We start from the raw sequence: 72089 nt of genomic DNA, 5'->3' as shown, positions 1-72089 counted from the left end.
GAAACCTCCCTTGTAGTGGTGGGGGCACTGACAGTGAAGTAGAAAAGATGCTCTTCCAGTCTGCAAACATGTGGTTAAAGCAGCACAAAAACCCACCATGTACGGAGGGAAAATTGTAATACTGAGACCTCAATAATTTACAACCACCTCTTTAATGTCTCTAGGGACTTCATAGTGGAAATACTTAGGATGCTTTTTTTAATTTTATCTTTATTTAAGCACCTTGATTACAAACATGATTGTAGTTGGGTATCAGTCATAAAAAGAACAACCCCCCTTCACCAGTGCAACATTCCCATCACCAATATCTCCAATCTCCCTCCCACCCCTGCCTGTATTTGAGACAGGCATTCTACTTCTCTCAATCATTGACTTTGTCACCATAGTTGTCAGTGTAGTTATTTCTCTAACTGCACTCACCATTCTTTGTAGTGAGCTTCATATAGTGAACCTGTCCTTCCAGCCCTCAACTCTATTGTCTCTAGGCATTTTAGAATAATGTCTTTTATTTTTCTTAAAACCCATATCAGGGATCCTCAAACTTTTTAAACAGGGGGCCAGTTCACTGTCCCTCAGACCATTGGAGGGTCTGATTATAGTAAAAACAAAACTTATGAACGAATTCTTATGCACACTGCATATATCTTATTTTGCAATGAAGAAACAAAACAGATACAAATACAATATGTGGCCCGCGGGCCATAGTTTGAGGACCACTGCTAGATGAATGATACTATTCTGTGCCTATCTCTCTCCCTCTGACTTATTTCACTCAGTATAATAGATTCCATGTACATTCATGTATAGGAAAATTTCATGATCTCATCTCTCCTGACAACTACATAATATTCCATTGTATATATGTACCACAGTTTCTTTAGCCATTCCTCTGTTGAAGGGCATCCTGGTTGTTTCCAGAGTCTGGCTATTGTAAATAGCACTGCAATGAATATAGGTGTGAGGAAGGGATTTTTGTATTGTATTTTTGCGTTCCTAGGGTATATCCCTAGAAGTGGTATAGCTGGATTATATGGGAGCTCAATTTCCATTTTTTTTAGGAATTTTCATACTGTTTATCATAAAGGCTGAACAGCATTTGCACCAGCAATGAATGAGAGTTCCCACATCCCCGCCAGCACTAATTGTTTCTTTTTTGTTTGTTGACTTTTGGGGGACTTTGGGGCGGGGGGGGGGTCACACAGCGCTCAGGAGTTACTCCTGGCTCTACGTTCAGAAATCTCTCCTGGCAGGTTCAAGGGACTATATGGGATGCCAGGATTCGAACCACCATCCATCAGCATACAAGGCTAATGCCCTACCTCCATGCTTCTCTCTGGCACCTGATTGTTCTTATTCTTTACGATATGTGCCAGTCTCTGTGGCATGAGATGGTGCCTCGTTGTTTTGATTTGCATCTTTCTGATAATTAGTGATGTGGATCATTTTTTCATGTGCCTTTTTGTAACTCCACCCTGGATATTAGATGTAACCTTACCTGCAAGACCCCTCCCATTCTGGGGAGTGGTCGTGGAAGGTTATATAAAGCCTTTGACCCAGGGGATTAGGGTCTTTGCCCTTTTGGCCTTTGGGGGTCTTTGCCTCTTTTGGTCTTTGACCAGCATGGAGGTTAAAGGGAAGATGGCTGAAAGTTAAGATGCAGGGCCAAAAATAACTAGTGCTTGAAAGGTTATGATGTAGGCCACACACATGTGGTGGATAGGGTATGAATAAAGCTGATGCTTCCTGGTGCCTGCCTGTGAGTGAGTTCAATTCCCGTCGCTTCCCTGGACCCCAGACCCGCCGGTAGATGGGGGATGAAGCCACGTGGCCGGGGCCTAAGGACAAAGGCATCCATCCTTCACCATCCATCTCCATCCACCACCATCTTTAATTATTTAATACTACACCTTTTGGCCATTTGTATTTCTTCTTTGAGGAAGTGTTTGTTCGTTTCTTCTCCCCATTTTTTGATGGGGTTAGATTTTTTTCTTGTTCAGTTCTGTCAGTATCTTTTATATTTTAGATATTCGCCACTTATCAGATGGGTGTTGGGTGATTAGTTTCTCGCATTCTGTGACTTTTTTATTCTAGGCACTATTTCCTTTGAGGTGCAGAAGCTTCTCAGCTTAATATAGTCCCATCTGTTTATCTCTGCTTTCACTTGTTTGGAGAGTGCTGTTTTCTCCTTGAAGATGCCTTTAGCCTTAATATCATAAAGTGTTTACCTATGTATTGTTCAATATACCTTATAGTTTTATGTCTGATATTAAGGTCTTTAATCCATTTGAATTTGGCCTTTTTGCATGGTGTTAGATGGGGGTCTGAGTTCACATTTTTGCAAGTGGTTGACGAGTTGTCCCAACACCATTTGTTGAAGAAGCTCTCCTTGCTCAATTATGCACTTATTGCCCTTTCATTAAAGATTATTAATTGTATGTCTGGGAACATTCTCTGAATACTTATGGGCAGAGTCAACCCACCTTATGCAGAGCCCTGAAGAGATTATGTCCTCTGGAACTTTTCTTGGCTTGTGATGGCCCCTGAAAAGATTATGTTTGCTGGGGCCTTTCTTGGCTGCCTCACACAGAAAATCAGGAAACCAGGCAGAAGGCAAAGCAGGAAAACCAATACTTAGGATACTTAATAAAATTTTTTAAAAATAAAATATATTGTCATTAAAATATAAGAGGATGGGCCCGGAGAGATAGCACAGCAGTGTTTGCCTTGCAAGCAGCAGATCCAGGACCTAAGGTGGTTGGTTCAAATCCCGGTGTCCCATATGATCCCCCGTGCCTGCCAGGAGCTATTTCTGATCAGATGGCCAGGAGTAACCCCTGAGCACCGCCGGGTGTGACCCAAAAACCAAAAACAAACAAACAAACAAAAAAATATATATATAAGAGGATATGAAAGCAGAAATGAGAAAACTACAAGCACAAATGAAAAACTAAAAAATTTGATAGGATGGGGACGGGAAAGTGGCGCTAGAGGTAAGGAGGTAAGGTGTCTGCCTTGCAAGCACTAGCATAGGACGGACCGTGGTTCGATCCCCCGGCGTCCCATATGGTCCCACCAAGCCAGGAGCGATTTCTGAGCACATAGCCAGGAGTAACCCCTAAGCGCCAAACAGGTGTGGCCCAAAAACCAAAAAAACAAAAAAAAAATTTGATAAGTAAAATGAAAAACTCACTGAAAAGCTTCATCAGCAGAGTGACAACTGTTGAGGATGAATCAGTGAGTTCCTAGAAGAGGTGCAAAATAACTCTAGATAACTGCCTGGAAAAAAGACTCAAAATAGAAAACACAGAAAAGAAAGCATTGGGATCAATTCAAGAGCAATAACATAACAATCACCAGAGAGCCAAAGAAAGGCAATCCTGATGAAGAAGCAACAGTCAAAGATATCATTGCTGAAACATTCCCAGAATTGAAGAGCACATGCACCCAGATCCAGGAAGTCCAAAGTGTACCAGTTAAAAGAGATACACATAAAAATACTCTAAAACACATCAAATCAAAATGGCAAAAACCACATATAGAATATATAAGCATCAAGATCAAAGAAGAAAATTGGAATGAAGTAGCATCCTTAAGAAATACACAGAAGGATATTAGTCCCTTATCTGAAGGGTATTGGGTGAATAGTTTCTCCCACTCAGTGGTGGCTCTTGTATTCTGGGCACTATTTCCTTTGAGGTGCAGAAGCTCCTCAGCTTAATATAGTCCCATTTGTTCATTTCTGCTTTCACTTGTTTGGAGAGTGCTGTTTCCTACTTAAAGATGCCTTTAGTCTCTTCAAGGAGGAAATGGCATTCTCCAAACCAGTGAAAGCAGAGATTAACAAATGGGAATATATTAAGCTGAGAAGCTTCTGCACTTCAAAGGACATAGTGCTCAGGATACAAGAGCCACCCACTGAGTGAGAGAAACTATTCACCCAATACCCATCAGATAAGGGGCTAATATCCAAAATATACAAGGCACGGACAGAACTTTACAAGAAAACAAAAACATCTAATTCCATCAAGAAATGGGGAGAATGGGGCCGGAGAGATAGCATGGAGGTAAGGCGTTTGCCTTTCATGCAGGAGGTCATCGGTTCGAATCCCAGCGCCCCATATGGTCCCCTGTGCCTGCCAGGAGCAATTTCTGAGCCTGGAGCCAGGAATAACCCCTGAGCACTGCCAGGTGTGACCCAAAAACCAAAAAAAAAAAAAAAAAAAAAAAAAAGAAATGGGGAGAAGAAATGGACAATTTGATAAAGAAGAAATACAAATGGCTAAAAGGCACATGAAAAAATGCTCCACATCACTAATCATCAGGGAGATGCAAATCAAAACAACTATGAGGTACCATTTCACACCACAGAGATTGGCACAAATCACAAAGAATGAGAACAAGCAGTGTTGGTGGGGATGTGGAGAGAAAGGAACTCTTATTCACTGCTGGTGGGAATGCCGTCTAGTCCAACCTTTATGGAAAGTGATATGGAGATTCCTCCAAAAACTGAAAATTAAGCTCCCATACGATCCAGCTATACCACTCCTTGGAATATACCCTAGGAACACAAAAGTACAGTACAAAAATCCCTTCCTTACACCTATATTTATTGCAGCACTATTTACTATAGCCAGACTCTGGAAACAACCAGGATGCCCTTCAACAGAGGAATGGCTAAAGAAACTGTGGTACATATATACAATGGAATATTATGCAGCCGTCAGAAGAGATGAAGTCATGAAATTTTTCTATACATGGATGTATATGGAATCTATTATGCTGAGTGAAATAAGTCAGAGGGAGAGAGATAAACACAGAATGGTCTCACTCATCTATGGGTCTTGAGAAAAATAAAAGACATGTGTGTATTGATTCTCAGAGACAAAATAGAGGAGGACTGGAAGGTCCAGCTCATGACATGAAGCTCACCACAGAGAGTGATGAGCTTAGTTAGAGAATTAATTACACTGAGAACCATCATAACAACAAAATGTGACTAAATGAGGGAAGTAGAAAGCCTGTCTAGAGTACAGGCCGGTGAGGGGTGGAAAGGAGGGACACTAGGGACACTGGTGATGGGAAGATTAAAAAAAAAAAAAGAGTGCAAGATGCAGAGATCCCAACAACAACAAATGACACAACTTTTCAAGTATTTGGAGGGAGATAAATGTGTGCATGAACATAGTGTGGCTAATATAAAAAGGAAACAAATGAAAAAAATACTCTATATAAAATCTTGGATATTATCCCCTTATCTAGTATATTTTGCAAATATTTTTCCAAATTAAGTGAATGTAAAAAAAAAGAAATACAAAGAAGGAAATTGTAACAAAGGAGCATCCTTAAGAAATACAGCAGACAGGACTGGAGCAATAGCACAATGGGTAGGGCATTAGCCTTGCCTACAGTCCACCTGGGTTTGATCCCTGACATCCCATACGATCCTCAGAGCCTGCCATGAATAAATTCTGAGCACAAAACCAGGAGTAACTCCTTAACACTACAGGTGTGACCCAAAAGTCAAAGTAATAAATAAATAAAATTACTGCAGATTTTTCACTTAATACAATATTAAGATGTGGAATTAATCGGGGTGCCCAACATATGAGTAGATTATAAAGATGTTGTATATACACAATGAAAATTATGCAGCTGCAAGGAAAGATGAAATCATGCAATTTGCTGCAACCTGGTTAGAACTGGAAGATACCATGCCGAGTGAAGTAAACCAGAGAAAGACATTGTATATAACTGGATAAGAAAATGTAATGTAGTAAAGAGGAATGCCTGGATCACACTTGACTTAAAAGCTAGTAAAGAGAAGGAAAGATATCAAGGAGGAAAGGAAGAAGGGAAATAATAGAAGTAATAGAAAATAGGGGTCAGGGATTTGGTTATATTGGTGATGTGGGACAGTGATATAGCTATAAACCTAAAGCGCAGACCCAACAACACTGAAAATATGAGATCTAAGCTGCAACCACTTAACTTTATAATGTGTCTTCTAGGTGGCAGTTGGGGCAGTGGGTGGAGGATGAAGGATGGAAACACTGATGATGGAAATTGCCATTGGTGGTGGAACTGGTGTTGAAATATTAATATCTGTTCCTGATTGTCTGCTCCCCTGATTGAAGCCAACCAGAAACAGTAACGTTCCCCCATGCCAACCACCTGCCTACCAGCTCCCAAAGAGAAAAGACAGGTTCCCAGCCTGCCTTACCTCAGCTCAAGAAGAAGCTGCCACCCCTGCTGCTGCTGATTTGCTCTCGGCAGCCTCTTTTCCTCCCATCTCCTTACTATATAGACTGTTGCTCACTACCAGATTTGTTTTTGGAAAACACCCCAGCTCAAGGACATTTCTGATATGTGACTGCTGAGAGCCATTTTTTTTCAAACTTCACTAGACCATGTCACAGGCTGATGCTTGGATATTATACCCCCACCCCACCCCAGACTATTTCAAAAGACTTAAAGGGTATGTGTATATTTCCTTCATATCTTTTTGGGATGTATTTCCTTAAGAGTATAATTCTTATTGTCTATTTCCTTATCTAGAGGTAGTTTTCCCATTCCATTTTTTTTTTTTTTTGGAATCTGTTTAGTAGGAAATTCTAGTATATAAGTTTCTCTTGGGTTCTGGGTTCATGTTAGATCCAGTTTATAGAGGTTGTTTAGCTTGTTATTTTTATCTCCATATGCACCAGTAGTATTATGTGACATTGTTCCTTTTTTTATAAGCACACTAAAATGGTAAATCTTTTGCATGGAAACAGGTTCTTACCTAATAGGGATTGGAACTCCTAAATTTTATATTGCAGTGTGGCCTTTCACATTGAACATTTGTCATATGACTTGGTTTAGGCTTCAGATGACCTGACAATGGCCATTCACTTCTGAACCTTGGATCCCATCTATGTAGCCAGCATGGGTTTCTACACCAGCACCAGGAATCAGATCTCTATTGGGGAAGGTTCTACAGCTGCCCTGGCACCAACTTGCCCCAGAGTGGGTTCATATGATATCCTAATGACTTGGAAACAGCAATAACTTGCTTTCAGGGTAAGGTTCCCTGCATTGCCACTTACCAGTGAGATGAAACCAGAAGACACTCCATGACACCCTGGTTTCAATATAGAATCTGTGTGAAAACCAGATCTCTATCTCCAAAACCTGACTGTAATAACCATGATTGAGAAGAACTTTTACTGGGACCACAAAGAAAGACTTTGGTGTTAGACAACTTAGTATGCCCAGAGCCTCTAGTTGGCCTTATGGCAGAATATTTCATGTTTTTAGGACAAAGGTTTTCCCTTTCCATTTTCCCCAATTTTTGCTATGCCTATGCACAAAAACAAACAAAAAAAAAACCTCTTTCACATACACACCCCTTTTTTCTTTTCTTTTTTTTATATTCTTTTTTATGTTTTTATATTTCTTGTATCTTTTAAATAGGGCTTCCGCCTTTTTCTTTTTTTTTTTTTTTGTTTTTTTTTGTTTTTTGGGCCACACCCGGTAACACTCAGGGGTTACTCCTGGCTATGTGCTCAGAAGTTGCTCCTGGCTTGGGGGACCATATGGGACACCAGGGATCGAACCGCGGTCTAGCGCAGGCAAGGCAGGCACCTTACCTTTAGCGCCACCGCCCGGCCCCGGCTTCCGCCTTTTTCATAGAACCTTGGGACATGGATTACTTTGTTTTACCACATAGTTCTTCAATTTTCTATAAAACTAAGAATAAAGGGAAAAAAGGCTGAGGGCAGGGGCCAAGTGATCTCAGAAGCATTAGTGGAGAAAAAATAAGGACAGAACTAAATATCCCAGAGAAAGTCAAGTACAATAGTATCAAGAGACCTAAACTTAAACAATCTAAACTTAAATAGGCCTATTATATTAGCAGGTCAGGGGGCAAAGAATGGTGGTATAAGATGCACTCTGGATTCATTAGGGGAGGGAAGTCGACACTGATGGTAAGAATGGCCCTTGGGGGGTAAGAAAAAGAAAAAGAGGGAAAAAAAGAAAAAAATGAAGAAAAAAAGAAAAAGAGGGAAAAGGGGCTGGGAAGGTGGCGCTAGAGGTAAGGTGTCTGCCTTGCAAGCGCTAGCATAGGACGGACTGTGGTTCAATCCCCCGGCGTCCCATATGGTCCCCCCAAGCCAGGGGCGATTTCTGAGCGCATAGCCAGAAGTAACCCCTGAGCATCAAACGGGCATGGCCCAAAAAAAAAAAGAAAAGAAACGAAAAAAAAGAAAAAAAAAAAGAAAAAAAGAAAAAAAAATGAAAAAGAGGAAAAAAAGAAAAAGAGAAAAAGAATAAAAGAAAAAAAAAGAATGGCCCTGACTCACTATATCTGAAATTCAACTATGAAGGACTTTGTAAATCACAATGGTTTCAATAAAATAAAATAAATATTAATGGCTAATATTCAATAAATATTTGTAAAACATAAATAAAAAATAAATAAATATTGGGGCCAGAGAGATAGCATGGAGGTAAGGCATTTGCCTTTCATGCAGAAGGACAGTGCTTCGAATCCCGGCATCCCATATGGTCCTCTGTGCCTGCCAGGGGCAATTTCTGAGCGTAGAGCCAGGAGTAATCCCTGAGCGCTGCCTGGGGTGACCCAAAAAACAAAAAATAAATTAATAAATAAACAAACATCTGTAAAACACAGTTATTTAACTAAATTTTTAATTGTCAAACAAGAGCCTCTGTGTCCAAAGAAAATGGTGATATTAGGAAGAGGAAAGGGAAGAAGAAGAAGAAGAAGAAGAAGAAGAAGAAGAAGAAGAAGAAGAAGAAGAAGAAGAAGAAGAAGAAGAAGAAGAAGAAGAAGAAGAGGAGAGGAGGAGGAGGAGAGGAGGAGGAGGAGGAGGAGAGAGAGAAGAGAAGAAGAAAGAAAGAAAGAAAGAAAGAAAGAAGAAAGAAAGAAAGAAAGAAAGAAAGAAAGAAAGAAAGAAAGAAAGGAAGGAAGGAAGGAAGGAAGGAAGGAAGAAGAAGGAAGGAAGGAAGGAAAAAAAGAAAGAAAGAAAGAAAGAAAGAAAGAAAGAAAGAAAGAAAGAAAGAAAGAAAGAAAGAAAGAAAGAAAGAAAGAAAGAAAGAAAGAAAGAAAGAGAGAGAGAGAGAGAAGAAGAGAGAGGAAAGAAAGAAAGAAAGAAAGAAAAGAAAGAAAGAAAGAAAGAAAGAAAGAAAGAAAAAAGAAAGAAAGAAAGAAGAAAGATAGAAAGAAAGAAAGAAAGAAAGAAAGAAAGAAAGAAAGAAAGAAAGAAAGAAAGAAAGAGAGAGAGAGAGAGAGAGAGAAAGAAAAAGAAAGAAAGAAAGAAAGAAAGAAAGAAAGAAAGAAAGAAAGAAAGAAAGAAAGAAAGAAAGAAAGAAAGAAAGAAAGAAAAAAGAAAGAAAGAAAGAAAGAAAGAAAGAAAGAAAGAAAGAAAGAAAGAAAGAAAGAAAGAAAGAAAAGAAAGAAAGAAAGAAAGAAAGAAAGAAAGAGAGAGAGAAAGAGAGAGAGAGAGAAAGAGAGGCTGAGGGATGGCTGGAAAAGGGGTTTCCTTTGAGCTTGGTGGAGGGAATTAGGACGGAGACCTTCCTGTTCCCGCCCTGACCCAGGTCTGTCTGTCCCCAAGAAAAAAAGATTCAGCAATGGTGCTGGGACCCGGAAGTTGGCTGAAAAAAAGGCCCAAAAGGACAGCCCTGTTTGTGTTTGGTGGAAGGGATTAAAGCTTTAGGTTCCCTTTTTCCTCCCTGACACAAACCTGGCTGGCCCCAAAGGACAGATGAACAGTAATGACACTGGAACCCAGCAGGAGGCTGAGGGAAGGCTGGAAAAGGGGCCTCCTTTGAGGTTGGTTGAGGGGATTAGGACGTGAACCTATCTCCTCCCACCTGGATTCAGGCCTGACTCCAAGAAACACATTTGAATAGTCAGAGCAAACATTGGCTGAAAGTCAAAGATTGAAAGACAAACAGCTCCCTCAGAAAGGTCAGGGTAACCATTTTAGTATCAGACAACACAGACTTCAGACTCAAAAATGTTTTAAGAGACAAAGAGGGTCAAATCTGAGTGATCAAGGGATATATATATTAGGAATAACTCACACAAGGATATGCATATAATGATGGACCAGCAAAAAGCTTAAAACAGATGCAAATAAGCAAGAAACTCTAATCCCATCTAATAATGGGGAGAAGAGATGAGCAGACATTTCCTCAAAGAAGAAATACAGATGGCCAAAAGGAACATGAAAAATACTCTACATTGTGCATGCGGTAGGGCATTTGCTTTGCATGCGTTAACCTAGGAAGGACTGCGGTTCAATTTCCCATCATCCCATATGGTCCCCCAAGCCAGAGGTGATTTCTGAGCACATAGCCAGGAGTAATCCCTGAGCATCACGAGGTGTGGGCCCCCCCCAAAAAAAGTACTAAATTAAATTTTGTAAATGAAAATTGCTCTGCATTTGAACCTTTGCTTATATACTTTTTGTATTAAAAAGAGTGAAGGAAAAAAATACTCCACATCATTAATCATCAGTGAGATGCAAGTCAAAACAACAATAAAATATTTCACACTACAGAGACTGGCATACATCAAAAAGAACAAGAACACAGGGCACAGAGGTAAGGCATTTGCCTTGCATGCAGCCAACACAGGATGAACCCTGGTTTGAATTCTGGCATCCCATATGGTCCCCCGTGCCTGCCAGGAGCAATTTCTGAGCACAGAGCCAGGAGTAACTCCTGAGCACTGCAAATGAGGAGAGATAGGGAATCTCATTCACTGCTGGTGAAAATGTCAACTGGTCCAGCATCACATCTAAGAATATACCCTAGGAGTACAAAAACACAGTGCAGAAAAGTACTCTATATTCTATGTTCATTGCAGCATTATTCACAATAGCCAGAACTTGGAAACTACCAAGTGCACAAGAACAAATGAATGGACAAAAACACTTTGGTACATCTCATACAATGGAATACTAGGCAGATTTTAGAAGAAATGAAATCATGATATTTGCTTATACATGGATGAATATGGAGATTGTTATGCTGAGTGAAATGAATTAGAGTAATTATGGATAAACATAGATTAAGTGCATTCATTTGTGGGATATTAAAAAAGCATGGTAGGGGTCGGAGAGATAGCACAGCGGTGTTTGCCTTGCAAGCAGTCGATCCAGGACCTAAGATGGTTGGTTCGAATCCCGGCGTCCCCCCTGCCTACCAGGAGCTATTTCTGAGCAGATAGCAAGGAGTAACCCCTGAGCACCGCCGGGTGTGGTCCCCCCCCCAAAAAAAAAAGGCATGGTAATAATATCCAGAAAAATAGAGACAAGGTCAAGGAGGATCAATTCATGGTAGGAAGCTTGCCACAAACAGTAGGGGTGCAATTAGGGCAGAGAAGAGATTATTATGACAATGATAGCTAGAAATGATCACTCAGGACAAGAACTAGGTGCTTTTGGACCAGAGCAACAGCAAGCAGTTAGGACATTTGCCTTGCATATGGCCAACCCGAAACCACCCCAGATTTGATCCCTAGCAACCCATATGGTCCTCCAAATCTGCAAGGAACGATTCCTGAGCGCAGAGCAAGAAGTAACTCCTGAGTGCCACTGGGTGTGGCCCAATAAACAAACAAACAAAAAATAACTGAGTGCTAAAAGGATATAAAGTGATATGTATGATACCCCTTCAGTTACAATATTGCAAACCATAGTGTCTATAAGGAAAAAGTAAAGAAAGACAGAGAAAGGGGGAGGAAATTTCTGCTCCAGAGATAGGTAGGGGAGAAGGCAGGGGGAAGGCAGAAAGCATAATGGGGATATTGGTGGCAGGAAAACTGCACTGGTGAAGGATGTTGTACATTATATGAGTGAAACTCAATTGTGAACAACTTTGGTTTTGTTTTGTTTTTGACTTTTTGAGCCACAGCCAGTGGTGCTCAGAGGTTGTTCCTGGAGGAAGAAAGGTCCCATGTAAACAACTTGGCAGCACAACTTAAGAAACTGGGAAATGACCAACAAAATGAGCCCAATAAAGTAGGCAGAAAGACATAAGTAATAAAACTTAAACAGAAATCAATAAACTGGAATCCCCCCCCAAAAAATCCAAAAGATCAATGAAACCAAGAGCTGGTCTAAAAATATATATATATAAATCATGGATAAGCCCCTAGCAAGACTCACAAAGAAAAAGAACCCTAGTAAACCAAATAAGAAATTAAAGGTGAGATGGCACAACAGACACTAGAGAAATTCAAAGAATCATGAAATACTTCTTTAAAAATCTTTATGCCACAAAATGAGGACTTTGAAAAAGATGAATAAATTTTGGACCTGTAAAGAATTGCCTGCCAAGGCTGAACCAAGAAAAATTGAACGCCTAAATAGATCTATCACGTTTGAAGAAATTGAAATGGAAATCAAAATCTCCAAAAAAACAAAAGCCCAGTCCCAGATGGATTCACTAGTGAGTTCTTTCAAACTTTCATAGAAAAACCTACTGCCAAACCTTTTCATGCTCTTTTAGAAAATTGGAGAAATAAAAACATTCCCAAACAGTTTATACAAAGCAAACATTACCTTATACCTAAAGTACATACAACACATGCACAAAAAAGACTGATGTTCATGACGAACAATTCATCAAAGGATCATACATCATGACCAAGTCTGATTCATCCCAGGAAGGCAACAATGGGTCAATATACACAAGACAAGTCAATCAATCTAATATACCCTAACACATGTTCTTTGTTTCCATTGTCTTTGTGTATTCGTTATTTCACCATTATGTTTCTTTATATCCTGCATACGAGACAATCTGTGTTGACATCTCTCTCTCTTTCTCTCTCTCTCTCTAATTTCACTCATCACAAAACTCTTCAAGATTCACCCTTACAGCCGCAAAATAGCTTTGACTATGTTGAGGAAAGTTGCTTCAATACTCATTTTGTTGACAGATTTTTTTATCATTTGATCTTGTAAAATGTTTTCTCTGTATATATTGATATAATCATGACAGCTTTGATTTACAGGTCTGGGAAAGGATGTAGTTTAAAAAGAGACATTGTCGAAAGAAGTTTCTTCTGAAGTTGTACTAACTTGGTCATGGTAATAATATCTATCTTTCTGCAATGAGTGAGAAAGTCTGAGATGAAATTAAGGGAGCCTGGGAGAACAGTGAGTGTTCGTGATGAAGTTGTTGGGGGCACACAGTGTCAATGCTGGAGAATAAGAGGAACTGGAAAGTTCAGTGACATGAGAGAGAGAGAGAGAGAGAGAGAGAGAGAGAGAGAGAGAGAGAAATTATTATTATATGGCCTTCAAATAAGGGAGCCTAGTTTGAATAAAGTTTATGATGTTGACGTAGACAGGAAGGGGAGGGTCCCCCAAGGCAATAAATTATTGAGAGGTAATAAAACCGAGGGACAGAATTTGGAGGAGTTACTTCATCACCTGGCTGGAGAGATAGCATGGAGGTAGTGTGTTTGCCTTGCATGCAGAAGGACAGTGGTTTGAATCCCAGCATCCTATATGGTCCCCTGAGTCTACCAGGAGCCATTTCTGAGCAAAGAGCCAGAAGTAACCCCTGAGCACTGCCAGGTGTGACCCAACCCCCCCAAAAAAAGATTATCACCTGGTGCCAGTGCAGACCCTGAGAAGACTGGGCTTCCTACCAAGGAAACCCCAATAGGAATAAAGGCCAGAAAAGAAATATCAAAGAAAACTATCAGTTTCACCCACTACCAGTCCCCCACACACCCCAACTCTTCTCCCTGGCAATCACCCTAGAAATAAGCCTTTGGCCTCGGTAGAAAACCTCATGTGGGGCAGTCTGGGAAATTTTATAAAAGTCAACTTAGAACAAAGAAAGTGTTCTGTGTTGCCTGGGTACAAGGTATTGATCACATGTCTCCCTCATCTTCCCTCTTAAGCTGTGGGCTTTTCTACTTCCATGCTGAATTGTGTACTAGGGCTCTCTCCACCTTTGGAGAAGCCCCATTTTCTTTCTTGAGTATGTTACTCTCTTTCATATCCTCTCCCACTCTGCCAGAACCAACTGCGAGAGAGGGCTAGAATGCTGCTAAGGTACTACAATACTGTAAGACTAGACCGCTCCTTCTTCAGTACCTTCAAATAAAACCTGGTTTTATTCACTGCTTGTCTCCTCCTGAAATTCTTTTCTGTTAGGGAAGGCAATGAACCCAAAAGACCTGGGCAAGATCTAGTACTGTCTTTGCTTTTCTTGCCAGAGTAAGGCCCTGAGTCCTAAATCTTCCCAGACACTTCCCTGGGTGGTGGAGATGGAAAGGAAGAAAGCACCAGTTTAGATTCCCTTCTCACGCTTGTTGCCTCTCTCTTTTCCACTTCAAAGAAATCACCTGGGGTCCTCCACCAGCATTAGTGCAACAGATTAGGCCAGAAGTGTCTACCTCTCCCAAAAATTTAGAGCAGACTGCAAGAGGAAAGACACAGGCAAAGTAGAAAAGTCTAAAACCTGTAGAGGCCTTAGTTTCCTCATTAGTAGTAGAAAATGCAAATAACTTCAGAAAGGTGTTTTAAAAAAAATCTGCCTCCTTCCTGTGTACCCCATCATTGTTTAAACTTTCACTAGGATAGCTGAGAACTTTTAAAATCTAACAATATTATGCATTTCCCTGGAACTGCTCAAACTAATATTAAACCACTAAAGTTGGATACAGAATGATCTGTTTGCAGTGGGGCATAGAACAAAATAGTAGCTATAAAGTCTCATACAGGTAGAACACACAGCTTAACCAGCAATATAATGGCTGATGCAAATAGGATCGACAGATTAACCTAGAAAGTTACAGGATGTTCTGAAAGCAGTTTCTCAGTTGTGCTATGGCTGGACTTGGACCCTCCAACTTCTCCATCTTCTCCATCTTCTTCTGTGTTAGGCTGCTGAGGTCATCTGCGATGGACAGGTCTTTTGTTTCTGGGCTGGAATCTGGGTCAGATGACATACTCATCTCCCTGTTTTTTTATTTCCCTAAAGTAAAGATTTATCTTTGGCTTCTACCCCATCAGTGACCTTGAAAAGTTGCTACAGGTTGGGGGACCAAGGTCCTCATACAAAACACCTTTGGTAGAATAGAGGCGGTGGGTCTCAGACTTTAGAACACTGCTCAAAGTCTTCAGCTCTCTCCCCTTCACCGCCTGCTTCTGTCCTGCCTTTAGGGGCTTCTACCACTTTCAGTACAAGGGCCACATCCACCAATATTCTGGTGAAGGGCATAGCATACTCAGTCCAGTTCAAGGAGGCTATGAAGTTGATTATCTACAAGAGGGTCAGATAACTCACCATCATTGAGGGTCTTCTCAGGTCTCTGGTTCCTGGGTCACTGTTCAAGTACCAGTTGTAAAATAAAGCCCTTGAGTTGTGAGATCACCCCACATGCATGCTTCTAACCCCTGATGGACAGGTCTGAGGAATCAGGGTAGCAGCGAAAAAATAATACATCAAGCAAGTCAGAAAAGGATGATCATAACATCCGTGGCCTTTTGCCTCATGCTGTCCACCTGAGCCAACCCTCCAGAACTCCTCTTTCTTTATTAAAACCAATTTCCAATATGAGCAGGGGAAGATTGAGAGAGAGAAACAAAAGTACCTACCCAACAGGGCTTTATATATTAAAGGAAGAGGCTTAAGGAAGGAGGAAGTTGGGGGAACACCTTTGTTTGGTGTTTGTTTGATAGCTGGGTGTCATCTTACACAAGTATATGTCATAAAATGTAAAGCTTCTATATAACCAGTGTTTCTCAAAATCGGTTCATGATCTAAACAGAAAAAGTACCCCTCAACATTTTTGACTAATATGAAGATAAAATAGTTATTCATATTAAAATGTTTCAATCAGTTTGATTTTTCAAGTTTTTAATTAAAATATGGTTGAAATTAAGTTCTCTGTACTAATGTGTACTAATTATTTCCAACTCCAGTTAACTTGATTGAGCAACAACGGAGTAAATCACAGTGTTAATATAGCTAGGAATATTTTTATCTGATATTTTTGGTGACTTAAAAATTCTAGAACTAGGGGCCCGGAGAGATAGCACAGCAGTGTTTGCCTTGCAAGCAGCCGATCCAGGACCTAAGGTGTTTGGTTCGAATCTCAGTGTCCCATATGGTCCCCCATGCCTGCCAGTAACTATTTCTGAGCAGACAGCCAGGAGTAACCCCTGAGCACTGCCAGTTGTGGCCCAAAAACAAACAAACAAGCAAACAAAAAAAGAAATCTAGAGCTAGGGCCAGAAAGATAGCATGGAGGTAAGGCATTTGCCTTGCATGCAGAAGGATGGTGGTTCGAATTCCCACATCCCATATGGTCCCCTGAGCCTGCCAAGAGCAATTTCTAAGTGTGGAGCCAGGAGTAACCCCTGAATGCTGCCGAGTGTGTCACAAAAACAAAAACAAAAACAAATTCTAGAGCTGGGGCCAGAGAGATGGCATGGAGGTAAGGCATGCCTTGCATGCAGAAGGATGGTGGTTTGAATCCTGGCATCCCATATGGTCCCCTGTGCCTGCCAGGGACAATTTCTGAGCATAGAGCCAGGAGTAACCCCTGAGCGCTGCTGGGTGTGATCCAAAAACAAAACAAAAAAAATTCTAGAGCTATTTAGCAAAAATCTAAATTATTTCAAAGAACACCTTGACAATCTGAGGTTATAACACATGACTTGGTTTAAAAAATTAGAGTTATTGGCGTCGGAGAGATAGCACAGCGGTGTTTGCCTTGCAAGCAGCCTAAGGTGGTTGGTTCGAATCCCAGTGTCCCATAAGGTCCCCCCGTGCCGGCCAGGAGCTATTTGTGAGCAGATAGCCAGGAGTAACCCCTGAGCACTGTGGGTGTGGCCAAAAAAAAAACAAAAAAAATAATAAAGTTATTATAATAAGGCACAAATATTTTAGTAAAAATGCTGACAAATGATCTTTATTAAACAATAGATACCAGACCATAATACTAAAAATCCCAGGAAGAGTCTGGAGCTTTTCCCACCCCTCCCATTCTAGAAAAGGCCGTATCAAACTATTTGATTATGAATCTCTAGAACACTCAAGGAGAAAAAATAACCAGTTGCTTAAGTCTCTCTTTTAGCATTCACAGGGGAAGGAAATAGGGATAATTGAGTAACCAGCTTTTTCAAATTAAACTTCTAAATTAGTGTTCCTGGTAAAATAACTAGTTCATATCTCATGTCTCTCCCTGTCAAATCCTAGTCAAACCTATTTGTGACTTTTAGAAGATTAATGTATGAGCATAGGAGTATTGCTTATTCTGCATATTAAACAGATTGTGAAAGAAGTCTTATCAAAAATCAAACTATTAGAAATCTTAGTGTAAACATTATTTGGCATGCTGGAATTTTATGGGAAGAATTTTCTCTTAAGGGTGTTTTTGGTATGCAATATAGCTAGTAATATGGGTACCCTAAAATGAATTAGTAACCTCAAAAACAATCTTATGTTTTGGTTATTTCTGTGTATTTAAAATGTGTGTATGAAAAGTGGCTTCTATACTGTTGTTCAGAGGAGTCTAGGAAAAAAGGTCTTAGATGATCCAGACCTATTATTAAACTAAAAACACAAATCTATGGTAATCTACTCAATACCTTGAATTAAGAATTATTATCCTCACAACTTTTCATACTTTTCCTTGGGAACCTTTAAGTATTATTTCTAATTCACAGTATATTGAATATTTACTAATTCAATTTTCTGAAATAGTATTAAATGTCCCAATTAGAGACATCAATTTGTTATTGCGTTAACTTCTCTGAAGCATCATCCCTTGAGGTTTATGAGCAGTTCACCTATATTACTCATTAACAGACCATATTCAAAATTGTCCAGATAAATAGCTGAGCTCCTAAAGGGCACTTCTTTGTTCACTTCTATGAGCTAAAGTAGCTCAAACCCATTCAATTCAACAATCTGTGGCATCAAAATAAAAAGCCCTTCCTAAAAATATTTAATATTACTAAGTCAGATGCAAAATAAGTTGTCAGGGCTTTCCCACATTGCTAAATAAATTCTCCTAGTTTTTTTTTATATCAAGTATCACAATGCTTATTGATAGATACAAGTATATAAAATCAGGCCTATGAATAGACTTGATAAATTAAGTAGACTTAATTTCAATACTATAATAGGAGAGACCAATTCAAATTTTCATCATTTGTTTCACACCCACAAAAACCACTTTAAGGGCATTAACTATCTTACTAAAGTGTTGAGTTTTATGCAAGTTAACATGTTTCTTTTTGCCGCAGACCACTCAGCCCTCGGAGGGCAGCACTCGGGTCCTCCTCAGAAGACAGGTAGGCAAGGGGTCGGTGTAACAAAAGACTCGAAGTCTCAGGTGCTGGAAAGTGGCTAAGAGTTTTGGCTTGAGCCTCTACTACAGCAGGCAGGTGAGTCCAGATGTGCTAAAGGGTGAAGGAATTGTGGGGCAGCAGGCTGAACCTCTGGGCTTTGCTCAGGCTTCTTAGGCTCCTGCAAAGGAGGCGCCTTTCACTGTGACTCACCTAGAGAAAGTAGCCTGGGGTAGGGCTACTTTATTTATTTCTCTAGGTTATTTATACATCTAACAGCAGGATATTGGCAAAAAATTAAAATACATCAATTTACAGGTTCCTCATTTCAACACATTATCAACAATTTTATAAGCATGCTAACCTCATCAAGAGTCAGATTTAATCTTATTATTTCTAAACAATGGCACTCTGGTGATGTATTAACTATACGACCTAAGACTAATGTTTAATGTGGTTAATCTTTGCCTGATTTTAGAAACCTGCCCAGCCTAAATTGTGAGCAGGATTTTTATTATATTTAATATGTTATAAATTCACCATTTTAAGTCTATGTCTGGGGGTCCAGGTTTAGGTCTTCAATCATGTACTGCTTTGGTCCAAGCCTTCCATAGCCTTATTTATTTGCTTTTTTAGTAAATCCTTTTGTTCCTGTGCAAGATGAAATTAAAGAGGCATTGCTCTTAATAGTATTTCTAAAAAGGGAAATTTATAATAAGACACTCTTTTTCCTTCATGCACCAGCCTCATCATAAACTCCTATATAAGATGAGGGATCAGGTGTAGTAATGCTAAAGTTCCCATCTTTTGCCCTGTATTAGATATAATCATTGTGTACCTTGCTTTTTTTAGGAACATAAGAAATCCTGTTTCCTTTACCTAATCTATTTCTGCCTTATTATAGGGACACTGTCACAGTCCTACAAGTGTCTCCAGCTGTCAGGTTTTATGCTATGGGCTTTTCCCTAGATTCTTCTATCAGAGACTTGCCTACTTATAACTGATTCAAAGTTATGTCTAAATGATTCTTACTATTATTATTCTTATTAGTAATAGGGGGCCGGAGAGATAGCATGGAGGTAAGGTGTTTGCTTTGCATGCAAAGGACGGTGGTTCGAATCCCGGCATCCCATATGGTCCCCTGGTGCTCCAGGAGCGATTTCTGAGCATAGAACCAGGAGTAACCCCCAAGCACTGCCGGGTGTGGCTCAAAAACAAACAAAAAAACAACAACAAAAGAATATTAGTAATAGCTTTTAAGCACAGTTCCTTGATTTTCTGCTAAAAACTTTTTTTCTAAAAAACCATTCTCAGAAGTTTCTGTGTGATTTGGAAAATCATTAACGTATTCTCAAATAATTATTTTTTTAATTTTTTTCTATAGAACTCAGAGTTCTCAGGTTACTGTAGCATAGAGTAAGAAAAACAATCATCATTGTTCCTAGAAGCAGTACATGATTTGGGGGATACTTTCTTACTCTAGGGCCACCTATGACTGCTCCAGGAGACTAACTTCCGTGAAGCTTTTGCCTCAGGTCCGAGAACATGGCTTTCACCATGTCACGGACTACACTGAAGCTGCCATGGCATCTTTTAAAAAAAGATAAGTGCACTTGCCCAGGCTCAAGGATATTAAAATCTAGCAAATGAAACCTGTTACTAGAGGTAGAAATACAGGCCATATATTATATGGCAACAATTACATTTCAATATCAATTACAGTTAAGAATTTTTTCCTGTAACATCTAATGGATAATCAAATATTGCAGCAACTCAAGTATTACTGAGAAAAGTGAATTGCTATTGTATTCAGTGTTGCTATTCAGTTTTCTAATTTAAAAAGCCTGTGATAACTGGCAGCAAACAAAGTCCTTGCTGCCTCTGCTAGAGAACTTATGATGTAATTATTGCATGCTGCTAATATACTATCTAAACATTAAAGATACTCCTAAAATATTTGATGGTAGACTATGATCAAGACATTACACTACAAAAACCTTATACAGAAGAAAATTCTAACTGACATGCTTCCACTTTAAATATTGAGAAAACATTATAGCAAAATGAATTTTTGCTGGTAAAGTCAAATGCAATTACATCATAGCAACAGTATGTTTTGCACAATTTAGAGCTTTGGCTGGTTCTTTAGTCTGATTCTTCTTCAACAGTTTCTAGCCAGGTTAGCCACTAATTCACATGGAACAAGCCTTGCCTTTTCCTGGAAATTCTTGGCTTATGTCTTCTTTCCGAGCCAAGAAAGCTTCTTCCTCAATAATTTTCATGTCGTAGAAGTGAACAAAAAGGCAAAGTAACATGCCTTTTGGGAAGTTGCTCTTGTAGCAGTGCACCTGAAGAGTATATAGAGCACTGATTTGTAGATAAACATGATTCATGAAGAAATTTCTGCATCACTGGCTTGAAAGAAATAAGCAACTGTTTTTTCTGCTCTAACTATTCTTTGGAAGGAGCAGAGGAAGGATCTGTTTCATCACTGAGTGGGCTTATTTCACTAGATATACACTGTAGAACAATGGATACCATCTATGGAAACAACCACAATTGTCTATAACATTACCAGGATCCAAGCCTCTACCAGGGAAGACCTACCACTGCTTTGGCATTGACTTACTCCAAAGAGTGATCCCAACACCCAGACGACTCAGCAACCTGCATGCAGGGCAGATCACTCCGCATTTAATGTTATGCTGAAACTAGAGGATGCTCCACATCAGCCTGACATCGATGAAAGAAATGCACAGAATCCAGTCTTTAAATATAAGAATCTGATTCCAACAATAGCTAAAGTGTGAAAAAGTTTCACCGGGACCTTGAGAATGACTTGAGTTGGACGGACTAGTATGCCTGGCACCCAGAGTTGGTCTTATGCCAATAAACTTCTGGGGTGAGGCCTTTTTGTAATTAGATCAAGGATTTTTTTTCCATTTTCCCATTTTTCTGGACCTATGCAAACAATGGCAATTGCCACTACCACACCTTTACTATATTTTTTTACTCTTATCCTTTAAGGAAAAAAAATACAACTTACTGAACTTAAAAACAAATAACTGTAGTAGAATGTCTGTCTCGAATACAGGTAGGGGATGGGAAGGGGGGAGGGGGTAATGTTACATTGGTGAAGGGGGGTGTTCTGGTTATGACTGTAACCCTACTATGATCATGTTACTTAAATAAAAATATATTAAAAAGAAAGAAAGAAAGAAAGAAAGAAAGAAAGAAAGAAAGAAAGAAAGAAAGAAAGGAAGGAAGGAAGGGAAGGAAGGAAGGAAGGAAGGAAGGAGGAAAGGAAGGAAGGAAGGAAGGAAGGAAGGAAGGAAGGAAGGAAGGAGGAAGGAAGGAAGGAAGGAAGGAAGGAAGGAAGGAAGAAGGAAGAAGAAGGAAGAAGAAGAAAAAAGAAAGGAAAGAAAGGAAAAAAGAAAGAAAAGAAAGAAAGAAGAAAAGAAAGAAGAAGAAAGAAAGAAAGAAAGAAAGAAAGAAAGAAAGAAAGAAAGAAAAGAAAGAAAGAAAAGAAAGAAGAAAGAAAGAAAGAAAGAAAGAAAGAAAAGAAAGAAAGAAAGAAAGAAAGAAGAAGAAAGAAAGAAAGAAAGAAAGAAAGAAAGAAAGAAAGAAAGAAAAAGAAGAAAGAAAGAAGAAAAAAGAAGAAAGAAAGAAAGAAAAGAAAGAAAGAAAGAAAGAAAGAAAGAAAAAGACCCAGGCAGGCGAAAAAATAAAATAAAATAAAGGAAATATAGGCTTCAAAAAAAAAAGATATACACTGTAAGAAGCTAGTTATTAAATTGTTCACAAATGCTTTATCTACCTGAAGCTTGGGAGATATGTTATCTTTTATCCAGTTATATATGGTTTGAGGGGATGGATCCAATTTTATTTGCTTCAAAAGTTCCTTCTCCAACTTGAGCAGTGGGAATAAGAAACTTGGTCCCTTTCTTTCAAGATCTCTAAGATGCGGTCCTAATTCTGATCAATTTCTGGGAGCACTTTCTGCATATTGACCTTCCTTCGTTGAAAAAGTTCTGTTAACCATTCTTGATCATGTCATTTAACTCACTGCTAAAGACAAAGTAAAAAGAGAGAAAATGGGTGCCACTTTCCAATGGTTTAGCTAGTTCTAAAATGCTCACCAGCTCTGAAATGATGGCACAAGCTGCAAACTGTAATAAATATGATGTGAACCTCCAGTTTGGGGCATTGGTCCAATACATTTAGGAAAGCCTGCATGAAGTTATCACTGTGGCAATCCCATCTTGTTTGAGTAAACTGATCAAAGAACTTGGCCTTTTCTTTATTTTCTTCACTTTGATCTAGTTGCAAAAGGATTACTTTACTTAGCATCTGAGAAAGAACGTGTTTAGGAGCACTCATTTCTCTTACACCAGTGACAGCTTCATTTGTGTTTCCACTATTCAGATACTTGGTGACAATAGTTTCAGTTAGCTTACGTAGTTCTTCCTTTGATGGAGGTGAATTTTTACTGGTCTTGGCAGGCTTTTCCTGTATAAGCGGTGAATTTGTTTTTAGACCAAGCTGGGGTGGTGCTTGAGTACATGGTGGTTGTGCACTAGAAGGAATCATAGTTATCTGGGGTTGGAGCTTTGGCACTTAATTTTCACTCATTAGGAATGATTGAGCAGGTCTCAGGCTAATCCCATCGGCTTTAAACTGTCCTTTCTTAGAAAACCGAGGCGGCATATCCTTCGACTGTCCTTGCAGCTGGGATAAGAGTCCCTGACTTTGGCTATGGTAGAGCTGGCTTTTCCCTTGACTTTTCATAATCTTGCCTCCCATCTCTCCAAACTGCAATTGTGTAGGAGGCATGATGTGTCCCCCATGGCCATTGAAGAGTAGATTTGAACAATGACGTCCCATGGTGGGTGAAAATCTATCCTAAAGTCCTCCAAGTGGGTCCCTATCCATTTTAATCCTGGGTGGCATGAACAGTCTCTCCAGGAAGAAGTCACTTTTCATCCTTTGAGTCATAGGAACAGTAATAAACACTCCTAGATCTTTTACTGCATCTTGATGGATTTGATTGATCATCTTTGGTCCATTGTCAAGAAAAGCCTTTTGAGGAAACCAGTGGAGTTCTAGAAACTCTACCATATCCTGTAGCAGGAAACAAATCCTTGCTGGCAATTCCTTACTTATCATCAAGGGACACATTTGGGCAAAGTAGATCCATTAAGGACTTGGCTCATTCGTGTTCTAGCCTAGGTCCCACTGTCCTCATTATCTGACAGAGGCACTCCAAATCCTCTCCCATTTATCTTTGAGTTGGACTCTCTTCTTTTTCAAAAGTGTTTTGATGCACTTATAAAGGATAAATTCGTGATAAGATCAAGTTTTCCAAGTTCTCCAGTGAATTTAAAGTGCCCCAATCTTGATCTTAGCAATGGCTTTCTATTTCTCCTCCTTGGGGAGGAGGAGATTTTCACACTTATAGACATCAACATTTCTGGTTCGATTTTCAAATTCACCTTACAATTTGGAAACTAGGAACTGTCTGAATGTTGTGCTTTGCTTCTGTCCTGTCTGACCCACTGCAGCTGGGCCATCAAAGTTTAGTGCATCTTCTGCCAATCACAGACATAGTTGAACATAACATGAACTATACTTTGGCTCTTCTAGGGCTTTGTCCACAATAAACAGAATGACCCTTTTTTTTATAACTTTTTATTTTTCATTATGAGAACAAGGATGCAAAGAAAGAGGACAAGGTAAAGTTACAGTGGAAGGACAATCACCCATAACATAATTCTCAGAAGTCCCCTTGCTGATATCTTAACATTGAAATTTCAGCCAAAGAACATTAAGATAAATAAGACAGAATCCATGTACAATTACTTTGTCCCTCAAGTCCCCAGATTGTAACACATTATAATATTTCTTAACAGCATACAAGGCAATCTAAAGCCATAAAACTTATGTAAATCCTTAAACATTACAGACATAGTACTTTTCTACATTTCCATGTACATGCATATTAGCTTAAGTTAACCTCAAATTTTAAGTGGGTTCTTTTTAAGAATTAGAGTCAAAGGAGCACAATAAAAATGGTGTTAGAGTGGCAATTGTTGTTTGCATAGGCCCACCAAAATATGAGGGACATGGAAAGGAATAACCTTGGCCTAAATACATAGAGACCCGACCCCTGAAGTTTCCTGGCACAAGACCAACTCTAGGCTCCAGGCAAGCTATATCGTCCAATCCAAGACATTACCTGTTGTCCCAACACACTTTTATTTTTCACACAGTCTCTGTTGTTGGTATCATATTTCTGTATTAAAGATCCTGGAATCTGCATATCCTATATTGAAGTCAGGATGTGGAGCGTCCTCTCCTTTCACCTCACAATCAAAGGGCAATGCAGGGAGCCCTGTTTTGTAAGCAGGTCGTTGTTGTTGTTAAGTCTTCTCAGCTTTAAGGGAAGTCTCTTTTGAGCAGGTCGATGTCTGAGCAGTGTAGGGTCTTCCCTGGTAGAGGATTACTTCCAGGTGATGTTATAGATAAGCCTGGATGTTTCGTGGATGGCTTCCCTGGTTCAGGGGTGAATGGAAAATGCCCTTTCTTCTGAGGTCTGTGCAGAATGACCCTTTTAAGGATGAGTTTAGACTCCATATCCATATTGAGGAGCTCAAGGCTTAGCTCATCAAACTTTTCAGGAGTAAGCTTATTTAGTATGCCTTTTACTTTCCTGAAGATTGCATCATGTCACTCTTTCTCATTTGCAGAGTTGTTTGCTATGAAGTTGTCATCTCATCTAATACTTCATGCATAAATCCATTTCTGAGCCTTTTTGCCCTGGGGTTTTCTTCCAGAAACTCACTGATGCCACCAGTCTTGGGATAGTGCTGAGGTGCACCCCTATTTTCTCCTTTGCCTTAAGAAGCACTGAAACGAGAAGCACCCCCTTCTGCAATCACACTCTCCACTTTGGCTGCTTGAAAACAAACAATTTCAAAACAATAATATTAATGGATGGGGTGAGGAGGGCAGGGGACTGGACAAATGAAAAAACTTCCTCCCCCCCTCAGAACTCAGCAGCTGCTATTACAGTTGCGTCCTAAGGATCCAGTTGTAGGGAATGGGGAAGGGATGGAGAAGGGAAACAGAAAACAAAAAAGGGGGGAGGAAGGAGTCAGAAAGGACTTGAAACTCTCAGCTCAGAGGAATCACTGCTGCAGCCACCACCCTATACTTGACATCACCTTTGTAGAGGCTCTCTCCTGTAATTCTCCTAGTTTATACAATCAGGGGGGGAAATCCAAGTGGTCTGGTGCCAAATGATTTATAGCAGAAGTATGTCACTCTTAATGTAGAATTCTATCAATATCAATATGTTAATAGTTTCTATAAATATTATTCTAATGGTATCCATGCTGTTGCCTGTGAAGGTTCCCTGGGTGACTTGTGAAATGATGAGTGAAGGAAGAGCAGGCAGTAGTCTCAAGAAGGAAATCTTTCCCTCTCTCCACACCTGTGACACATCTGAGACAGCTAGGAGAAATCTAGGACTGATAAAGTCTGCTATGAGCCCTGTATGGTCCACAACTAATGTCTCACCGGATCCACAAAGGAACTGCCAAGTTGTAGCCCTGCCTTTCATTTGTTCTGCCCATTTGGTAGATGATTCTCTGCCACCCAATTTCTTGGGGAGCCGTGGACTCACACTGGAGTAAGGAATTGAGGGAAAGGAAAAACCATCTTTTACCCAGTATTTACCCAGGCTCTTTGAGTCCATCACCTTGCCCTCCCAGAAAAGAATTTTTGGAGACAAATAGTAAAATAAGACTGTTAATGAAAAATATGAGGAGGTGAAGGGTGGGAGGAAGAAACATGTTCAAGAGAGATTGAAGGCTTCTCCAGACGTGGAGAGAGGTGAGGGTAAAATCTCAAGAAGGGAGGTGTAGGCACCATGAGCAGGCAGCACACTTCCTTTGTTCACTTAGCTTATTATATACCATTTTCCCAAACTGTCCCCAAATGGGACTTTGCTACCTACGGAAGAATCCATTGCTATGACGTTGTCAAGGAGAAGTATGTAAAATCTTTGATGGTTCTCTCTGTGTCCTTATTAGAGCCTTGCTGTAATACTGTAATACAGTTCCTGCTGGACCTTCCTTTTCTCAGCCTTCTCTGAGCCTGTGCTGGAGCCCTCCTAAAAGTTTTTTATGTCTCTGTTTCTTTGTCCACAAAGTGGGTCCTGACAATAATGCTTTTAGATCTAGTGGCAGAGTAACCTCTTCAAATCTCAAAATTCATTTGATATAAAAGTTTCATTATATCCCAAAAATTTGTTGCCAGCCCCCACCTCCACACACATGCTCTTTGTTTCAGTGCTTCAGTCCATTTTAAATAAAACGTCATGGCGATTATAGCACATTTGCAATATTTGCTGTGTGCAGAAAACCTTTAAAATTAGAAACTGATGGGCCCGGAGAGATAGCACAGCGGTGTTTGCCTTGCAAGCAGCCGATCCAGGACCAAAGTTGGTTGGTTCGAATCCCGGAGTCCCATATGGTTTCCTGTGCTTGCCAGGAGCTATTTCTGAGCAGACAGCCAGGAGTAACCCCTGAGCAATGCCAGGAGTGGCCCAAAAACAAAAAAACAACAACAAAAAAAATTAGAAACTGATATGGCTCATTTATACTGCAAAAAGATTTTTTTTTTTTACCATTTTTTACTCTCTGGGACAAATTTCCCAGATTATACCATGCCCTTAACCCACCCCCACCATGGCTCAAGACATAATTATGTCTTAAATACCAACGATTTTCTTAAATTTATTTTTAAAATTGGACTCTCAAGGACTCTGAGTTGCACAAAAACATACACAATCCACTGATTATTCACAATAGCACAAGCTTTATTTAAATTCTTGCTAGAAGATGCCTGGCAATTGCTAGAGGAGATGCTTGTTTCTGAACAGAAAAACCACTGTGTGTGGCTAGCAGAGCCAGATTCCCTTCCCTTTGGATGATGAGACACCTCACACTGAAGTGCAGACCTCTGAAGTAGATGGACTCTGAGGAGATACATCCCCATGAAGGATATAGGCGGCTAGAATCACAACACTTAACATCACCCCAGGAGGCCTCAGAGAGCAGGAAAAGAATCAGAAGTGATGCTCATAAATCAGAGTACCACTGTATAATATAAAATAAAAGATAACATGGTAATAAGACTCAAAGATAGTAGAGATGAGGGGCAGGAGAAGCAGTCCATGGTAGGAAGCTTGCAACAAGTAACAGGGAAGTGCCGTTAGGAACCACTGTGTCCATTATATAAACATAGTGAAGAGACCATCATGTCAGGAACCACTGTGTCCATTATATAAACATAATGAAGGGACCACCATGTCAGAGAAGGGACCACTATATCAATGATACTTGCAAAAGATCACTCTGGATAAGAACTGGGTACTGAAAGGAAGTAAAGTGATATGTATGATACCCCTTCAATAGCAATATTGCAAAGCACAGTGTCTAAAAGGAAATAAAAAATGAAAGAGAACAAAAATGTCTGCCATAGAGGCAGGCAGGGGAGAGGGTAGTGGGGAGAGAAATGAAAACATTGGTGAAGGGAAATATGCACTGGTTAAGGAATGAATGTTGGACATTATATAACTGAAACTCAGTCATGAAGAGCTTTGTAACTATGTATCTCACGGTGATTCAATTCAAGTTTTTTTAAATTGTACAATTTTTTATTTTTAATTATGAGAACAATGATACAAAGAAAGAGAACAAGGTAAAGTTACAGTGGAAGGACAATCACCCATAAACAGAGTTCTTAGAAGAAATCCCCTTGCTGACGCCTAAATTTTGAACTTACTGTCAAAGAACTCAATTAAAGTTTTTATTTTATTTAAGAAAAGAAGAAAATGGGGCTGGAGAGATAGCATGGAGGTAAGTAAGGCATTTGCCTTGCATGCAGAAGGTTGTTGGTTCGAATCCCGGCATCCCATATGGTCCCCTGAGCCTGCCAGGGGTGATTTCTGAGCATAGAGCCAGGAGTAACCCCTGAGCGCTGCCAGGTGTAACCCAAACACCAAAAGAAAAGAAAAGAAAAGAAAATTCAACTATAGAGCAAGATGAAAGAAAGGAAAGAAAGAAGAAAGGAAGAAGGAAGAAAAGGAAGGAAGGAAGGAAGGAAGGAAGGAAGGAAGGAAGGAAGGAAGGAAGGGAAGGAAGGAAGGAAGGAAGGAAGGAAGGAAGGAAGGAAAGGAAGGAAGGAAGGAAGGAAGGAAGAAGAAGGAAGGAAGGAAGAAGAAGGAAGAAGAAGAAAGGAAGAAGAAGAAGAAGAAAGAAAGAAAGAAAGAAAGAAAGAAAGAAAGAAAGAAAGAAAGAAAGAAAGAAAGAAAGAAAAAGAAAGAAAGAAAGAAAGAAAGAAAGAAAGAAAGAAAAGAAAAGAAAGAAAGGAGGAAGGAGGAAGGAAGGAAGGAAGGAAGGAAGGAAGGAAGGAAGGAAGGAAGGAAGGAAGGAAGGAAGGAAGGAAGGAAGGAAGGAAGGAAGGAAGGAAGGAAGGAAGGAAGGAAGGAAGGAGGAAGGAAGGAAAGAAAGAAAGAAAGAAAAGAAAGAAAGAAGAAAGAAAGAAAGAAAGAAGAAAGAAAGAAAGAAGAAAGAAAGAAAGAAAGAAAGAAAAGAAGAAAGAAAGAAAGAAAGAAAGAAAGAAAGAAAGAAAAGAAAAGAAAGAAAGAAAGAAGAAAGAAGAAAGAAAGAAGAAAAGAAAGAAAGAAAGAAATAAAAGAAAAGAAAGAAAGAAAGAAAGAAAGAAAGAGATAGCATGGATGTAGGGTGTTTGCCTTGCATGCAGAAGGTCAATGGTTCGAATCCTGGCATCACATATGGTCCCACGAGCCTGCCAGGAGCTATTTCTGAGCATAGAACCAGGAGTAACCCCTGAGCACTGCCAGGTGAAACCCCAAAACCAAAAATAAAAAATAAAATAAAGAAGTAATCAGGGACCACTAATACCCCAGAGCTTCTCTTTTAGCTGTGAATGTTATGCTATGTGTTATTTTTGTTATAAATGCTAAACTAGCCTAATGCTAGCAAGAAGCCAACATTTGTATTGAGTGCAACTCATCAATCCACTCAGTTTGATCTAATAACCTGCAAAACTCTATCTAAAAGCTGTTAATTGAAGGTTTCATTTATAAGCAAATTATGATCCCACTGGAAGCACTGAAGTCAGCAGTCCAATATCTTGGCTGATATCAATCTTTAGATCCTAATTTTATACATGCATGTATAACTGCATTCCTTTGTAATCAATCACTGACTTAGAGTAAAGCAGAAAAAACAAGTTTGTCCAAAATGATTAACACTCTTGATGTTTTGTTACATCAGAAATGATTAATTATCAACCTGAAGTGAAGTAAGTAGGACACTCCTTAGGATTTGTGGATTAATCTCTATCCCACAAAGTTGGAACTTGGAAATATGATCAAAATCTGGATTCTTCAAAGGGTTAGAGTGCACACTTTGCATGCTACAGTGCATAGTCCCCTGAGAATTGAGGCAGGGCTACCCCTAGAGCACTGCCAGTATGGCCCCAAAACCAAATAAATAAAAAAAATAAAGACAATGTACAGTAAATATCATATACACTAATAGATGTAACATCATTTTCTTTTGAGCCAGAGTTACATGGTGTTTAAAAAAGTGACTGCTTTTGTAATTTATTTTTACTGCCTTCTTATCATGAAAATGATTTTTATAATTTTTCTATGCAGAAATGGTACTAATGATTAGATAATGATTTGCTTCAGTTGTTATTTTTTCCTAAGAGGTAGATTAAATAGACTACATTTCAAGAACTGTGAAAACAAAGATGTAGTTGAACTTGCTCTTTACAGAACTGTTAAATATAAGAATATGCTCGTCTATTTTCTGAAGGATAAATTGTAAGTACATTTGAGCACTTTTTTTTTTTTTTTTTTGGTTTTGGTTTTTGGGTCACACCCGGCGCGGCTCAGAGGTTACTCCTGGCTGTCTGCTCAGAAATAGCTCCTGGCAGGCACGGGGGACCATATGGGACACCGGGATTCGAACCAACCACCTTTGGTCCTGGATCAGCTGCTTGCAAGGCAAATGCCGCTGTGCTATCTCTCCAGGCCCCATTTGAGCACTTTTAAGAAAAGAAAAAGGTTAACTAGATTATCAACTAAGTCTTGTTAGCAGCTTATTTACAATGTTGAAACTTTTATTTCTGAAAAATTAAAGTTTATTTCTATAATTTCAAAAATAAATAAACAAACCTCAATTCTTATAGGACCTGGAATGCTAATCTATGTAACTTACTTACTTAATTTACTGCAGCATCAAGATCCTGTGCCAGATCCAGAGATGGCATCAGCACCCCACAATCAAATGGGCCTGTTCCCAAAAAATCACAACATCTCTGACCTTTGGAAAACTCACTCTAAAGAGACAACATACCCTGATTTTAACTGTCCTCATTTAAAAAATAGAAAGAGGGAAGATGTAGGAAATTGTCCGACTACAAAAACTCCAAGGTGTGTAGTTCTCTGAACAAAACAGTTTAGCTCTTTACAATATCATCTAGCAAGCAAAAGTGGCCTAGGAAAGAATAAAATAAAACAATTTAAGATCCTTATAATGTAGAAGCAGCATAGTCAAGAACAGAATAGGAAATTATCACAACTTTACTCTGATGATTGGCTGTGAAACACCCCAGACTCTGCCCTTTAGGTACAAATCTGTTGTTCTGAGTAGCAGTCCTTAAGGTGTCTGTCAGGTTAAACAGTGGTTCAAGTTGGGGGTTGGGTGGGGGTGATATTGTACTGAATAAATAAGCACCCTGGGAGTTCACTCTGGGCTGCCCAGGTGGCCCTCAGTTTGGACAATATTTGTGTGCATATTTGTCTTTTTATATGTGTGCTTGGCAACAGCATGACTAACATTAAAATTTTATCTACAAATACATGAGTCTTGGTTTAAGGGGATTCTACATGCATGACATTTACTGCCATGAACCATTTGGCTCTAGGGAGGAAGGAGAAAGGAAGAAACGAAGAGAAGCAGGAATGAGGGATGAGGAAGGAAGGAAGGAAGGAAGGAAGGAAGGAAGGAAGGAAGGAAGGAAGGAAGGAAGGAAGGAAGGAAGGAAAGGAAGGAAGGAAGGAAGGAAGGAAGGAAGGAAGGAAGGAAGGAAGGAGAAGGAAAGGAAGGAAGGAAGGAAGGAAGGAAGGAAGGAAGGAAGGAAGGAAGGAAGGAAGGAAGGAAGGAAGAAAGGAAGGAAGGAAGGAAGGAAGGAAGGAAGGAAGGAAGGAAGGAAGGAAGGAAGGAAGGAGAGAAAGGAAGGAAGGAAGGAGAAAGGAAGGAAGGAGAGAAGGAAGGAAGGAAGGAAGGAAGGAAGGAAGGAAGGAAGGAAGGAAGGAAGGAAGGAGGAAGGAAGGAAGGAAGGAGAAAGGAAGGAAGGAAGGAAGGAAGGAAGGAAGGAAGGGAAGGAAGGAAGGAAGGAAGAAGGAAGGAAGGAAAAGAGGAAGGAAGGAAGGAAGGAAGGAAGGAAGGAAGGAAGGAAGGAAGGAAGGAAGGAAGGAAGGAAGGAAGGAAGGAAGGAAGGAAGGAAGGAAGGAAGGAAGGAAGGAAGGAAGGAAGAGGTAAAGCTGGGGGATGTAAGAGGGATAAGAGGGTGTACCAAGATGAAAAAGAGATTGGGGCTGGGTTCTTAAGTTGTTAAGAGGGATAAGAGGATGTACCAAGATGAAAAAGAGATTGGGGCTGGGTTCTTAAGTTGTTAATGTCAATTCAATCGTTAAAATGTTGTCTTTGAAGCAATAGGAACTCACCCAAGTAGAGAGGGATGTGGCCATATTTGTGTTCTGGAACTCAGCCAGATGTTCCAGGATGGCAAATGGATAAGATTTAGGGAACTTGGCAGCTTCCATCCTTCCCAGGCATACAAATCACCAGGGAGAGTTCAGAGCTGACAAGGGTTTTCAACAGAAGGGCAAGGTTGCCCACCGGAATTTATTTAGCAATGTCTAAATATGTGGAGATAGAGGCCTAGGAATCCCACTGCAAACACCCCACAGAAGTCCCACACCACAAATTAGGCTCAAACTATGCAGAGTCCCAAGGTCCCTGTCTCCTGAATCTGCCTTTGCAGAACAGTGGAGTTTTATCTCTGTAGAGATGCCTTCCTAATCGAAGATGAGCAGTGACCAGAGATTGGATTAACTTCTGGAACAGTATGTGAACTAGACCCAGCTGCCTGTAGGTTTTGGGCAGAGTTTGTGGGGAAAAACTCTCCAGCTAGAGTTCAGCTGAGTGTAAGGCTAGCCAGAGAGCAACCCGTGAGCAATGGCCAGAGATTGGATTAACCTCTGGAACGGTATGTAAACCAGAGCCAGCTGCTTGCCAGTTATGGGCAAAGTTTGAGGGGGGGGGTGAGAATCCTGCTTTGGGGGAAAAAGAAACTCCACTTTGCTCCATGGCTGTCCATTTTTTTTTTCAATTAAGGGGCTGTGTTACAATACTTAGCAGTACTTAACAGTACCATACATCACAGTTCACAGTGGGAAAACTACACAGAACCCCACCACACTTTGTGACTGAAGATGCTAGTTCTGGAGACCCAACTAACACCTGTCACTTACGTAACATCTCTGATCAGGACTTTAGAGAGAAAATGTTAATGAATACTTAATTAACCTAAAAGAAGATGAAACCTTTAATTTTATGTCATATCCACAACAGGAATGGGTGCCTAGATGCTGGGGTGGGGCTTGGAGGGCAGGGGCTTCTTTCCCAACCTTGTCAAAGTTCTCTCAGGTGAGTGCTGGTTGTGGTATGACTTTTTCCAAGGAAAACTTTCCAGGTGTAGTCATAGATCACTTGACTTTCCAGGCTTGACTTTTCCTGATTTTTCCTGAATCCTTCTTCACAGATGATGACTTCCCCAGCCCCCCAAGCCTATGCATCTTGTCCTCGACTTCTTCTCTCCTCCCCCCTCAGCTTTACCCCTTTACGAGAGGCCGGCCAGAGCTTAAAGGACACAATCTTTGCCCAAGCATTATCTCTAACCGTCACCAATCATTAACCCCAAGAAAGGAGGGACCACACCTTAGAAATCAAGGTCATCCCAGAGGAAAGTACCTGTAACCAGACATAGAGTCTGGGGAGCAGGGAGGGAGCCCTGATTCTGAGAACTTCTACCCCCTTCCCCACACTCAAGTCAGAAACAGCATCTACACCTGTGCCCAACTTCCTTAGGGTCCTCTTTCAAGGATTCCCTCTCTGTACACCCTATGCCTTTTCCAAGACCCTCCTCTGTTCCCCAAATCTCTGCACCAGTGAGAGTTCTGGCTCTACCCACCTGCTCCTCCACCTCCGCTTATGCCCAGGACCCCCACTCTGCTTTCCTACCCTACCCCCTGATGTCCTAATCCAGTCCTCAAACTTTTTTTTTGTTGTTGTTGTTTTTGTTTTGTTTTGTTTTTTGTTTTTGGGCCACACCCGGCAGTGCTCAGGGGTTACTCCTGGCTGTCTGCTCAGAAATAGCTCCTGGCAGGCACGGGGGACCATATGGGACAACGGGATTCGAACCAACCACCTTTGGTTCTGGATCGGCTGCTTGCAAGGCAAACGCCGCTGTGCTATCTCTCCGGGCCCTGGTCCTCAAACTTTTTAGACAGGGGGCCAGTTCACTGTCCCTCAGACCATTGGAGGGTCTGACTATAGTAAAAACAAAACTTATGAACGAATTCTTATGCACACTGCATATATCTTATTTTGCAATGAAGAAATAAAATAGAGACAAATACAATATGTGGCCCACGGGCCATAGTTTGAGGACCACTGTGATAATACACCCAACCTGGACCCTCACTCCTTCTAACCCAGGACACTAATCCAAGGTGCTTTTTCCCGGAATCCTGAGACCCAACTGCTCTGATCATGGAGTCAGAAAGTGATCCACCTTTGGGGTGTCTGAGCATCTGCAAGGAGTCAAGTGAAAGGGACATGTTGAAATACAGTTGTGCCCACCCTGCACATCTTAGGGGCATTGTAGATGTAACTAGTTGTGAATAAGTCCCGGTAGGCAGGCCTTTACCCAGTAGTGGGTGTCCTGAGAATACCATGGACTATGAGCCAGAAGTGAGATAGTACCAGAGTCCTTCAGGCTCAGGAGCTGAGGCAGCCACCGGAAGAAGCTACACAGAGTGTGCAGTTCCAGAACCACAAACAATATTCCTGTTGCTTTAAGCCCCAGGATGAAGCTTTGTTAAGATGCCCAGAAGTGCATTTGAAGGCTGCAGCCTACCCTTAAGAAGACACATTTTCCATAAAATCCAGAATCTTTAAATATAGGAACCTGATACCAACAACAGCAAAAGTGTGAAAAAGTTTCACCAGGAACACGGAGAATGACTCGGGTTGAACAGACTGGTATGCCTGGAGCCCAGAGTCGGTCTTATGCCAATAAACTTCTGGGGTGAGGCCTTCTTGTAATCAGGCCAAGGATTTTTTTTGTTTTCGTTTTCCCCATAATTTTCTGGGCCTATGCAGACAACGGCGATTGCCACTGTCACACCTTTATTATTGTATTTTTTCTTTAACACTCATCCTTTAAGAAAAGAAAAAACATTTTACTGAACTTAAAAACAAATAACTGTAGTAGAATGCCTGTCTCAAATACAGGCAGGGGATGGGAAGGGAGAGGGGGGGGAGAATTGGGAGGGGAGAATGTTATTCTGGTGAAGGGGGATGTTTTTTTGTGACTGTAAACCAAATATAATCATATTTGTAATCACGGTGCTTAAATAAAAATTAATTAATTAAAAAAGACCAACTCTAGGCTCCAGGCATAGTAGGTTGTCCAACCCTAGTCATTGTCTATAGTGCCAATACACTTTTATATTTCACACACACACACACACACACACACACACACACACACACAAAGAAGAAGAAGAAGAAGAAGAAGAAGAAGAAGAAGAAGAAGAAGAAGAAGAAGAAGAAGAAGAAGAAGAAGAAGAAGAAGAAGAAGAAGAAGAAGAAGCATTTTCCAAGTTCAGGGTCTCTGTGTCATTCTGACTCCATGTGGCCTTACAGTGAGTCACTTTCCAATGCTCACTCTACTTATCCCTCAAGTGAAAAAGTTCAACTTGTTCTGCTTGCAACATTGGACCATGGCATCTCCTACAAGGCCAAGAGGAGGAAGATGGGATTGGGTTGAGCATAAACCTCATAGCACAGCGGTTCCATTACTAAGGACTATCTCAATAAAGATGTGTGTGCACATCTGTATGTGTGTGCATGTCGTATATATGCATATGTGTGTATTCCCACTTCTCTCTTCCTAGTGTCCATTCTAATGCAGTCCTTGTCTAACACCACCTGTGTCTTTAAAACATCTGTTTTCACTTGTGAAAGGCAGTATCTTCTTTCTTCTCTTGTCCTTAAGTTCCACTCCTATGAGTTGCTTTGTGGCACAGCTTCATGGGGCATAGACACCCTCATACCATCACCAGGGTGTGAGTCAGTTTCCTGCCTCCTGCATCTGTGTGAGCATTGGCCAGACACATACATCGATGATCTCTTTAGCATGTATTCCAAGCTCAGTACTGCAGGACCAGCCACTGCCTATTGTCTAGTGCTGTGGGTGGTTTATTTGTAGCACCCCACACACTATGTCTGAAGGTTCTGTCCCCAAAATCTTTGCAGCAGTGGCTTTACCCAGCTTTCTTATTTCTACCTATAGTGGGTCTCACCTCCATCCTACTGCATTTCTCTAATGACTAGTGTTCAGCACTCCTAACCTTACACCCCTTTTGGGGTTATCTCATTGGGATTGCTCCTTCTTTTTGACTGATTTGTTATGGGCATAGCCTCATGTTTCCTAGATACTAGTCAATCCCTTTCACCTTTGATAAGTAGCTATTCACCATCTATACTCACCCATGCAACTCCATGAACCTGTATGATTGTACCTGTATGATTACAAGTACATGTAATGCTCCTGAACTCTATAATATTCTCATCATTCTTATTTACCCATTCATTGGTTGGTGGATTTTTAAAAGCTGTTTCCATCAAAATATCATTATGAATAGTGATGTATCACCTGATTATGTGAGCCAATGTTTTTTGTTCTCTTGGGGTTTCTCTCAGTGGAGGCACTGGTGTAAAGGAAAAGTTTCCCCTGAGTTTGCTGACTGCCCTGATTACCTACTCCCCTTCACAATTCTGGGAACGTGTAAACCCAGTTATAGTTTAACTTTCTTTCTGTTCCTACATGGTTTTAACCTGGTCATTTTAACCCTGTAAGCTTGCACCTGCACCTTGCAAAAATGTGATTGAGCAAATGCCCAGATGTCATGTACTTCCTAAAGCAAATCAATCTACTGTACCTTTCTATTGTTTGAAATACTATATACAGCTTGTAAGCTCATGGCTCAGGGCTGGCAGTTTCTAGCTTATGCTGGATTCTAGCACAGCCCCTGCATATGCTTGTAAAAAAAATAAAAAAAAAAAACAACCTGCTTTTGCATGAGACTGTGGTCTTGGTGTCTTTGAACGGCGCATCATTCTCCTGGACTTAACATTGGAGGCCCCAGCGAGATATTCACGCCTGTTCAGGGACATCAACGCTTCACCTCGGGGTTTTGAGAACACCGGCGCCTAGGAGGTAAAATGTGCACTTGGTGTGGGCAGTGTGACTGCCGTATGTGCCCGTGAGGGTTCTCGGTGGCGGCTGACAGACGTGTCTAGAGGGCCGCAGGTCACAGATCTGAGGGACGCCTCAGTGAGGTTTGGGGATCCCGAGGACGCTCGGGAGCCCTTCTGTATGTATGACCCTTAGTGGGGTATACATTTGTAAACTGCCCCAAGTATCGGGACCTAGGTCAGATTCTGTTTGTCTGTCTGTCTGTTACTGTTTTGTGTGAGTTGTTTCTCCTTGTCTTGTGTAACTTGGTTTTATTGAGGAGCCCTAGGGAGAAGTGGCCAGAGGGGCCCTTCTCATCAGGGAGGAGGTCGGGTGAGGCCTCCTCGGCAGGGAACAGAAATCTTGGCTCCAACGAAGGAAACTCCACTGAGCTCCAAGGATCAATGCAAGTCCCGGCCGGGCTTTCCAAAGTGGGCGTGAGCCCTTCTTAAATCCTTCAGGTTGGTTTGATTTCATTTTGATCTCATTTTTAGTTTTGGTTTTATTTTTTGGCTTTCCACTTCTCTGGTTCATTTTCACCTGTCTCTCTCTTCAAAACTGGAAGTTACGGGGCCGGGCGGTGGCGCTAAAGGTAAGGTGCCTGCCTTGCCTGCGCTAACCTTGGACGGACCGCGGTTCGATCCCCCGGTGTCCCATATGGTCCCCCAAGCCAGGAGCAACTTCTGAGCACATAGCCAGGAGTAACCCCTGAGCGTTACTGGGTGTGGCCCAAAAACCAAAAAAAAAAAAAAACTGGAAGTTACTCAGTGAGGGAAAAATCCCTCCCAGTCCTGGAGAGGTGTGGAGTTCATTGGGCATGGCCCAGAGAGCAAAAGAAATTTGTCAATTTTAAAGTGAAAGTGAAGACCGGTCAGTGTGAGTGGTGAAGTGCTTGGCAGAATGTGTAGGAAATTTGTGTGATAACTGATTTCTTGACTGTTATTATCTATTGCCTTTTCTCAGTCAACCATGGAGCAGGCTCAGACTGCTCAATCCAAGGTCTCTTGCTGGCGAACTTCCCAGAGGTGCAAAAATCGGTGTTAAGTGGCAATTTCTATACTTCCTTGTTATTTTCTGTTTCGTTCTGTTTTTGTATTTCAAGGCAGGCTCTGTTAGGGACAGGGCAAGGTGGTGGTCGCAAACTCTGCCTCTTTGCTGGCCAGCAGGACTTAAATTTGTCCTGAAGGGGCTGGACTTTGTGACTAAACACCTCAGCCAAAAGGTAAAAATCAGAAAAATCTTGAGAGCTGCCGTCTTGTTGCTTCTGGCTGGGAAGCTAAGAAATTAGTCAGTTAAAAAAATTCTTTACTGAAGCTTATCCAACAAAGGAAAACTTACCCAACTCCCCCCCCCCCGATTTACATATCAAAAAAGAAATTGGAAGTGGCTGGGAGTCCAGAAAATAAAATTGGGTCTTTAAAATATCTTCAAAAAATTCCTCCGACTTAAAGGTTTCTTAATTTGGTGGGAAATGTTGCAAATTATTGTAATTAACTCTTCTGATGAAACTGAGTTCTAATACAGACTGGAAAATGCCACCTGCCATAAGAAATTTCACCAACTCTAAAAAATTATCAATCAGTTCAGAGGCAGGTTCCAACAGCATTGTAATGTGGAAATAATACAAATTTTTATATTTCTATTTCTGTTAAAAATAATATTAATTTTAAAAGGCCAAAACTGTGTAAAAAATGTTGTGGTTAGCATTTTGATATTGTTAATCTTGTAAATGCTTAAATATTGTTAAAATAACTAAATCTAGATAACAATATAAAATTTAATGTGGTTTTAAGGTCTTAATGTAAAAAATGCCTAAATTGTCTTTACTAAGTGTAATAAAAAAAAAAAACTTGGTCCTGTCAAATAAAAGTAATTCTAGCAATTTGTTTTCTAATTGGAAAAAATAAAAGAAATAAAAGTTTTAGGTATTTGTATAAAGTGCAGACCTTTTAAAATTAAAGTAAAATTAGTCATATTTAATATCTCAAAGGTTTTTATAACTTAAGTTATACTGTAGTGCTTAAATGGTTACAATACCTACCTCTCATTTGCTGAAGTTGCATCTTGTAAAGCCTAAGTAACTTGGTAACTGAAATTTAAGATATAATATGTTCCGAACACTGTCATAAATTTGGCATTTTCATCAATAAACAGGGTAAATTTGTAGTAAACTCATTTAAACCTATAATTAGTTATAAAGCAAAAAAAGAAATTGTAAAATAAATTTTTAAAACTGCAAAATGCTATGTCTGAAAATAGTTAAAAACAAAGAACCATTCTGAATAATGTACTAAGTTGTTCAGAAAAGTAAAGTAATTAAAATTAAATAAAAAAATCAAACTTTAAGAACTATAACTTCTCTAAATTGTAAATTTAAAATACTTTTTAAAAAAATTATGTTTTGCTTTGGTCTAAAGCATAGCTTTTAAAAATTTGTTTAATGTTTCAATTAAAAGTCTTATCAAATATTATTTATGTAGGAAAATATGTGGTTATGCAAAATAAAAAAATATAAATTTAATACTGGGAAAAAAATAATAAAACTCTGAAAAAGAGTAGCCAGTTGGTAAAACTGAAGAAAATTTGTAAAGTGAATTTAAAAAGGAAAATTTAAGAATGTGTAAAAGGAACTAAGGTGTACTAAGAAAGAAACTATCAGATTAAGTTGAATTATTATTGTTATTATTATTATTATTATTAAAATGCCTCTAACTCAAAAATTAGCCAATGTTTTGTGCAAAAGAATTTTAAATGTTTTAAACCATGTTATAGTATTCATATGTTGTTGGGTAAAAATGAATAATAATGAGGTATTATAAACACCTAAAAATATATATAAGGTTTTAAAAGAAAATAATCAAAAATTTAAAATATTAAGGTTCAGTTTAAAGGTGTTTAAAAAAATAGTAATTGTTGATTATAAATTTTTTTAAAAGTCTAAAGTCTGCCAGAAAATTTTGTAAAATATAAATTGCTGGTGCTAATATGTTTTCTGCTTTAAGCTGAGTCCAAAAAAAATAAGCAAACTCCTACTCTCTGTATGTAAATTTATTTGCTGCCAAGAATATTAATAAGTGTATCACAAGGAACTTTGTAAATATAGTCATGGTTTAAAAAATTAAAAATATAAAAAATCTTATTGTAAAAGCCTCCAGACAATAATCAGGTTTAAAATTTTCTGTGCAAAATTAAGTAACATTTGCTTTTTCTCTCTTCCTAGCACCTTTTAATATAATTTTTATGTCATGGCATCAGTTTGCTTTGCATGAAATACAAACAGGTAAATTTCCTCTCTGCATGAGGAGTAATCCCCGTGCAAACAGGAAATCTTAAAATTAGTAAGGGGACCCCAAAGCCCTCTTTTGGGGAAATAATCAGGCTTGAGGTGGTGTAACAAGCAGGCACCTTTAGGCATCTGGCTAACAAAACCAGAAAAACATCAAAATAAATGGCCTGAAAAAGGAAATGGGAGATTTCTGAACCTGCACTAACTGGCCACGGCCACTCTCACCCTCACCCTCAGTCTCAAGAAAGGACTTAAGGTCAGAGTCTCTTCCAACCCTGAAGAGGAGTGAAACAGGCTACCTCTAGAAAAATCCTGCAGTGGGTGAGAAAACATTCGAGAACCAACTCGTTCTTACATCAGCCTAGCCTAAGTGACTGTAACGTGACAAACCTGCTGTGTCCCCACCCTATCCTCAAAAATTCTCTGTAAGTATTGGGGGTGCCCCAAATGGAAATTTCTCCAGTAGTATTGTGTTTATGCAAAAAAAGGAGCCAAAATTTTTTCAAATATCTGGTAAGGTGCAGGGTGAAGGTGAAAAAAAATAATTTTTATAATTAAAGTAAAGTAACCTATGTGTAAAAGCATTCTCATTAATTGTACAGAAACAGATCATAAATTATAAATGCAAACATTAGTTTAACTAAAAATAATTTAAAGCTGTTTGTTAATAATGCTATAATGCTTTTGATTTCTGTTGTTTAACTTGTGTTATCATTGTTACACACTAGGTATAAAAAACCTTAGATACAGAACAAGTAAAAAACCCCCCAGGGAAACTCTTTATAAGTCTTTTTCAAATACTTCTCAGAAGCCCACAGCCAGTCAGTAGCCTGAACAGACTATTTGGTAACCTCAAAAAAAAAACCCTGCATATGCATCTGGCTCAACTTCCTGAACCAGGGCAAAATAAAAATCACCTAATTTACCAGATAACAGCATGGGACTGTAAAACCACCGGTCAGGCATACTGGAAGCTCCCTTCCAGTTGGGACTGAATCGTAATCACCAGATTAGTAGTAAATCACACTTTTTGAAAAGCAGCTGGGGAAGGGGTCTTGCATTGCCCTTGAAGTTTTTTATTTGGCCTCCCATTATTGTGTGCTAATTAACTGCACTCTTAAGGGGGGCCAGCCGATCAAATCAGTAAGCTTGAAACAGCGGTCAGGCAAGAACAGAAAAGTGGGCTATGCGTGGCCCTCAAAAACACTGGGGTCGTACAGGCATTTATGAAAAAACTTAAAAAAAGGCTAAACAAAAGGAAACAAAAATCCTGGGTTCAAGACAATTGGTTTCAGTCCTGGTTCACGTAGTCCCCCTGGCTAACAACTCTAATGTCTGCCATTACAGGCCCACTTGTGCTCCTGTTGCTATTACTAACTATAGAACCTTATGATTATTAGGCAGCAATATGAGGCACTTAATCAAACAACCCAAGATCTCTAGGATTAGAAATCAAACAGAAGAAAAGGGGGGGATGTAAAGGAAAAGTTTTCCCTGAGTTTGCTGACTGCCCTGATCACCTACCCCCCTTCACAATTCTGGGAACTTAAGTTTCCCCTGAGTTTCCTGACTGCCCTGATCACTCACCCCCCTTCACAATTGTGGGAACGTGTAGACCCAGTTATAGTTTAACTTTCTTTCTGTTCCTACATGGTTTTAACCTGGTCATGTTAACCCTGTAAGCTTGCACCTGCACCTTGCAAAAATGTGATTGAGCAAATGCCAGATGTCATGTACTTCCTAAAGCAAATCAATCTACTGTACCTTTCTATTGTTTGAAATACTATATACAGCTTGTAAGCTCATGGCTCAGGGCTGGCAGTTTCTAGCTTATGCTGGATTCTAGCACAGCCCCTGCATATGCTTGTAAAAAAATAAAAAAAAAAACCCTGCTTTTGCATGAGACTGTGGTCTTGGTGTCTTTGAATGGCACATCATTCTCCTGGACTTAACACTGGGATATGCAGATATTCCATGTTTAGTCAACTTCAGCCCCAGGCTGTGTTTTAAAATTTGGAGCTTAAGTGGGCTGGGACTGGTGCAATAATACAGAGGGTAAGGTATTTGCCTTTCACATAACCAATACAAGTTTGATCCCTGGCATACCATATGGTTCCCTGAGTCCCACCAGGAGTGATTCCTAACATAGAGCCAGGAGTAATCTCTGAGCACAACCAAATGTGGCCAAAATTAATTTAAGTGAGTGACATTTTTCTTTCCATGAGAGGGGCATTCTGATGTGGCTACCTCCACTTTTTTCTTCTCTGGTTTTTGATTTCTGACCACCAGATGTTATATCCTTTGACATTTTGACTTACATTTCCTGAATGATTCTCATCATTTCCTATGCTTATTGGCCATTTATTTTCTGCCAAGAAATATATATTCAGATGCGTTGCCCCCTATTTTTAAGATGGATTGTCTTTTTATTGTTGAGTTCAAGAATTCCTTACCTATTTTAACAGACTTCTCCTTACCTAGCACACTATTTCCAAGTATTTGTTCCCATTTTGTAGATCTTGCCCTTTTCTCATTAGTGTTCCTTGACTCACAAAAGTTGACAAGTTTGATGAACCCATTTATTTGTGGCTTGGGAGGGTCACAACTTGACAAACTCAAGGTAAAAAATTTACTGCAATGCTTTTTTATCTAAAGGGTTTTTTAGCAGGAATCTTTGAACCATTGTTGCATATGGAATGAGAAAGAATAAGCTTCATTCTTTAGTCTGGATCTTCTCATAATCTTTATGACTTTCTTCCCCTCGTGAACCCTCACTTTGCTAAATTATTCAGATGTTTTTGATGACACAGACGCAGTCTATGCTTCTCTAGAGCAGCTGGTTCAGAACCTTTATAGAATATAAACTCTCTAAAATCTCCCCCAGTTGGTGAGCTCAGAAGTAAGAGCACTCATTTCAAGCAGAGGGACAGGGAGATAGGTGCCCTTATTTCTGTCTGATTTGTTTTGGGCATAGCTTCATGTTTCCCAATACTAATCAATCCCTTTCACCTTTGATAAGCAGCTATTGATTCATCATTCACATCTACAGTCACCCATTCAACTCCATGGACATTAGTTTGATTACAGGTAGCATCTGAATCCTCAGCCCTGAGTCTAAATCTTTTCCTTGACTCCTTGGCAATTTCAATAAGTTTGAGAAAAAGTATTTTCCTCCTTCCCCCTTCTTTTTTTAAATTTGTTTTCTTTATTTAAGCACCATGATTACATACATGATTGTTGTTGGGTTTCAGTTATAAAAAGAACACCCTACCTTCACTAGTGCAACCTTCACCAATCACCAATGCCCCCATCACCCTCCTTCCCCATCCCCTGCCTGTATTCAAGACAGGCATTCTACTTCTCTCATTCATTAACATTGCCATGATAGTTAGTGTAATCATCTCTCTAATTAAACTCACCACTCTATGTGGTGAGCTTCACATCGAGAGCCAGTCCTTCCAGCCCTCATCTCTGTTGTCTCTGGGTATTATCTCCTTCCCCCTTTCATCCATCAATCCTGCTATGATTCCTAGCAAAGAGCAAGATAGATTGAGTCACATCACAAAAATTTTAAAAATAAAAACAAGCTGCAAAGACCAAGTGTGGTAAACGGCTTCTTAGTCCATCCTCCTCCCCACTTTGATCCCTCTTCCCACTTGTTCCAAGTAGGGGAGTTCCTGGGAGGTCTCCTCTCCCTACTTCGGGTCCTCCACTAACTTAGCAACCTGCACACCGTTTCATCTCACCTGTTCCTCTGGACACTGTCAGTTTCCTACCATGGTGGCTCAGACTCCAGTGACCCAAGTCCCCAAACTCTCCATCTCTGTTTGTCCCTTGTTTTACACTCCAATGTCTTGCACTGCATGAGACCAGAATTGGGGCAGGGGCAGATGTCATAGGAGCCCAGCAACTTAGACCCCCCTGTTCCTGCGTCCCCACTCTCAGGCAGCCAGTGTCTCTCCCTGTCCCTCCCTCTAGGGCGGGATCTGACAGGGCCATAAAGAGTCTGGAGTCAGTGGCAAAGGCTGACAGTAGAGGGAGGAGCAGAACTCACAGGTATGTGCTGAAGGGACTATGGAGGTAAAGTGGGGTTGGGGGGACAGAGAGGGGAAGTGGAAAAAAGTCTGGGGAGTGGGACAAAGGGAGGAGAGGGGAAGCTTGGGAGTTTAGGGTTAGTGAGAAGGGAGAATCAAAAGTTAAGGTTAGTGGGAAAGGAGACACAGAAGCAAGTGTAGAAAATAAGGGTCAGAGCAGGAGGGAGTTTCAGGAAAAGGTGCAGGCAAGAGGAGATGAGGACTGGAGTACAAGCTGATAAGTGGGGCTCCTGGGAGGTGAGAACCCCCAAATCCTTGACTTCCTTTATCTATTCCTACTTGGGAGCATATGTTGTGCTGGGGAAGTAGATGCCAACGGTTAGGCCTGGCTCAAGGTACAGGGTGCAACAGAGAAGAAAGGACTTGAGAGGTTACCCAAAGAGTACCCCAAGCCCCCAAAAGCTGTAGGAAACTAAAGTGGGTTTTTATTTTTTACTAAGCAAGGAAGCCATTGTGGACAGAATATGCTCTGGTCACTTGGACTTTCTAAAGAGGCACCGTAAGGAGAGGTTTGACCGGGTGGCCTGGAGGTCAGTGATGGGGCAGGAACCGATTTGGGTGGGATGGGCCACCGTGGACAGCGCCATAGTGAGGAGCATAACTCCCGGTCATTGTTCAGCACACAGAAGACAATCTGTGGCTCAGCTCTTAGGTAAACTATGAACTTTAGGTGACAAGGTTGTGTCACTAGAAGGCCAGGGCAGAGCAGAGGTGGGAGAGGGGATTTACATCATGTGCTTTCTGCTCCATCTAGCTGAGAATCTACAACTCTTTTAGAGGGAATTTGTTTGGGAGACACACCCAGCATTGCTCAAGGGTTATTCCTAGCTCTGTACTCAGAAATTACTCCTGGTGGGTTTGGGAATTAGCTATATAGGATGCCAGAGATTGAACCAGGGTTGGTTGAGTGCAAGGGAGATGCCCTTCCCACACAGTGGGAGTCATACAGTGGACTGGGGCTTTGCACACAGTCAAGGATATTCAAGTCAGGGACATTCTCAAGAGGCTGAATGCGAGTCTCACAAATGAGGACATAGAGTTCATGTAGCTGCCCTGATGATCATAGGCCATCAGCAGTCCAGGGAAATCACTTAGGCCCCACTAAAATTTGTGTAGAAAGCAGTGTGAATTTTAGAGAAGATGCTGGGAGTTGATCAGAGTGCCACAATGTGGAACTGGATAGAGCTGACCCTGCAGGGATACCTCATGTAAATGGTATCCAGCAGAATACCATGTCAAGGGGTCAAAACAGACGAAGCTCCCCAAGGAAAATCCCCAGGACTGGCTCCATCTCTGTCCACCACACCTGGAAAGCATGGCAGGGGTGATGTCTAGAGAGGGGTTCTCAGATAACTTCCACAGAATCATAGGGGAGACCTCACAAGGCAAGGGTTGAGTGAGTACCCTAGCAGATGACAGTGCCCCCCATTGGACAACACCCACTATACCTCCACCCACACCCAGAGCCTCCTTGTGGGTGCTCAGAGCCCCTCCCCTAAAGATCTGGGATGGCCAATGTAGATGGAACCAGGCTACGGATGCCTAACCTGGACCACCAATCTCTTGTGTGTGGATGTGTCCTGCACACACACACACACACACACACACACACACACACACCATTATATCCATCAGCTATGATAGCACTGAGTAGCCTTTCCAGAAGCAAAGGTGAAAGCAAAAAAGTCTCTGGATGCTCTGAGACACCCTCTGGGGCCAGTTTACCCCTGAGCTTGCTTATAGTGAGGAAATAGTCCTCAGCCCTCCTTCCCAGTACAAAGCTTACCACCAAGTTCTGGGAAGACATATACCCCAAATGCTGACTTCATCCACCTTTAGACCACACTGGGGAGCCCTGAGTTGCAAAGAAGGGTGTTTCCTTCAGCTTCATCTCCTAGGGTTCATATCACAAGTGCCTGCTTGGAACTGGTGCTCTCCTGGAGTTCTGTTCCCCAGACCAGCACCCTGGGCCCTGTCCCATGGGGAGGAAATGAGAAGCTCAGTCTTGCTGGAAGGCTCTGCGGGTGTGGGGAACTGTGAGTGAGGCATCTGGAAGGGAGTCACACCAGTAGACTGGGGCTTTGCACACAGTCAAGGACATTCAAGTCAGGGACATTCTCAAGAGGCTGAATGCGAGTCTTACAAACAAGAGCATAGAGTTCATGTAGCTGCCCTGATGATCACAGGCCATCAGTAGCCTAGGGAAAGAGCTTAGGGATCAGACTTTGACCACACTGACCATGCAAGGGAAAAAAGCATTTCCTTAAATGACCGTCAGGAAAACCCTCCTAATAGTGACCACCAATGAGACACATTCAATGTCTCACTGGCTGCCCTAGATCTGCTACCTCCCCTGCTACCCCTTACAGTGGGACCTCAAGCCTTATTCTGGCATGGTGAGCAGTGCTAAGACTGCCAAAACACCAGCATCTCACTTCTGGGGGTCCTAGACAGGTCCTTGTCTGCCCTGAGCCTGGCTGACTCTCTGTTTCAGAGGCCCCGTTATCCTTCCATTTCATTACCCAAGAGTTCAAGCACTACCGCTACTGACATCTTGTGGAACACTTCTCACAGCTAGGACCAGCCAAACAAACTAGAGCTGAACTCAGGCACTGATTCAGGGGCCACGGGCATGGAAAGGGTTTAGTGGCATCAGACCTAGAGTTTATCTTCTCCATGGGGATCCAATCAGCATCCTGGGGAATCAGAGTTGGGCTGTGCCCAATGCCTGGGAGACAGAAGAGTTGCCCGTGGGTCCTGCCAAGATTCTGTGCAAGGAAAGGGGAACTTAAGGGACTCATCTGGGTGGGAAAAATCATAGCCTACTCTAAGGTTTTCAGATGAGCAAGGACAGAGCCCAGTTAAACAGTACAGGGACTGGAGGTGGCAACAGAGCTTTGCTTGCATAAGGTTCCAATTCCATCACTAGAGTATAAAACAACATGAATGGGATCTACTGGAGGGTCTCACTGCCCCGTGCATGGGTGTGGGCAAGGCAGAGAGGAAGCTAAGTCTGCTGTGAGGGTGCCAACAGGGCCTGGTGGAAACAGATCTGGGCCCACCCAGCAACCCTCCATCTCTTTGCTTCTTTCCAGAGCCATGGGGCAAGAAAGCCTGGCCCTTGGCTGGGCCGTGGCAGCCATCCTGGCACTACAAGCCTTGGCAGCACACCATAACCCTCACACCCTGGGTAGCGAAGCTGGGGTGTTCGCAGACCTGAGCGCCAAGGAGATGAAAGCTGTGCATGGCTTCTTATCATCCCAGAAGACGCTGGGTTTGCAGACAGCCAGAGCTCCTACCCTGGCCAAGAACTTCGTGTTCCTCATCGAGATGCTGCTGCCTAAAAAGCAGCGTGTGCTCCGCTTTCTAGACAAAGGGGACAGGCGTCCAACCCGAGAGGCACGCGTGGTCGTCTTCTTCGGTGCCCAAGAGCACCCCAACATCACCGAATTTGCCGTGGGGCCCCTGCCTTGTCCTACGTACATGCGGGAGCTGCCCCCAAGGCCCAGGCACCAGGTGTCCTGGTCAGCTAGGCCCATCACTGCGGCCGAGTATGCCCTCCTCCACCAATTCTTTCAGGAGGTTACACAGCCACTGGAGACCTTCTTCTTCCAAACGACTGGCTTCTCATTCGGAGACTGCAGTGACCACTGTCTTACCTTCACTGATGTGGCACCCCGAGGCCTGGCCTCAGGCGAACGGCGCTCCTGGTTTATCATACAGCGTTTTGTGATAGGCTATTTCTTGCACCCCACGGGGCTGGAGCTCCTGGTAGATCATCAAAGCACTGATGTTCGAGACTGGAGGGTGGAGAAAGTGTGGTACAACGGCAAATATTACCACAGTCCCGAAGAGCTGGCACGCAAGTACCAGAATGGAGAGGTGGATGCTGTGATCCTGGAGGAGATGCCCACCCAGGGCTCCCCAGGGCATGAGAGCGTAGAGGAGATGCCCCTCTTCTCCAGCTATTACCCAAGGGGGGAATTCCCTACACCCTTCACAAAGGCCGGTCCCCATGTGACCCAGCCGGAGGGACCCCGCTATAAGCTACATGGCAACACGGTGCAGTACGGAGGCTGGAGTTTTGCCTATAGGCTGCGCACGTCCACTGGCCTGCAGATCATGGACATGCGCTTTGGGGGTGAGCGGGTGGCCTATGAGGTGAGTGTCCAGGAGGCAGCGGCCCTGTACGGAGGCCACACGCCTGCCGGCATGCAGACCAAATACATTGATGTGGGCTGGGGTTTGGGCAGCGTCACACATGAGTTAGCCCCCAGCATCGACTGTCCCGACACGGCCACCTTTCTGGATGCCCTGCACTTCTACGACACCGACGAGCCCGTCCACTATCCCCGAGCCCTCTGCCTCTTCGAGATGCCCACAGGCGTGCCCATCCGGCGGCATTTTAACTCTGACTTCAGTGGCAGCTTCAACTTCTATGCAGGACTCCAGGGCCAGGTGCTGGTGTTACGGACCACGTCGACTGTCTACAACTACGACTACATCTGGGATTTTATTTTCTACAGCAACGGGGTGATGGAGGTCAAGGTGCATGCCACTGGCTACGTGCACGCGACCTTCTATACTCCCGACGGGTTGAAGCATGGCACCCGCCTGCACACGCATCTGCTGGGAAACATGCATGTACACCTGATACATTACCGTGTGGACCTGGATGTGGCAGGTAGCGCCCTCTCAGCCTCACCTGGCACTTGCACCCTCAGCAACAACCCCCAGAGCACCTGTGCCCCTCCCAGGCCGCACTCCAGGAGAGGGGATGGTTTACCCCTCAAGTGTCTGAGGGATGCTGGTGCAGGAGAGAAAGGGCAGGTTTCTGTTGGGATCCCATGATTTTCCTTCATGGGAAAATCATGGGATCCCAATTTCTCATTCTCCTCCTTATCCTGTTCCCCTCCTTCCCTTCTTCCTCCTTCCTTTCCTCCTTTGCCTCTTCTCCTCCTCCTTCTCCTCCTCCTGCTCCCCTTCCTTCTCTCATCCCCATCCTGTTCCCCTTCCCTCTTCCTTCTCCACTTCCTCCTCTTCCCCCCTTCTCCTCTTTATCATCCTGCTTCCCCTCCTCCTCCTCTTATCTCTTTCTCTCCTCTCCCTCCTCCTGTTCCCCCTCCCTCTCTCCTCCCTATCCTCCCCATCCTCACTTCTTTCTTCCTCCTCTTTCTCTTTCACCTACAGGCTCCAAAAACAGCTTCCAGACCCTGCAGATGAAGCTGGAAAATGTCACCAATCCCTGGAGCCCCAGGCACCGCCTGGTGCAGCCGAAACTGGAGCGAGCCCAGTACATCCGGGAACGCCAGGCTGCCTTCCGCTTCGGACAGAGGCTGCCTAAGTACTTGCTTTTCAACAGCCCTGAAAAGAACAGGTGGGGTCACCAGCGCAGCTACCGTCTGCAGATCCATTCGATGGCTGAGCAGGTGTTACCCCCTGGCTGGCAGGAGGAACGGGGTGTAACCTGGGCCAGGTGAGCTCAGGGACACTGGGAGTTGGGCAGGAGATGTTCCCCATAATTCTGGGTTTCCCTGGGTCTGTGTTTCTGTCCTTGAAAGTCTGCATGATGGTGTGGGGGCTGCACACATACCTGTATGAGACATACTCTGTGTCTCAGTGCCCGGAGTGGGGAGCTGAGGGCTGGTGCTGAGCTCCTGAGCCCCTAAGCCTAGTGATAGTGGGGGCCTTGTATTCCTCTACGTGTGTCAAAATGTGTGTCATCAGCCCCCTGCCCTCTGCCACAGGCACCCCTTGGCTGTGACCCGGTACCGGGAGTCAGAGCTGACCAGTAGCAGCATCTACAACCAGAATGACCCCTGGGACCCCCCTGTGGTCTTCGAGGAGTTTCTCCAGAACAATGAAAACATTCAAAATGAGGTACCTCCCCTTTCTGCCTGTCCCCTGCCTGAGACCATTCTGCCAGATCAACACCCACACCTACTTATTCTGTTCAAGTGGGGGGGACTCAGGAGTTGTGGGCAGCTAAAAGAGCTGAAGCCAGACTGTTTAAGCGGGCTCCTCCTCCCTGGTCACTTTTGCACTATCTTCCCATACAGGACTTGGTGGCCTGGGTGACTGTGGGCTTCCTGCACATCCCCCACTCAGAGGACATTCCCAATACAGCCACCCCCGGGAATGCCGTAGGCTTCCTGCTCCGGCCCTTCAACTTCTTCACAGAGGATCCGTCCCTGGCATCCAGGGACACCGTGATTGTGTGGCCCCGGGACAAGGGCCCCAACTACATGCAACGCTGGATCCCTGAGAACAGGGAATGCAGGTTTTCGCCCCCTTTCAGCTACAATGGAACCTACAGGCCTTTATGAGGATCTGAGATGATAGAGAATAAACCCCTAGATTCATTTCATTGTGCTGCCTTCTTGAGGGAGAGCCCAGAGGGACAGGACATGCACCAGCATCATGAGCCCCCATACAGAGGAGAAATCACCCTATGACCCCCAGTCGCCTTGGTCTACTCCATCCCAGGAAAGATACCCACCAGCCTAAATACTAAATTTAACCACCATAGGCCATTAAAAATAGCCCAGGAGAGAAATTGAGAGACAGACAATACAGTAGATAGGGCATTAGCTTCTATATTACTAACCCAAGTTCAATCTAGTAGGGTTGCCTGAGCCCAGCAGGAGGGACCTCTGATGACAGAGGCAGGAGTAAACACTAAGCACCTCCAAATGTAGCCCCAAAACAAAGAAGCCAAGTCAAATCAGTCCCTCCTAGGGAGATTGAGGGAGGCCTCCCATGGAGCAGCATGCAAATATAGATACATGGAGGTCTTACAAAACCACCAAGTCTGGACCCTTGGGGGCCACTGATTTGACTTCTAGGGTCTATCCCAGAGATCAGCTGAAAAATACAGCATCCTACATGCATGGGGGCTGGCAGCAGGCCAGTAGAGATGGAAAGACCCCAAACACTATCTGCAGAGAGACACTGCCTGGAGTAGAGGAAGGGGTGGTACGTCAACACATCGCTTTGGGGGTTACTTTTTTCTGAGATCCAAAAAGGCAACATATGCACCTGTTCTGATAGGAAGAGAATTACAGGACAGATACACGATGAGAGAGTGAGAGAGTCAGGATGTGAGCAGGTAACAAGCAGTAGAGAGGCAGCAGGAGGGCAGAAGGGACTGAGACATGTAGATGGGTAAATAATAGGTAGGTGATAGCTAATAATGAATAGATGAAAGAAGATATGTAAATGGACAACAGATGGATAGATTATAAAATAGTAACTATTTGATAATATACTAATGATACATAATGATGATAGATGGTGAACTGATAATAGGTAGATAGATATATAAATAGATCACAAATATGCCACTTGCCATAATTATCCCATATTTGCTAGATTCAAAGGTATGTACTTTAACACAAACACATAGAAACACAGACACATAGACACATAGATCACACATCCTAAAAATACCTTCGCAGTAGACTGTGGTGGTACAAGAAGGTGAGACAAAACCAGTCGAACTTTCTCAACTGCGTGGTTTTTTCAAAGACTCATCCTAAGCTCCTTGTTACCTTCCACATGCATATAATGGACATTCCCCTTAGTTTCTCCCCTAACCCTTTGCCTAGCTTTCCCAGGGCAAGAAGCTGTTTGCATCTGTTCTCACACCTGCCCCTGCCCTGATCTTTGAAAAGGACAATTCCCTATTCTGGGCCATTTCAAAAACCACATCTATTTACCTGGTATCCCCAAATGGCAGGAGCCATCAGGATACACCTGAGAGCAAGTGAAACCACAGTTTTGGGTGTTAGATCCAAAGGGCTAGCTGAAAAAGCTCAGGAATATCTGCAAAACCCTTGGCTTCTTTGCCTAGGAACTAAAGATGGGGTGCATATTCAGGCCCCCCATCATTGCCTACAGACTGTGTGGCCACTATTGCCCACAAGCTTTGTGGCAAACAGCCTTGATTCAATGCAGCAGAATGGCAAATAGCTTATTATGCCAGAAACAGGGAACAGGGCTTCATAAGAACACGTTGATCTGGGGTCAAAGCGGTAGCAAAGTGGTAGAGCATTTGCCTTGCACATGGCTGACCTAGGAACGGACTGTGGGTTCAGTTCCCCCAGCATCTCATATGGTCCCTCAAGCCAGGAGCGATTTTTTGAGTGCATAGCCAGAAGTAACCCTGAGCATTACCGGGTGTGGCCTAAAAAAAAAAAAGAACACTCTGATCTGGGCAGTCTATTCCCTGAGACAGAAGTCTCACAGGAAAACCGAAATGCCTAAAGTATCTAGGAGACAAGGTGCACTTTGACCAGAAACTTCCATGCTTCCAAGTCTGGGAGTCTCTCCTAAGAAGGAGTGTGGATACTGCAATCCTGGAGCCTGAGAGCAGCACCCATAGAATGAACCCTCAGTCTTCCTGAGGTGGGTGTTTTAGTCAACAGGAAGGCAATTTGTTGTTTCTCTTAGCCTGGTGACCAGGTCACAGATATGGGGCCTGACAACCCTACTGAGTAAATCAAAATTTCATAGTACTGTGAGCCCAGTAGGATCAAGGCAGATTTTATAGGAAAATTGCATTAAAAAAAAAACAAGTTTAATTAGTGCAAACAGTAACAGAAGATTCATTATAGCATCAACAAGCCCAATAAATCTTCTGACAATGACTTTAGTAACACCATGGAGAGATATAACAATTATCACAAATAGACTCTTCTTGATCTAAATTTTGTGTTGAAACAAAGAATAAGAAGTGTGTGTGTGTGTGTGTGTGTGTGTGTGTGTGTGTGTGTGTGTGTGTGTGTGTGTGTGTGTGTGGTCCCTTGAACCTGCCAGGAGTCCTAAACACAGGCCCAGGAGTAAGCCCTGGGCACCAGGTTCTGGAGGTTCTTCCCTTCCTTGTTTTCCTCACTATCAGGACTTTCTTTCCTCCATCTTCCAGGATACCTGGCATAGGAAACACACTGTCCCTACAAGCCCCTGTCTCTGGTAACCTCACAAGAGAAGTTTCTCCGCACCAGCGCCAGCCGAGCGCTAGGTGGCGGTGCAGTGCCCTTATACAGAGATTCCCACCTGCCCGGAATTGCCCACACTGTTCAGTTTGTACCACCGGGTTCAAGTTCAAGGCCAAAGTCCGGGAGCCCAGGAAGGACAGAAAAGTAAAGTAGATTTAAGAGATGCCAGGGTCTGCCTTCCTGCAAAGGGAGACCTCCTACAACCAGAATTCACAGGTTTTAGTCCTTAATTTTTAGGCCCGTGGCCCAATGGCTTCACTCATTGCCCTCTACCCAGGATCTCCTCCCCTCTGAAAACATATATACAGTGGCTCCTTCCCAACACCAAAACCTGAGGGATCTCCTGCCCTCCAGAATGGTTCCATTCTGAGTGAGGGAGGAACCAGAAGCAGGTTGCCCTGATAAAGGACCTGCCGAAAATATATAAAAGCATGGTTCCTATGGGCAAGAGAAGAAGCATGAGTGGCTGGATTTAGTGAAATGTTTTAGTTCTGTTTATTCATCTCCTTTTGTCTTGTAAAGATGGGGTACTTTAATATATGGTTAAGGATAAATCCATTAGGATAGGTGTTCTTCAAAGAAGAAAAGACCAGGACACAAACAAGGAGAAAAATCCAGTGAAGATGGGGGAAGAGAAATGCCATCTGCATACCAATGGGCAAAGTTCAGAAGAAATCAATGGTGCCAACTGGCCAGCCACTTGCAAAAAAAGCGAATTCAGACCTTTATCTAACACCATGCACAAAGGTCAAGTCCAAATGGATTAAAGACCTTGATATCAGATCTGAAACCATAAGATATATAGTACAACATATAGGTAAAACACAATATGACATTGAGTCTAAAAGCATCTTCAAGGAGGAAACATCTCTCTCCAAACAAGTGAAAGTGGAGATATACAGATGGGACTATATTAAGCTGAGAAGCTTCTGCACCTCAAAGGAAATAAACACTAGGATACAAAAGCCACCATAGAATGGGAGAAACTATTCACCCAATACCCATCAGATATGGGGCTAATATCTAAGATATATAAGATACTGACAGAATTTAACAAGGAAAAAATCTAACCCCATCAAAAAATGAGTAGAAGAAATAAACAGACACTTTCTCAAAGAATAAATACAAATGGCCAAAGGCACATGAAAAAATGATCTACATCACTAATCATCTGGGAGATGTAAATCAAAACAACTATGAGGTACTATCTCATGCCACAGAGACTGCACACATCACAAAGGATAAGAACAATTAGTGCTGACGGAGATGTGGAGAGACAGGAACTCTCATTCACTCTGATAGGAATGTCATCTAGTCCAGACTTTATGGATAACAATATGGAGATTCCTCAAAAAACTGGAAATTGAGCTCCCATATGATCCAGCTATACCACTCCTAGGAATATGCCCTAGGAACACAAAAATACAATTAAAAAAATTCCTTCCTCACATCTATATTCATTGCAGAGCTGTTTACAATTGCCAGACTCTGGAAATAACCAAGATGCCCTTCAACAGATGAATGGCTAAAGAAACTGTGGTACATATACACAATGAAATATTATGCAGCCATCCAGAGAAAAGAAGTCATGAAATTTTTCTATACATGGATGTACATGGAATCTATTATGCTGAGTGAAATAAGTCAGAGGGAGAGAGATAGACACAGAATAGATAGATACTCACCTATGGGTTTTAAGAAAAATAAAAGACATTATTATAATAAAGGCCAAAGACAATATAGGTGAGGGCTGGAAGGACTGGCTCATGATATGAAGCTCACTACAAAGAGTGGTGAGTGCAGTTAAAAAAATAACTACACTGACAACTATGGTGACAATGTCATGAGTGAGAGAAGTAGCATGGGGGAGGGAGATTGGAGGCATTGGTGATGGGAATATTGCATTGGTGAAGGGGCCGGTGTTCTTTATATGACTGAAACCCAACGTCAATCATGTTTGTAATCAAGGTGCTTAAATAAAGGTATTATTTAAAAAAAAAAAGAAAGAAAGAAAGAAAGAAATTAATGGTGCCAACAGCAGGATCTCAGAAATCATCCTAGAGAGCTGTGAGACAACACAGCTGTCTCAGTCCCTGTTGGTAATGACTTCATTACAGCAACTCTAGCAAACCAATGCATCAACCTTCCAGAAATATAAATGGTTATAAAAGACTATATGACCAATATTTAGACCTTAAATAACTTAAAATAAATAAATAAATATATCTCTCTAAGGACACACGACAGAAGAAAAAAGAAAAGTCAGAATATCGTTTTGACAAGGAGAAGGTTGAATTGATTGTTGGGGTGGTAAGCTCTACCCCCAAAATCTCAGGCTTAGATGGCATCACTGGTGATTTCTACTAAATATTCAAATTGTGATAATAACAATAGTCATGAACTTTTCCACATCTTTGCCAATGTATTATATGAGGTCAGGATTTCTCTAACCCCAAAACCAGATAAAGACAGCACAAGAAAACTGCACGGGAGAGGCTGGAGTGGTGGCACAAGCAGTAGGGCATTTGCCTTGCATGTGCTAACCTAGGATGGACAGCGGTTCGATCTCCTGGAGCCTCCATATGGTCCCCCAAACCAGGAGCAATTTCTGAGCACATAGCACTCCTGAGCATCACTGGGTGTGGCAAAAAAAAAAAAAAAAAAAAAAAAAAAAACAGAAAACTGGACAAGAATACAGGCACCATTATCCTCAACAGGTTTCTATCAGACTGATAGTACAGCTGGTAGGGAGTTTGCCTTGCGTGCAATCGACCTGAGTTTAGTCCCAAGCATTCCATATGAACCCCTGAGCCCACCAGGAGTAATTCCTACGCATAAAGTCAGGAGTAACCCCTGAGCATAGCCAGGTGTGGCCCAAAAACATAACAAAACCAAAAAGAAAGATATAACAGAAACAACAGCTATTTATTCTAGGAATGCAAGGCTGGTTCAACACCTGAGATTCAAGTAATATAACATATAACATATCTTAACAATGTTTAAATAATCAAAACTACAGGAAGAATGGGGCCGGGTAGGTGGCGCTGGAGGTAAGGTGTTCTGCCTTGCAAGCGCTAGCCAAGGAAGGACTGCGGTTCGATCCCCCGGCGTCCCATATGGTCCCCCCAAGCCAGGGGCGATTTCTGAGCACATAGCCAGGAGTAACCCCTGAGCGTCAAACGGGTGTGGCCCAAAAAACAAAAAAAAAAAAAAAAACTACAGGAAGAAAAATAAGTTTGACAAAATTCAACAGTCTTTGATGAAAGCACTAAAAATAGGAGAAAACATCAACCTTACCAAGGGGATTTGTGAAAAACCCATAGCCAAGACCATGCCTAATCAAAAGGATGGATAACAGGGAGCAGAAAGACAGCTCAAAGGGTGAAAAGTGTGTCTTACAGGTTCAATTCCTGAAATCGCATGCTTCCCCCAAGAACTACCCAGCATTGGGGACTAGAGATAGAAGCAGGTATGGCATTTGCCTTGTATGTGTCTGACCCACGTTCCATTTCTGCCATCCCATATAGTCCCTTGAGCACAGCCAGTAGTAATTTCTGAGTACAGAGCAAGGAGTAAGTCTTGAGCACCAGGACTTTTTGAGTGTGATACAAAAAAAAGAAAGAAAGAAAGAAAGGAAGGAAGGAAGGAAGGAAGGAAGGAAGGAAGGAAGGAAGGAAGGAAGGAAGGAAGGAAGGAAGGAAGGAAGGAAGGAAGGAAGGAAGGAAGGAAGGAAGGAAGGAAGGAAGGAAGGAGGAAAGAAAGAAAGAAAGAAAGAAAGAAAGAAAGAAAGAAAGAAAGAAAGAAAGAAGGAAGGAAGGAAGGAAGGAAGGAAGGAAGGAAGGAAGGAAGGAAGGAAGGAAGGAAGGAAGGAAGGAAGGAAGGAAGGAAGGAAGGAAGGAAGGAAGGAAGGAAGGAAGGAAGGAAGGAAGGAAGGAGAAGAAAGAAAGGAAAGAAGAAAGAAAGAAAGAAAGAAAGAAAGAAAGAAAGAAAGAAAGAAAGAAAGAAAGAAAGAAAGAAAGAAAGAAAGAAAGAAAGAAAGAAAGAAAGAAAGAAAGAAAGAAAGAAAGAAAGAAAGAAAGAAAGAAAGAAAAGAAAGAAAGAAAGAAAGAAAGAAAGAAAGAAAGAAAGAAAGAAAGAAAGAAAGAAAGAAAGAAAGAAAGAAAGAAAGAAAGAAAGAAAGAAAGAAAGAAAGAAAGAAAGAAAGAAAGAAAGAAGACCTAGTGTTGCCCCAGTGATCCCAAGCCCTGCGTGGTCCAAGCAACACCATATAACTGCTCCCATTTCCAAAGACTAATGATTAGCAGGAGTATTGGTCTTGAAAAGGGCAGACACCTTGGACATGGAAAACTGGAATATAAAAGGGGACATGTTTTTCTGGTTTCTGTGGTCAAGAGTGTTGGTGGGAATCTGGAAGTGAGTGTCAATGGATAAAAATTTAGTGTGATTTGCACAGTTATTTGAAAATATTAAAAACCATTGGTTAAACTCTTGAAATAGGTGAATGGCATTGTATATTAATTATATGTCAACTTTTAAATAAAAAAGGAGAAAGTGGGAGATAGAAGGAGGGAGAATGGAAGGAAAGAAGAGAAGCAGGAAGGAAGGAAGGAAGGAAGGAAGGAAGGAAGGAGGAAGGAAGGAAGGAAGGAAGGAAGGAAGGAAGGAAGGAAGGAAGGAAGGAAGGAAGGGAGGGGAGGGAGGGAGGGAGGGAGGGAGGGAGGGAGGGAGGGGAGGGAGGGAGGGAGGGAAGAACTGTTTGTTCCATAGCGAGGCATTAGAACCCTCTTCTCATATCCTTCCACAGGTTCTATATGTAGAATAACTTGTGTTCAGTTATCACTAAGTTCTTATCACCTAAGTCACTTATCACCTAGTTCTCACTCTTATACTGACATTCCTGACTGTGATCTGTGATCAATCCATTTTAAGAAAGGGGAAAGGAAGATCCTCTGAACCTTGAGGACTTGGCTGCAAACTGCCCACCAGAACTCAATGACCAGTAGAAGGCTCTGGAGTTGCAGGTCTGGTTACTGCAGTAGCAATTTATAGCCAGGAGGGAATTGAACAGATTTGGACTCGACCACAAACATGGACAGATGCCTGGATTCTTACTGTTCAGTCTACTCATTAAAAAGAAGGATGAGAAATAGGCAGCAGATTTATTTCTGAATGGGACGTTTTTTCATGTCTTTTGTAAAAGTCCAAAGCTGAGCACATGAAACACACAGCATTGTATTGTGGGTCCTAAAGTTCCAAGTTTAGGGACAAAACAATATTACAGAGGAAGAAAAGAAGAGAAGCAGACACATACATGCATACATACATACATACATACATACATACATACAACGGTACTTTGCCTTGTATGCTGATCTCCCAGGTTCATCCCTCCCCAGCACCCCTTATGGTCCCCTAAGCAATGAGTGATTTCAAGAGTGATTCCTGAGCCAGGAATAAACCCTGAGTGGCATCCCCCAAAACATGCAGGGTTTTCAGTTCCCTCCTGTTTGCATCTCACAGCTGTTGGGTCATGTACTATCTTCCCAAAACCTCTACCAATACACACAGACCACCCTGGGAAAACCAGGATTGCAGGGAGGTACCCTAGGTAAATGCCCCCATTTTCATGTTTGGGAAGATGAAAATCGACTTCTTGGTCTTATTCTGCCTCCTCCCCCTCTGCAGTCTTCTAAACCATTGAAGCCCACGCCCCTTGCAAAGACAGTGGAGTGAGCACTGGTCAGTGATGAGAGGTGTCTGGTCATCTTTCTTCCCAGGTGGCTCGGGGTCAGGTAGAGGTGGACCAGGGTGCCCCAGACCCACAGTTCTTCAAATTTTGGAATCTCCTCGTTGTTACCTAGGGGTTCCCAGCTCAGAAAACTCTGGGACCAAAGCTCATGCCCTAGCTTGGCTCCCACCCACCACCCACCTCACCTACCACCTCCAACCCTATTCCCACCCCAGACACTGCCAGTTAGGCTCCTCAGAGCTCATTTCCTGCCTGGCCATGAGTCATCTATTCAGGTTTTCTCCTGATCAAACTATAGCCCTGGGACAGAGTCTGCAGAAGGAGAGGTCACATGGAAGCCTTATTTAGTACCAAGTTTCCACCCTGGGGGCGGAGAGTGTCTGATCTGGAGCTGGAAGCAACCGGGCTGGCTCTGAGCACACAGATTCTGGACTTTTTGCCCTCCACTGCCATCAGAACTCTGGGTCTGTCACAGGCTGAAAGAGAACTCAGTCAGAAAAGCCTCATTAACAAACTAGGGTGCAGGCAGTCCCGTGCCTGGCTGTCCTTGGTGCATGTCCACCAGTTGGCACAACACTTGAATCATCAACTCTAACCGGTGGCCCCTAGTCACCTTTAGGGACTCTGGCCCTTCTGGACAAACCCCCAGTGAATCTGTCACTTGGCCTAGAATTGTACCATCATAGCCCAAGTGCTTTCCTTTGTATGAGATTCAAATGCAGTAAATCATTACTCTGAAATATAGAATACCAGTGATGTCTGCAAGAGAGGGGTTGTATTTATTTCTTTGTAAACCCCTTCAGAATGCTATAGGAGTTCCATGAAGGGACCCCCCCCCTTTTCAGCCTCTCAGCCTCCTTGACCAAAGCCACTGCCACTGTACCAGCCATCAGCAATGAGGGTTAGAGGGCAGGAGCAGAGGAAAGGACAGCCTAAAGCATAGCCCTACACTTAATTAAACATTAAAAGATTAAAACATTTTTGCTACTTAAAATTGGCATTGATGAGAAAACTGGAGCCTGGGATCTTTTCCTTGAACCTGACTACCCATAAACAACTTTAGGGTTCAGATTGGAGGGAAAACTTGATGGCAGATAGCTGATGGCCACTAGCAATGTCAGCCAATGAAAGGCCTTTATGCAAACTCTTCTACATTCCAGCCAGACTGGGCCAAGTGACCCACGCACCCCTTACTCCTTTGAAGGTTGTAACACCCAAATGATCCCCATGTCCAGAGTCTTCTCTGAACCTCCTCCCTCCACATTTCTTGATCCTATGCTTCTAAGTTATCTATCAACCTCTCCCTATGTCCCTACCTCCCTATATCCCAGTCCTGCTGCCCTCCACTGAGGGTGATGTCATCATCCTGTCCCAGCCACCAAGCTAAAACCAGGGAGCAAGGAAAGGGTGCTTGCCTTGCATGAAACCAAACTGTGTTTGATCCTCCAGCATCCCATATGGTCTTCCCAGCACTGCCAGAAGTGAATCCTGAGTACAGAGCCAGGAATGAGTCCTGAGCACTGCTAGGTGTAGTCCCTAAAATACAATGAATGCTGGACACCCTCACCCATGTCACCCTTGCTCCTCACCCAGAGATTCCACCTTCTTAATTTTTGAATACCTCTATTCTTCCTCCCACAGATCCAGCCTCACCTCATCATCATCATTCTCATCATCCCCTCTGCTCCCTGAGTCAACAAATGAGAATCTCATTCTTCTCCACTGAAGCCTCAGTAGCTACACTGGCCTGGGCCAGAGGGATTGGGAGAAATCTGAATCTGCAGCAGGATCTGCCCTGTGCTTGGTGGGATCTCTAACCAACCTGAGTTCAATCCCAAGCATCCCATATGGTCCCCTGAGTCCACCAGGAGTAATTCCTAAACACAAAGTCAGGAGTAACTCCTGAGCATAGCCAGGTGTGCCCCCCCCCCCAAAAAAAAAGAATGATATACCAGAAACAACAGCTATTCTAGGAATGCAAGGCTGGTTTAACACCTGAGATTCGAGTAATATAACATATCTTAATAATGTAATAAATAATCAAAACTACAGAAAGAAAAAAATTTGACAAAACTCAACATTTTTGATGAAAGCACTGAAAACGGAAGAAAACATGAACCTTACCGGGGCCGGAGAGATAGCATGGAGGTAAGGCGTTTGCCTTTCATGCAGGAGGTTATCGGTTTGAATCCCGGCACCCCATATGGTCCCCCATGCCTGCCAGGAGCAATTTCTGAGCCTGGAGCCAGGAATAACCCCTGAGCACTGCCGGGTGTGACCCAAAAACAAAAACAAAAACAAAAAAAAACATGAACCTTACCAAGGGAATTTGTGAAAAACCCACAGCCAAGATTATACCTAATCAGAAAAATTGATACCTGGGAGCAGAGAGACAACTCGAAGGGTGGAGATTGTGTCTTACAGGTTCAATTCCTAGAAAAAGCATCTGGTCCAACAGTCAAGTCTCCTAGGTCATGCTACCCCCCTTAGGCAGCAGGCATAGTGATTGTGCAGCTAATGGCACACTCCTTGGAGTTCTCACACCATCATCTCTGCCAGCAATGAGCCTGATCCTGCAACCTTCCATGGCCCCAGGGATGCTGGAGCATTGAAGAGTTGGATGCTTCAAAGCCTTAAATGGAACTTGGCCTCTTCTGGCTATCTGGAAGCCAGGGTAAGGAGAGCTTCATACATCCCAGAACTGACACAGAAGTCCCATCCAAAAACGGTATAATCCAGATCCTACTCAGTCCCAGCTCAGAGCAAGGAGACCCAGGCATGTCCTGGTTCACTGAGATTCTGAGTTTGGGGAGAAATCCTGGAGAGTAGCAGCCCTTGATCCAAGGGCTCTGTTATGCGGTGATGCAAGTTACACGGTCCGTGTCCACCCACATTGGAGTTCACCCCAGCCCTCGCCACCTCCGCTGTCTCTGTGGGAGTTGCCTCTCCTGTCATGTCAGCTGAAAGGCCATGCTCCAGGCTCAGTGCCAATTCCCCTTCCCCAGTAGACTGTCTGGGGGATTGCTCTCCTGGCACAGCATCCCTCAGTCTTCCTACCACCCCCTCACCCTTGGATAGCAGGGAGGAGATATGGGATATCTTCTGCACCTGCAATTTGGCCACCCTCTACCCCAGACCTTCCCCAATATAGTGCCTGGAGCAGGCCTTAACCAGAGCAACAGACAGCAGGTCCACTGCTAGAGTGCTCCGTGGGCTCTGCACAGAAGGAGCCCTTTGACCCACTCTCTGACCCAGAAGGAATATCAGTTTAAAAACTCTGCCAATAATGGACTTGCTTGACCCCTTAATACCCCCATCTGCGGTGACAAAACCAACACAGGAAAAAGAATCATGCCCCAGAAAAGGCCAACAGTGAAGCCCAAATCACTGCCACCCCTGCCCATCCCCATCCACCCCAGAATCCCAGGACAGTCTCCTGCCTGCCTGCCAGGTGCCAGACCTCCACTTCCTTTGACATTTAGTATCTAGAAGATCCCAGTTCAGGGAGCCTCTGAGCCCAGGCCTGGCATAGTGGGGTGCACAGAGTACAGAAAGAATAACTGCAGAGGAAGTATGGGGGCAGGGGGCAGGCAAAGAAACCCCAATCTCACTGATGGGGACAGACAGGCAGGGACCCTGGAGTGTGGGTCAGAATCAGGACACAGAAGTAGAAGGTGCCACCAAGCCTAAGGCCACTGACTTTGGCACTGTCTGGAACTAAGCCCAGGCAGTAGGCAGTGCCACACACCCCCACCCACTCCACCCCACCCCACCCCACCCCCGCACACACAGTTCAACAGCAGCCATCACCAACAGCTAAATTCAGGAGCAAGAGAGGGGAAGCAGAGAAAGCATTTGGAACACTCCAAAAATATTCCCTGGAGATGATAAGAGACTAAATCAGGGCAGGGCTGGGTTAGAACCAGTGGCAGATTTCAGAACAATCTGGAAGATAAGAAGCAGGGCATAGGGATGGGATTCTGGAAAGGAAGCAAGAGCTGCCAGTGGGCATCATTGCCAGCTCTGGAGCTGACCCAGAGGGGAAGCAGGGTGGTGGCCAATGGGGAGGGCTGGCCCATGGAAGAAATACAACAGGGGGGCCATGGGGTAGACTCAGGGAGGGGGGCCTGAGATGGGGGTACATGTTGAAAGAGGGACCATATCAAATACTGTGGATGAGAAAGTACAAAACAAAGACACAGAGATGGAAAGAAGAGACAGAGAGAAATGGGGGACAAAAGGAAAGGCAAGTTCAGAGAGATGTGGACAGGACAGAAGAGATGGAGACAGACACAGAGAGTGAGACACAGATCCCTCCCACACTGCCATCAGGCCTTGTCTGCTGCTCAAGATAAAAGCTGGGTTTGGGGTCCAAAGAGATACCTGCAGGCCCCAGGACAGAGAGCAGAAGGCCCAATACTGGCCCATCACAGGTCAGTTTCCAGTTGGTGCCTGAGTCTTCTATGTTCAGGGTCACCCCTATTTCTGTCCCCTGCAGAGTTCCAGCTGCTATGGCTGCAGGAGTGATTGTCCCTGGTGTGTGTGCTTAGACCTCTGTGATCAGTGGACTGAAATGATGTGGGTACGACCTAGAGGGACACAGAGGCTCAGAATGAGATTGGAGTGCAAAAGATGGATGACACCTCAGAAAGATGAGACAAGCAACCAGGATGGACTGAACAACTGGTGGAGTGGATGGACTGAGAGAGAAGAGAGTAATTCGTCTTCTCTCTTACTGCTTCATGTCCTCTCTGACCCCACTCTCCCCTCTCTGTTAGACACTGGTCTCTCTCTCTCTCTCTGCTTCCTTTCTGCTCTCTCTCTCTCTCTCTCTCTTTCTCTCTCTCCACCTCCCTCCCTTCTCTCCCCTGTCCCTCCCCTTCCCTCTGTCTCTCTCTTCCAGTCTCTCCTTCTGTCTTTGCCCTAATTTCTCTCCTCCTTCTCCCTCCCCTCTCCTATCTCCCCTGCCTTATACCTCCTTCAGAGACCTTCCATGCCCCCTGCTTCTCCTGACCAGGCTCCCTCTGGCTTTGGAGGCCTCTTGTGTTCCCACATCTGACATTTAAGGTCCCCTTGGTTACCTGTGCCAGAGCTAAACAGAGCAGCGGGCAGTGGCTACGCGCCCCAGTGCACGGGAGCCTCTGACTTTCTTGGCGCATGGGCTGGCGCTGAGTCACCCTGAGTCTTTTGTTTCCATAAAACACCTTTGAAAGATTCTAAAAGTCATCATGCACTCATTAGGGAAAAATTTGAAAACAAAGAAGAACATGACAGCGCTATGAAAAATCACCACTCGTTCCTCCAACTCTCACTCACGTGGGTGTGAAAACATCACAAGCGCATGGACTTGGCCACTCAGCATGTTCCACTATGTCCAGGACATTTTGCCCATCATTGGAGTTCCTGCAGTCTGCATGATGGTTCCTGGTGAGCCGGCACTGGACAGTGGAGAAACTGAGGTTAAAAGCAGAGGGATCATTGTCAGGCACACAGCATGGACCCTCCTGCCAGTATCCCACATTCCAATAGGGGTGAGATGGATTGTTCCTCTCAGCCAACTAAGTGAGGTTCATCCAGGAGAACTGTCAAGCCTAATCTGGGGAAGAGGGAAATGCCTCCATGGAGGATTTACAAACCCTGAAAAAAAAAGTGCACTGGCCACAGGGGTAAAGCACCTTGCAAGCAAGCACAGAGACAACCCAGAATGTGAATGGCATGGTCTCAGCATCAAAGCTCACAGCATAGTCAATTCTGAGAGCAAAACCTCAGTCGCATTTCCATAAAGATTGGCAACGAGACAAGGCCCAGGGTTCACAGACAGGTAACTAGAAATCAAAGGCCTTAACCAAAACAGGAAAAGGAAATCAGAGGTGCAGAAGGAAAAAGACAAAAATAATGTCATCTGAGGACAAGAAGATACTTTCATTTAACAACTGCTAAGAAGAAGACTGCCAGCCAAGTGTAAGCTCAACTTACAAAATCAATGACTCTCACTCTCTCTCTCTCTCAAAGTTACAATAGCCATCTCAAATATAGAACAGGGAATAAAGGACATTATTCCAAATAGCAAGGAATGTTATAAAATATCTAAGAAGATAACAGAAAATCCATAGTCCTTGATGTAGGAAACTTTTCTCCTTTATTAGGTGAGATGAGAAGATCTAAATACATGGAATAATCCATGTTGGTGGATGAGAGGTTATATAAAAATTATCAGTTCCATTTAGTATCAATGTACTTGGAATCCTCATCAAACTCTCTTGTGCCTTTCCAGAAACTCAAACTTACTCTAAAATGTGTAAAAATTGAGTTCCACAAGGACCAAGGTAATTTTCAAAGAGAAGAGTGCAGAGGGCTCCATCAGTTCTGAAGAAACACCAATGCCACAATTACAGAGGTAGTGAATCTGCCCATAAACCAAGACCCAGAATGTAAGCAAGTGGATGGGGAAGAATCCAGTTGTTGGGGAATGGAGTTCCTTTACATTAGGCTCAGGACTGTTCCCTACTGGATGCCCTAGGCAAATGCTCCCAAATAAACTACAGAGTTCTGTGGAAAACCATGGGTACAAAACCAATAAGGGAAAGTTTTGGGTATCTGATGATGAATTCAGGGCAGATTTCAGGAATAAAATCTAAAAGACTCAAACTATGAGATCAAAAATGTTGGAGTTTGGGTCCCCAGGGATAGATAGCTCAGTCATCAAGTGCCCACTATCCATACCTAGGACCTTGAGTTCTGTCCTGAAATCAGCCTACAAGTCATGTGTGATCCCCACAGGATATATTGGGTGAAAGGGAAGATTCTATCTTATGATCCTCCACAAAAAGTGGGAGAGTGCCTGTGGCTAGAACATCCTGTCCCCATGAGGCACTGCGCAAAGCTTATAAGTAGAAGGGAGAGAGAGCAGAATGTTCTGGGTCTTTCTGTCTTACTTTGTTTTTTGTAGAAAAGTTTGCCATCAGGTCTGAATGAATATCTCCCTGGGTAATAGAGCAAGTCTGTTCTCAGTTCTAATGAGGAGAGGGAAGGAATAGGGATATAAAGTCCTTGATCACACAATCCTACTGGCAGAAGAAGGGTACCATAAAGGAATTCTGGTATAAGAGTCCCTTGGTTTAGAGCTTTACTGCTCCATTAAAGATACTGGAGAGAATAATAAAAATATCATTAGTGGTTGGGAGTCAGGTCAGTCCTTCAGCCTGCTGGAAGGAAACCCCTGTGGGTATGGGCCCAGAGTCCCACAGACTAGCCTCTTTGTATCTGCTCTGTCAGGGGTGGGCTGAGGGATCATAGGTGTTGTGGAGGCAGAGGCTGGATTCCACCAATGGCAGTGTCCCTGCAAATGTTACCTAATGCTCTCAGGCAGTGAAGGACACTTACCATGTCATGCGCATTTGTGGTCTTCACTTATAACTCGAGGGACATTCAAGCAGGTGATGAAATGACCTTGGATCAATTAATGGGAAATTAATGGGAAAGAGCAAAGAGGATGGCCAGAGAGCTTGAGTAAGACCTAGATACACCTGTGAAACCTGCAAATCCACTTATCAGAAAATTCTCCCAATGGTTTTAATTGTTGTTGTTGCTATTATTGTTGTTTGGGTGGGGGGATGTTTTATAAATGGGTTTTTTGTTTGGTTTGGTTTGGTTCGTTTGAGCTCGGTGTTCAGAATCACTCCTGGGGGAGCTCAGGAAAACCTATGCTCAAAGCCAGGTTGGACACATCCCAGCATCCCATACCCATGCCTGCCAGGAGCTATTTCTGAGTGCAGAGCCAGGAGTAACCCCTGAATGTGTTAGTGTGTCCCAAAAACAAAAAAATCAAATGCATTGAAGATTGGTTAGTTTAATGATAGTGTGCTTAATTAAATAGTAATCTTTAAATATTAAAAATAGCTTAAATGATTCATGTGGATCTATATTTAATGGATTAGTGAATGGATTTTTATAACAAAAATTATTGGAAAAGATGTTCATAATTGCTAAGTGAATAGCAAGTTACAAAATGCAATATAAAAGACAGAAGTGAAAAATGCTTTCTCTGTACAGACTCATGGAGGCATAGGGACATTCACTATGGTGCATCAAAAGTTATGCACTCTATAGAGTGATTTTTCTTTATTATTCTTGATTTATTGTCTCATCTCAATTTTCTTCAAGTCTATGAGCTTTACATATGATCAGAAAAGGAAGTGAGATATTTCCCAGAGCACAATCACCGAAGAACCTCATAGGAGCTTGTGAAATCAGCCTCACTCACAGTTTATTAGTCCAGAAACTCCACTTGGAATTAGTTCCCTTAAAGAAATATTTTCTACTCTTCCTAGCAGAAACACTACCAACTTTGGTTTAAGGAGATGAGGCTGACTTTTCTAGTAAGATCAGAGGAAGGCTACTCAGCTGGTGCAGCATCTCAGTATCCAATCCAGAGCCCAACTTTTCTATCTTCTTTCTCTGACATCCGGGGCTATGACTTTTGTCTGTTCTCCTTGTCGCAAAAAGGCTGCTCTACTGCCATGGCTTTCATTCATGTTCTAGGTAGTTAGAAAAGGGAAACATGAAAACATTTTCTGCTAACTTGACCTAAGAACACTTCTTGGGATCTCCCTCAGCACTGTCTTAGTCAGCTGATAATACATGGCTGATGACTATAGCTGCAAGGAAATCTGGGGAAGTGAGTGTTCCTAACTGGACATATGGGCTTCTTTTGTCATTTTTTTGTTTTGTTTGTTTTGGGGCCACACTGGCTGGTACTCGGGAATTATTCCTGGTTCTAAGCTCAGAAATTACTTCTGGCAGGCTCAGGGGACCATTTAGGATGCTGGGGATCAAACCTGGGTCAGCCTTATGCAAGGCAAACACCCTACCAGCTGTGTATTGTTCCAGTCCCCAACACTTGGGATTCTATGAAAAATGTAGAGGGGGGGGAGGGGGGAAAGATAACATAGCAACACAGCAGTAGGCCTAGCGTTTGCTTTGCATTCGGCCTACCAGGGAGGGACCTGGTTCGATTCCTGGCATCCTGTATGGTCGCCAGCCTGCTGCCAAGGGCGATTTCTGAGTGTAGAGCCAGGAATAACCCCCCTGAGCCCAGCTGGGTGTGGCTCAAAAACATATCAATAAAAAAATAATTAAATTTTTTAAAAATATAGAGGATGAGAAAAGGATCAAAAGTCCAGTCTCATAGTGATCCATCTAGCAGGGAACAGGTTTCCAGCTTCAAGTAAGAAACCATCAGTCATTAAAGAATTCAGTCTCAGTGCACTGGATCCTTTCCTGATCACTAACTTTCTCCTGTATGCATTCCAGAACCTTCTCCCCAGTCTCAGTTCCACTTTTACTCCAGGACCTGAAAAAAAAATTTTGAATCACAGAAGCATCAGTAACAGTAGTACCATAAATGGGGACATTTGCCCCAACTCTGCCCAGCATGGGGCATTGTCCCTAACTGATCCAGCTGGCTCTCCTGCAGCCTGTGCTCAAATCCCTCTTCCTCTGCTGCATTTTTTTCTTGGTTTTTTTTTTTTTCTTGGCTCTGCTAATGACATCTCTGAGGGTTTGGATCTATCCAGAGGCACTGTCTCTTTCCATTGGTGTTGGTTTTATTGATGAAACCTTCAGAGTTCTGAGAACCCCCCCCCCCCTTGAGGTGGCCAAGGGAGTCATGGTGCAAGCTAATGAGGCCAGTAACTTTAGCCCTGGGGGAGCTGCAGGCTGGTTGTCAGCATTTCAAAGTGACATTCCTCTGGACAGTTGAAGGCTGAAGGATGGGGCTGTCTTGCCTGGGGAAGAAAAGATGGAGGGGTATCATGCATCACTTTCCCTCCTTTCAACACCCAGTTCTTGTCCAGAGTGATCATTTCCAACTAGCATTGTCACAGAGGTTCCTTCTCAGCTCTAACTTCACTCCCCTATCCCCCACTCCCACCCCATCTTTGAGGCAAGTTTCCTACAATGGATCAGTCCTGCTGGCCTTGTTTCTATTGTTTTTGGGTATTATAATACCCAAATAATACTATCTTTTGCTTTGGTTTGTTTTGTTGGGTGAGGGGCACATCCTGAGATGCTAGGGGTTACATCTGGCTCTGAACTTAGGAATTACTCCTGGCAGGCCATATGAGGTGCTGGAATCAAAGCCTAGTCAGGCAAGTGCAAGGGAAATGCACTACTCCCTGTACTATTGCTTGGACATCTTTTTATGGTGACAAGCATGATGATATTCCTTCAGTAACAATGTTGTAAACCGTAGTTCTTAAAAGGGACAGAGAGATATAGAGATGGAGAGAGACATACTGAGACAAAGACAGAGATAATGTCTCCATAGAGGCTGGCCTGGGAGATGGTAGAGGGAGGGCGAAAAGAAAACTGAGGGACATTGATGGTAGAAAATGTACACTGGTGAAGGGATGGGTATGACTAAAACTCAATCATAAACAACTTTGTAACTGTGTATCTCACCATGATTCAACTAAAAAAATTTGTGCTGCTTATATATATATATATATATATATATATATATATATATATATATTTTTTTTTTTTTTTTTAGGTGAATGGGAACAGGGCAGCCACTAAATCTAAGAAGACACTGTCAGGGCTGCCAAGAGGAGAAATAGGGCTAAAGGCTGGCTTTGCCCTGAGCCAGGCTTCTCCCTTCAACAGGCAAGTGCTGTCAATCATGGGGACCCCAGGCCTACCTCTGGGCTCCAGCTGGGGCACTGAGAAGGGTGCTTCTGCTTTAGCTAGATTCTCTACAATATTCCACATGCAGAGAATTTATATTTCCACCAGTCCTGCCTCTTTCTTACAGATTTGCCCACCATTTCTCTAATCCCTTTGCTTTTTTGAGATGTGTAGAAATATCTTAGAGGTGTTTCTCCTGCCCCCCCCCCACACCCCTAGCATCGCACATTTTCCTAGTATGCCCTGCCCTACCCCAATACTGGCCTGAACCTAAGAGTATGAAAACCTCCCCTCCGGACATCTCAAAGGAATCAGTGTTGGGAGTTGAGGAGGGAGCTGCTCAGAGATCATCCCAGAAGCACTAAACGTGCTAGAGTCAAGAACTTAGTGTTGTTAGGGTCCGAAGTCAAGGACAAGACCCACACAATTGAAATAAAGCAAAGCAAAACTTTATTCTGTCAACCAACAAGCTACAAATTGACTGATCAGGGCCACCTCCTATAGGAGGTTCCCCTCCCCAGGGATTACAAGCCAGGTTATATAGGTCTAGAAGTGGGAAGTCTTGGTTTTTAAATTAATTGGCTGTTGTCTAGGGTGTTTCTAGGGTGTTTTATCATGTCCTTTTATGACTATGTCTAGAGTGGTATATTGTGGTTTATAGGGCCTTGGGTCTGTGTCATTATTGTTGGGATAGAAACTTTGCCCCTAAATGGAAACAGCCTTGTTAGCCTTAAATGGAAACTTAACCTTGGTTCAACAAAATGGAGTCCCTGTGCTCTAGGCTTCACAGTGCAGAAGCTCTAGACTTCACAGTGTGAACGGAAAGGGCTGGAGCCTGCAGGAGGCACAGGGTCAGTCCCAGAGCCACCGGGTCCCCTGCGGATTGCTAGAATCAACTCCCACACACTTCTTCAGCAATAGCCCTAAACACCCCAGGATGGAAAAAAGAAAAGGAAACTGAGCTGTAGGAAAGAGCCAGGTCTCCAAAATCCCTAAGCCAGGACCCTCCCAGTCCCCTGTGTATATCTGTACAGCCCTAGACACTCCCTGTCCTCCATGTATAGATGAGGCAGTGGTGGCTCCACTTGAGGCATGATCCGTGACTGTATTTTCCCCCATAACTACCTGGCTGAGCCTCAAAGGACAAGACAATCTACTAACTTCATTCCTGTCACATTGTGGAACAGAGCTCCTGGAGGTAGCACTAAGGAAATAAACCGGGCCAGGAAATTGAACAGCAAATGGGTACATGCTTAGTATGCACCAGACCCAGGTTCAACTCCCAGAACTTCATTGTTCCTTGAGCTCTGCAGGCCTGAACAACATCATGACCCTGGGTCCCCTCCATTAAATAGATGCCTGTTGGCTGAGAATCACTAGTAAAACCCTCTGACCACAGCATGAAAGGATATACACCCCCAAAATAGAAATTATTGGGGGAACCCTCTGAAATTGGGGTGTGCCTAATCTGGTTGCTAGTGCTGCTTAGTCAAACAAAACTGCCCAATTTTTCCAAATCTTCTTGGGAAAGTTGATACCCTTTACTGGTTCCTAGATGCAGGCCCTGGTATGCATCAAGGTGTCAACACTAGAGTGTATATTTAAAACCCATTTGGCCTGATCCAGATTAAAGCTTTCTATCACTCCCTATCTTCCAAGAATGCAGTCCCGAATCCACTTTGCTTCTGAGGTTTCTTTCTCCTTCCAAATGCCAACTCCACACTATCCTCTTTCCAATGAATGGGAGAAAGTAAAGGTTAAGCAAATTCTATTTTTATTCATGTTTATAAGATTAGATATTTGTTCACCTAGAAGGACTCTAGGCTCTGATCCTCAGGAATCTCTTGAAAGCATCCAAGAAAAAAAGTTACTGAATTCCAATAAGCATTCTATTTAAACCTATTAGAAATGCACACAAAGTTGGGCCAACCTAGAAAATAGAGCAAGAACAGCAAGTTTAAAAATAAAATCATCAGGGACTGGAGATATAGCGAAGTGGTAAGAGTTTTTGCCTTGCACACAGCCGATCCAGGACGGACCAGGGATGGATACCCAGCATCCAATATGATCCCTCAAGCCTGCCAGGATTGATTTCTGAGTGCAGAGCCAGGAATAACTGCGCACCCCTTGGTGTGGTCCAAAAAACTAAATAAATAAATAAATAAATAAATAAATAAATAAATAAATAAATAAATAAATAAATAAATCATGGGGCCGGAGAGATAGTATGGAGGTAGGGAGTTTGCCTTGCAT

General features: G+C 42.7%; 1 protein-coding gene across 1 annotated transcript; it reads left to right on the top strand.

The window, feature by feature from the left end:
- Window positions 1-47504: 47504 nt before the first annotated feature.
- On the top strand, window positions 47505-50731 carry AOC1 (amine oxidase copper containing 1). Its single transcript, XM_049769408.1, has 4 exons — window positions 47505-49089; window positions 49596-49881; window positions 50153-50285; window positions 50465-50731. The coding sequence occupies exons 1-4, from the start codon at window positions 47505-47507 to the stop codon at window positions 50729-50731; spliced, it is 2271 nt and encodes a 756-aa protein (XP_049625365.1).
- The last annotated feature ends 21358 nt before the right edge of the window (window positions 50732-72089 follow it).

This window comes from Suncus etruscus, chromosome 1 (genome assembly GCF_024139225.1).
Source record: "Suncus etruscus isolate mSunEtr1 chromosome 1, mSunEtr1.pri.cur, whole genome shotgun sequence".
NCBI lineage: Eukaryota > Metazoa > Chordata > Mammalia > Eulipotyphla > Soricidae > Suncus > Suncus etruscus.
Note: the sequence above shows the minus strand (reverse complement) of the source record. Positions and strands in the feature narration are given on the sequence as shown.

What these genes read in the sequence shown, in the direction of transcription:
- AOC1 (XM_049769408.1), top strand. Translation starts at nt 47,505, where the DNA reads ATGGGGCAAGAAAGCCTGGCCCTTGGCTGGGCCGTGGCAGCCATCCTG. An exon ending in TGTGGACCTGGATGTGGCAG is followed by an intron (nt 49,090 to 49,595) that starts GTAGCGCCCTCT and finishes TTTCACCTACAG; the next exon opens with GCTCCAAAAACAGCTTCCAG. An exon ending in CGGGGTGTAACCTGGGCCAG is followed by an intron (nt 49,882 to 50,152) that starts GTGAGCTCAGGG and finishes CCTCTGCCACAG; the next exon opens with GCACCCCTTGGCTGTGACCC.